This window comes from Phyllobates terribilis, unplaced genomic scaffold (assembly GCF_046119375.1).
Source record: "Phyllobates terribilis strain yellow unplaced genomic scaffold, ASM4611937v1 Scaffold_29__1_contigs__length_15306474, whole genome shotgun sequence".
In the NCBI taxonomy this organism is placed as follows: domain Eukaryota; kingdom Metazoa; phylum Chordata; class Amphibia; order Anura; family Dendrobatidae; genus Phyllobates; species Phyllobates terribilis.
Genome location: NW_027362789.1, coordinates 5,303,659 through 5,364,606, shown reverse-complemented (window position 1 = coordinate 5,364,606; position 60,948 = coordinate 5,303,659). Strand labels below are relative to the sequence as shown.

At 56.0% G+C, this 60,948-nt stretch overlaps 1 protein-coding gene across 2 annotated transcripts; it reads right to left on the bottom strand.

The window, feature by feature from the left end:
* Nucleotides 1-533: 533 nt before the first annotated feature.
* On the bottom strand, nt 534-23,679 carry LOC141178588 (uncharacterized). Of its 2 annotated transcripts, none has more exons than XM_073660469.1 (7): nt 23,616-23,679; nt 8,519-8,668; nt 8,210-8,389; nt 8,003-8,126; nt 7,822-7,919; nt 7,533-7,623; nt 534-4,739 (listed from the first exon to the last, which is right to left on the bottom strand). In XM_073660469.1, the coding sequence occupies exons 2-7, from the start codon at nt 8,594-8,596 to the stop codon at nt 3,739-3,741; spliced, it is 1,572 nt and encodes a 523-aa protein (XP_073516570.1). In that variant the 5' UTR covers nt 8,597-8,668; nt 23,616-23,679; the 3' UTR covers nt 534-3,738. The 2 variants fall into 2 exon arrangements, with proteins under 2 accessions (XP_073516570.1, XP_073516569.1); XM_073660468.1 differs by lacking the exon at nt 23,616-23,679 and adding an exon at nt 20,794-20,878 and having other exon boundaries at nt 8,519-8,671.
* Nucleotides 23,680-60,948: the final 37,269 nt, after the last annotated feature.

Sequence of the window (60,948 nt, the reverse complement as noted above, 5' to 3'; positions counted from 1 at the left end):
AGAACAGCAGCTGCTTCATCAAGAGCCAATGAACTTTCTGAGCAGAGGGAAGCGAGGCTTGCAGAAAAGAGAACAAGAGCTGCTTCCTCAAGAACCAATGAACTTTCTGAGGAGAGGGAAGCGAGGCTTGCAGACATGAAAACAAGAGCTGCTTCCTCAAAGGCCAATGAACTTTCTGAGGAGAGGGAAGCGAGGCTTGCAGATAAGAGAAGAACAGCTGCTTCCTCAAGGGCCAATGAGTCATCTCAGCAGAGAGAAGGCCGACTTGCCACTAAGAGAATTGCTATTTCTTCCACCAGGGCACAGGAAATGGTTGGAGATTTGAAACATGTTGGCTTTTGTTACCAGTCAGACCATAAACTATCAGGATAATTCTAAAGTTCAGATAGGAAAAATGGATATGGTCTCTTAATAATTACATTTCTATTTGTTTTGTATTTTTTGTGTGGAGAATAAATTTTTGTTAACACATTCTATTTTCCTAACACCATTTATTAACCCGGACGAAGCCGCGTAGTACAGCTAGTACAGTATAAATAGCATTCTAGCAACCTTTATAAGCTACGCATTGGTGTTTACATGGTGTATAGAGTTTTCTATTAACGTGTACAGAGCACAGAGCATTTTAGTGACCTTTATACAATGTACAGAGCATTCTAAGGGTCTTATATACTTCACAGAGCATTTTAATGACCTTTATAGTGTATATACAGTAGATCAATGTACTGACCTTAGTACAGTATACAAAGGATTATGGTGATGCTTATACAAAACATAAGGAATTATATTGACCTTTATACCGTACATAGAGAAGTTTAGTGACCTTTACACAGTACACAACATTCTAGTAAAGATATAAACACTTGTTACATCAAAACACACTGACACTTATGGGTTGAAAAAGTAATTACACCTATTATATAAAAATGTTCTATCACATGAAAAACTTGGTTAATAATGAATTATCTATTATTGATTATTCCAAACATAATTTATATTAATATTTTGATAATAATTTGATGAATATTACTGATTGCTATGTTACACTGTGATATTATAGGTTAAGAAGCTGCCAGATTTGGTATTAGATTAGGGAATGAAGACTTCAATCAAGTTACTGCAATTATGAATTTTATCTTAATAAAGACTTTTGATATTTCTAAATTCCAGAGATTCTCAAAAGTTACAAGAAGAAACAGCCGCGTTCCGGAAGTCCCAGAAGGCAACAATGATGTGAAGGCGGAGTGATAATAGACTGTGTCAATTACAATACATTCTCACCACTGACCACCAGGACTGCACAGGACGAGGATCCTATGATGCTAAATGAACTATGCTATTTTCATCACGTTCCAGTGGTTTCTTATCACCTGCAAAGCTTCAATGAAAGCTGGTGAATAATAAAGGAGTGTCAGGATGCTATCACCCTGACAAATGTGCATTAAAGATTAAGTACTGGGGCTCAGAAGGGAGGGGGTATTTGGATTTGGGAGCGCAGAATTTGCTGAATTTCTTTTGGGAGGGCGAGAGCCATAACGCTTTTCCAGAGCCTTTGTACTACCAGTAACGTGGAAGCCTTCTATATTTCAATTGACAGATGACGGACCTTAGTACCTACCGACCTGGACATATGGATACGTCCAAGGTCGTAAAGGGTTAAGAGCCATCTGAGATAGACTTAAGACACTAACAAAATAAGGGGAATATCAGTTACACTAACTAAAACCACAGATAGACTAAACAAAAAAAAAGAAAAAAACAACTTAAAAGATAAGCAAGACAAATAAGAGGTCAATTATGTGAGAGTACTTTGTCAATGCCGAGGTAGGCACACAACTCCGACAGACACCCAAATACATGCCTAAGTAACCTCAGCTATCTTTTCCTGTTTTTCTGGAAGGGACAGTTTGCCAGACGTTCTCCCTGCGACATGGGTTCAAATTTTCCTCTGGAGGATGATCTGAGATGTTGAAGTCCCATCTTCTCAGTAGGTCTCTACCCTCTTCGTATATTGCGATGGAGTGCCAGGCATTGCTGTGGTTAATGAGGAGATTTAAGGGGAAGTCCCAACTGTAAATGATCGTGTTCTCCCTGAGACTAGAGGTAATGGGGGACAGATTCCTGCAAAAGCAAATGGTAGTAAAGGACACATAATAGAAAATCTTCACTTGGTTGAAAGTTTTGGGGAGTTTCCATTTCTTTCTTGAGCAGAAGATCAGGTACTCTTTAATATGAAAGAAGTGGATTCTGGTTAGGACATCACGTGGAAGGTGTTTAGGGTGCAGGACCCTAAGGCTTTGTCAATAATGATATCATGGCTGGAGCCGTCTGGTCATCGTTCCTGGGTAATGGGACAGTGCTGGAGCTATATTAATAGGACAGGTGCTGAAGTAGTCGCTAAATAATGGCACAGGCTGCCAGACCACTGTAGTCAAGGGGCAATCTTCTTCGGATGCCAAGTCATGCCCACTTCACTGTCAGATTTTAATTCAGAAGGTCAAAATCATTAAGAAATGGCTCATTTCATAACTAAACCTGACAACTTTTGAAAATATGTAAAACAGTGTTACATGATCTGAAAGGTCCTTGAGCTAATCAGATATAAGGTCCTTCAGCTGCTCACTCTGGAAGTGCAACCTCTGTGAAGGTCCCGGTACCTTCCTTTCCTGCTCTGCATCAATCAGTTACATAAATTTGGGGCTAGAGGAGAGAGAGCAGTTCTCTCAGTGATCAGGAAGGACAGTGTCTCAGCATTCTCCTGTTACAGGAAGCTGCCTCCAGTCTATAACACCTACTCATTTATTAGCAAGATTTTTTTCTTGCTAAAAGTGTATATTATAGGCCAAAAACTATGGTAAGTTCTAAGGTAATTTCCCTTTCTCATTTAATTATACGATTGTTATGCTTTTGTACAATTTGTCAGTAACATATATAGTTTCTTCCCATTTGAGTTAATTCTTGATACGAGTTTTCCAGTAATTCATTTTTCACACTATGTATGATAATGACTTATCTCTGTGTGGGATTTTTGATGTTTAAAAGGGTTTAACAACCCCCTCTCATTCCTCTTGTTTGGTCCTATTAAGATAAAAACACTTATACAAACCTCCCATCACTTGCATTCTCGGGGTTCATGTGAGGTTGTTACGTCATGTAAGCCCTGCTCCCAATCAGTGCTGGCGTCACTGTCCCCACTTTCAAACAAATCTAACCTCACAAAGAAGTCAGATAGCATCCATTGCCCTGGCTTCGTATTGATGTTCAATATGTCCGAAGGTAGTGACAGTGAAGCCGACACTGATTAGGCGCAGGGCTCGTGTGATATAACAACCTCAAGTGAGCCCCAGGAACGTGAGTCCCGACACTGCTGTAACAGCGCCAGCACAGGATCTGAGTATTAGTGTTTTTATTTAATCAAGGCAAACATGAGGCATAACAATGGGAGTAGTGGAAAACCCCTTTAAGAAGATACAGTTTTCGATTAAAACATTCCAACATTCTAAACATGAAAAAAGAATTGAGAATTGATTTTCAAGTAAAAAAATTCTCATATTAAGAAAATAAAAAATGTTTTTACCCTGCGTGACTTCTCTGGTGACGAAGAAAAGATTTATTCAGAAAACATTTTCCACATTCTGAACAGGAAAAAGGCTTCTCCCCTCTGTGGGTTCTCTGGTGCTTAACAAAATCTGATTTGTGGTTAAAACATTTCTCACACTTTGAACAGGAAAAATGCTTCTACCTGGTGTGAGTTCTCTGGTGCCTAACAAAATTTGATTTCTGTGTAAAACATTTCCCACATTTTGAACATGAAAAACACTTCTCCCCTGTGTGAGTTCTCTGATGTTTGAGAAGACTTGATTTCTCTGTAAAACATTTCCCACATTCTGAGCATGAAAAAGGCTTCTCCCCAGTGTGAGTTCTCTGATGTGGAATAAGACTTGATTTCTCTCTAAAACATTTCCCACATTCGGAGCATGAAAAAGGCTTCTCCCCAGTGTGAGTTCTCTGATGTCTGATAAGACTTGATTTCTCTGCAAAACATTTCCCACATTCAGAACATAAAAAAGGCTTCTCCCCTGTGTGAGTTCTCTGGTGTTTGATAAGACTTGATTTATCTACAAAACATTTCCCACATTCTGAACATGAAAAAGGCTTCTCCCCTGTGTGAATTTTCTGGTGGCCAAGAAGATGCGCTTTCAGGTTAAAACATTTCCCACATTCTGAACATGAAAAAGGCTTCTCCCCTGTATGACTTCTCTGGTGACTAACAAGATATGAATTCCAAAAAAAACATTTCCCACATTCTGAACATGAAAATGGCTTCTCCTCTGTGTGAGTTCTCTGGTGACTAACAAGGTCTGATTTTTCTTTAAAACATTTCCCACATTTGAAACAAGAAAATCTATTCTCCGCTGTGTGAATTTTTTGATGGTTTAGAAAAGACTTTTGGAGGGGAAAACTATTTCCATATTCTGAACGTGAAAATGGCTTCTTTGCTTTAGGAGAAATTCGTTTTTTAATGCTTATTTTGTGACTTTGATTTTCCTTAGTGGTCGGTAATGAATCAGAAGACAGGACCTGTTTCATAGGATCAGATGACAGATCTTTGCTGTGAAGGGATGATGGTATATCTGGAATAATGGCAGTCACTTCAATTGTATCCTGTGGGATCTCAAGATCGTCTGATTTAAAAATTGAAGATGTCAGCTGTCCCTCTGATCTCCTAGTACAGTCATCTGCCAAGAATAAAAACAATTATATATTTTTGAACATATTCTACTTAAGTTATCTATAAAAATGCCAAGTTATGTAAAAATATTGAATTATTCACCAAGACAACCTCATAGGATGAACAAGTAGAGTGTGGTGTTCAACTATTTGTTCATTCTGCCCCCCAAATCTGGAATAAAAAGCCAACAAACAATGTTATATTGGCAAAAGTGATACTGAAAAACTTCTGCTCAGGCCCATCATCTGTCAGTGGAAAAACAGAGGTTCCCACATTGTTAGTGACTCAAAGGTTCCTGAAAAGCAACATGGCTTCCATAAACCAATTCGGCAATATCCGCTCTCCCAAAGTCAAATCTCCCCCTCGCTTCTGAGCCTTGCAGTGTGCCAAAATCACATTTAGCATCCATGTATTTGGCATTACTATAGTGAGAAGAACCCACTGAATTTACGGTGTGTGTCTCCTGGAGCACAATCTGGGTACTATGTATTGGGTAATAAAATGGTATATTTGCAATTTTCACTTTCCAAAATCCACTGTGTGCTAATTTCCAGAAAGTGGCTGTGGTTTCAAAATAGTTACTACTTCTAAAGATTAATTCATTGTGAGTTATAATTTCCAAGTTGGAGTATTTCTGGTTTTCTGCCATTTTGTCATATTAGGGCTTCTGCAAACGGTATGTCCCATCTCCTCTGGGATCTGATCCTGCGACGTCTGCTTTTGTAACCAGGAGCCGCCTTATTCATTCTGCAGGCGGCACTAGTGATGGAGACATTGGAACCAGAAGCTCTGGGTGGTGCAGGCTAGGGTGCATGGGACCTGTAGTACCATCCAGTCTGGCAGTATGGGTGTGTGTTCTGTCCAGCTGGCGTAATCTGCTCCCTGCTTCAGCCGATTGGAAAGCACCGCACCCTACTAAAGCTGGAAGCATATTGCTGGAAGCTGCCAGATACAGCCTTGTTCTCCTCTGGTTCAGTCCTCTGTGATCAGCTCCCGGCTTGTGTATTTGTTTCTGTTGTGACTCCGGCCCATTTATGGACTACTCCTGCGTCTTCTGATTTTGTATTTAAGCTGCCCTCCTGCTTCTGACCTGGCTACCTGACTATTCTTCTTCCCATCTCACTCCACAGAACAGCAGGTAACACCGTGGCCCAAGCCTAGGGGTCTCTGTGTAAGTCCAGATCCATGTAGAGGGGTTAAAGCGTGATGGGCAAGGTAATCCCAGGGATCTGGAAAACGGGGTAGATAGTGCCAAGCCTGTTCGTGGTGGCCATCTTTTGAGCTGCCTGGTGACCATGAACAGTGCCCCCAATACATTGTGTCTGCAAACTATTTCAGCAAAATTTGCATTAACCCCTTAACAACCATGGGGTTTTCCATTTTTGTGTATCTCAGAGCTATAGCGTTTTTATTTTTCAGTCAATATGGCCGTGTGAGGGCTTATTTTTTGCGAGACAAGTTGTACTGTTGAACATCATCACTGGTTTTACCATATTGTGTACTGGAAAACGGGAAAAAAATCCAAGTGCGGTCAAATTGCAAAAAAAAGCAATTCCACAGTTGTTTGGAGTTTCTTTTACCATGTTCACTGAATGCTAAAACTGACCTGCCGTTATTATTCTCGAGGTAATTACAAGTTTGTAGACACCAAACATATATAGGTTCTTTTTTATTTAAATGGTGAAAAAAAATCCAAAATTTGCTTAAAAAGAAAAAAAAAAAAAAAATGGCGCCATTTTCCGAGACCCATAGCGTCTCCATTTTTCGTGATCTGGGGCAGATAGAAGGCTTATTTTTTGCACACCGAGCTGACGTTTTTATTGATACCATTTTGGGGTAGATCCGATGTTTTGATCGCCCGTTATTGCATTTTATTACAATGGTGCGGCGACCAAAAAAATGTAATTCTGGAGTTTAGAATTTTTTCCTCGTTACGCCGTTTACTGATCGGATTAATTATTTTTTTAGATAGATCGGACGATTCTGAATGCGACGATACCAAATATGTATATGTGGGTTTTTGTTTTGTTTTTTAAATTTTGAATGGGGCAAAACGGGGATGATTTAAATTTTTATACTTTTTAAATATTTTTAAAAACATTTTTTTTTTACTTTTTGCATGCTTCAATAGTCTTCATGAGAGACTAGAAGCAGCACTTGCCCGATCGGCTCTGCTGCATACAGGCGAAAAGCAGATCCTCTGTATGCAGCAGAAATGCTCACTTGCTATGAGTGTCGACCACTGGGCGGCGCTCATAGCAATCAGGACATGACAACCATAGGGGTCTGCCATGCGCGGCTGTTGCGGGCACATGTCAGTTGTATTCATCAGCTGAGATGTGCTCGGTTCAGTGTGGGCTCAGCGCCGGAGCCTGCGCTGAACCGTGGGTGTTAGATTCAAGAGATGTAAAATAATTTGTAAGGTCCATTTGTTTCCCATTATCCTTAGTGAAGAATTCCAACACTTATCACCACATAAAGTGACACATGTCAGATTTGAAAAATGGGGCCTGATTAGGAACACAAAACTGGCTGTAGGAAGGGGTTAAATCAGAGTATGTTGGGCACTAACTACTGTAGTCAAAACTGTGACTATAGACAAGAACACATCTACTGAAATGATCAAACTCAACAGTCTTCATCAGTAAAAAATGAGTAACCAGTGGAGAATGTTATGCTCTAGCGGAAAAATGGTGATCACACAATTGTGATATGGCCGGACTACACCACCGATAAAGCAGCCACAGACGGGGACTGAGAAGAATCTGTGACTTCTCTGCATTTAATGGTTACTACTCACCTGGGTAGTCATATGTAGGAATCTCCTCTTTACACCGCTCATCACCCCTCACATATGTCTCTGTAGTATTAATATGGGTCAGATCTTCACCCTGAAACAAATATTGTAAAAGTCAAAGACTGATGGAGAAGTCCCATCTATGATCAGCTTTAATCCTGCCATCTCCACCGTTCTCATTACACAAGTATAAAACATATAATACTGGTGGATAAAACAAGACTGAGCACAAGACATTCACAGCTGTCTACACATCATAGGGGAGATCTCATGACACCTTCTCTCCATCTACCTGATGATCCTGAGGAACATTGGGATCTTCTTGTTTACAGTCCTGTGGAGGAAGAGGACAGGGACATCTCTCTGGTGTTGTCCTCTTACTGGATAGATCTGGAGGAAACACATACAGGGACTGAATTTATTCTTTACATACAGATAATTATAGGCCGTGTGTATTTAGTCCTGTCTATTACCTGGCGATGTGAGGAGCTGGGGAACCTCCATCATGACGTCCTTGTACAGATCTTTATGTCCTTCTAAATACTCCCACTCCTCCATGGACAAATAGACGGAGACATCCTGACACCTTATAGGAACCTGACACATACAATGATACCATCATCCCCCCTATCCCATCATAGCATTAATGTATAATGTCCCAGCATTCCCAGCAGTGTCACCTCTCCAGTCAGCAGCTCAATCATCTTGTAGGTGAGATCTACGATCTTCTGGTCATTGATGTCCTCATGTATGAAGGGGTGAGATGGAGGCCCCGTGATTGGGCTCAGGGGTCTTCTCCATCCCTCAGACACAGGGTCCTGACAGCGCTCACTAGAGGTCTTCTTCACTACTGTGTAATCCTGGTTAAGGAGAGACACATTAATAAATCTCACTCCAGACATTTCCAGAGTCCTCACCTCTCCAGTTCTGTCCATCTGTTATTCCCATAGATAAGAATGATGTAATGTGACGTCATCAGAATCTCTCACCTCTCCAGTAATCCGGAAGAGGATCTCTAGGGTGAGGTGTAATATTTTCTCTGCCATGTTGTCTCTGTTCATATCCATTCTTGATGGCTAAATCAGGAAAATTCTCTTAAATCTAAGATCTTCACTGAGAGGATCCAATATTGTAGTGACCTGAATGAGAAGAAGATGAGCCAATGTAACATCATAAAAATCCTGTGTAATAATACAATTACTGGAGATAATAAAGTTAAACAAGAGGAGATTTATTATTTTCAAGTATTTTGTTTTCTTCTTTACATCTACTAATAAAACTTATATATTTTAGGCCACAGACAACAAGCAGTTTCTTCCTTGGAGTCTGCAGCTGAATACATTTCTCATAGACTCATCTTCCATAACGTTAGTTTGCGTCTCATTTACCGAGACCGGAATCGACATTAGAAATACTGCAGGAGATATTCATTACACGTAACATGAGAAATAACTACTTCATGATGAGGACGACATCTTCATCTTCTACTACGGCTCTAGAAACATATTTGGCCAGAGTCCGTCACTGACTACATCTCCGCCTGTCGTCTATATGAATGTTTCCCGTCTTCCCCGGACTGTAATCTTCTATCATGTTAGATCTCATGTTTGATTCACACACAGAAGTTTGAGGCTTTTATAAAAGCTTTTTTGTTTCCAAAAACACCTCTGACAGAAATTATTTGACACCAAAGTCTCCATGTACAGTGTTTTATGAGATTTATTTCTGGCCTTAGGCTTTCCTATATTACAAGAAAAACACCAGAAAAAAGCAGATATTAAAATGTTTCCAAAGAAAATTGGCAACAACAATTTTTGTAAAAAAAAAAAAAATCATGCAAAAAGCATAAGACACATTTTGTTATTTTTAACATGTTTAAAATAGTGATGAGCAAGCACTCTCACCACTATTCGGTACTTGCAAGAGCATCTCAGTTCTCAAGATGCTGAATGCTTGGCGAGTAATTTTGAAATGCTTGGGCAGGAGCTCGAGTACCCGCCCTGCATGTTTGGCACTGTTTAGACAGCAAATTAACATGCGTTAACTGTAATGCCTCAGCTATGTTGGCAATAGCGTCAATGGGTCTATATAAGACCAAGGACCCTTTGATCGTCACAGTGTAACTGTCAAGCAGGCAGAGTAGAGAGAGCTGCAGCTGAATGAGGGAAAGAATTGGCGGTTGTTTTAGTGAGGTATTCCACAGCATTACAAATCTATACTAACAGTCCTTCTAAGGACTAATTTTGATGCATATTAATCCTGGTGATAGCAGGAGTTAGCCAGGCAGTAATTGTGTAGAGCATATACAACAGAATAGGGTCATTGCATTTTACTTCTGCTGCTGTTTCTCATATTCATAGCCCTAGATATCAGGGCTAATAATCTTTTTGCTCTTACTCCTGATTATTTTATTGAAAGTCAATATAATACACAATTTGTACTGCTCCATTTCCTTGTTAGCAGAATACAGCCAGATTTGGTTGATTTTAATAGAATTGCAGTAATGTGGAAGCAGAGAAACTTGTCCATCATCAGAAGTGAATCCTATATTATTGCAGTAATAATCCAGACATTTTTGGGAACGTACACAAATATTATACTGCATTTAAAGTCTACCATGTGTGTTCAGACCTATTGCTGACCAATACCATATCTATTAGGCCACTGCCTAAAACCATGGTAATCAGACGTGATCCTATATTACTGTGGTAATAACCCAGACATTTCTGGCAATGAGAAAAATATTATACTCCATTTAAAGTCTGCCAGTTGTTTGTTCATACCTATTCACAATTGGTTGATGACCAATACCATATCTATTAGGCCACTGCCTAAAACCATGGTAATCAGACGTGATCCTATATTACTGTGGTAATAACCCAGACATTTCTGGCAATGAGAAAAATATTATACTCCATTTAAAGTCTGCCAGTTGTGTGTTCAAACCTATTCACACTTGGGTGCTGATTAATACCATATGTATTAAACTACTGCATAAAACCATGGCCATCAGACGTGATCCTATATTACTGTGGTAATAACCCTGACATTTTTAGGAATATGACAAATATTATACTCCATTTAAAGTCTGCCAGTTGTGTGCTCAAACCTATTCACACTTGGCTGCTGACCAATACCATATCTATAAGGCCACTGTCTAAAACCGTGGTCATCAGACATGATCCTATATTACTGCGGTAATAACCCTGACATTTTTGGGAATGTGACAAATATTATACTCCATTTAAAGTCTGAAAGTTGTGTGTTCAAACCTATTCACATTTGGTCGATGACCAATACCATATCTATTAGCCCACTGCCAAAAACCATGGTCATCAGACATTATCCTATATTACTGTGGTAATAACCCTGACATTTCTGGGAACGTGACAAATATTATACTCCATTTAAAGTCTGCCAGTTGTGTGTTCAAAACTATTCACACTTTGTCGCTGATCAATACCATAGGCCATTGACTAAAACTGTGATCCTCAGATGTGATACTATGTTACTGCGGTAATAACCCTGATATTTTTGGTAACATGACAAATATTATACTCCATTTAAAGTCTGCCAATTGTGTGTTCAAACCTATTCACATTTGGTTGCTGACCAATACCATATCTATAAGGCCACTGCCTAAAACCGTAGTTATCAGACGTGATCATATATTACTGTGGTAATAACCCTAACATTTTTAGGAATATGACAAATATTATACTCCATTTAAAGTCTGCCAGTTGTGTGTTCAAACTTATTCACACTTGGTCGCTGACCAATACCATATCTATAAAGCCACTACCTAAAACCATGGTCATCAGACGTGATCCTATATTACTGCTGAAATAACTCTGACATTTCTGGGAACTTGACATATATTATACTCCATTTAAAGTCTGCCAGTTGTGTGTTCAAACATATTAACACTTGGTCGCTGACCAATATCATATCTATTAGGCCACTGCCGAAAACCATTGGGAATGTGACCAATATCATACTCCATTTAAAGTCTGCCAGTTTTGTGTTCATATCTATTCACACTACTATTAATGACAAATGGCCTAAGAACCTTGTCAACGTAAATATCTGTAAAAAGTGGCCATTATAGAAAAATTTGGACAGAGGAAATCATATTCTTAGTAAATTAGTAAAAAAGAATATGATTTCTTCTGTCCAAATTTTCCTATAATGGTCATTTTTTACAGTCTCCCCAAAATACACAAGTTGTCCCCTTAAGGGCCGGCCAATTGTAGCAGAAGTCGACAGCCTGACTCAGAATTTAGGTATTTACCTTGACAAGGTTCTTAGGCCATTTGTCATAAGTCTGAATTTGTACAGTACAGACCAAAAGTTTGGACACACCTTCTCATTTAAAGATTTTTCTGTATTTTCTTGACTATGGAAATTGTACATTCACACTGAAGGCATCAAAACTACGAATTCACACATGTGGAATTATATACTTAACAAAAAAGTATGAAACAACTGAAAATATGTCTTATATTCAAGGTTCTTCAAAGTAGCCACCTTTTGCTTTGATGACTGCTTTGCACACTCTTGGCCTTCTCTTGATGAGCTTCAAGAGGTAGTCACCAGAAATGGTCTTCCACCAATGTTGAAGGAGTTCCCAGAGATGCTTAGTACTTGTTGGCCCTTTTGCCTTCACTCTGCGGTCCAGCTCACCCCAAACCATCTCGATTGGGTTCAGGTCTGGTGACTGTGGAGGCCAGGTCATCTGGCGTAGCACCCCATTACTCTCCTTCTTGGTCAAATAGCCTCTACACAGCCTAGAGGTGTGTTTGGGGTCATTGTCCTGTTGAAAAATAAATGATGGTACAACTAAACGCAAACCGGATGGAATAGCATGCCGCTGCAAGATGCTGTGGTAACCATGCTGGTTCAGTATGCCTTCAATTTTGAATAAATCCCCAAGAGTGTCACCAGAAAAGCACCCCCACACCATCACACCTCCTCCTCCATGCTTCACGGTGGGAACCAGGAATGTAGAGTCCATCCATTCACCTTTTCTGAGTCGCACAAAGACACGGTGGTTGGAACCAAAGATCTCAAATTTGGACTCATCAGACCAAAGCACAGATTTCCACTGGTCTAATGTCCATTCCTTGTGTTCTTTAGCCCAAACAAGTCTCTTCTGCTTGTTGCCTGTCCTTAGCAGTGGTTTCCTAGCAGCTATTTTACCATGAAGGCCTGTTGCACAAAGTCTCCTCTTAACAGTTGTTGTAGAGATGTGTCTGCTGCTAGAACTCTGTGTGGCATTGACCTGGTCTCTAATCTGAGCTGCTGTTAACCTGCGATTTCTGAGGCTGGTGACTCGGATAAACTTATCCTCAGAAGCAGATGTGACTCTTGGTCTTCCTTTCCTGGGGCGGTCCTCATGTGAGCCAGTTTCTTTGTAGCGCTTGATGGTTTTTGCAACTGCACTTGGGGACACTTTCAAAGTTTGCCCAATTTTTCGGACTGACTGACCTTCATTTCTTAAAGTAGTGATGGCTACTCATTTTTTTTTTTACTTAGCTGCTTTTTTCTTGCCATAATACAAATTCTAACAGTCTATTCAGTAGGACTATCAGCTGTGCATCCACCTGACTTCTGCACAACACAACTGATGGTCCCAACCCCATTTATAAGGCAAGAAATCCCACTTATTAAACCTGACAGGGTACACCTGTGAAGTGAAAACCATTTCTGGTGACTACCTCTTGAAGCTCATCAAGACAAGAGAATGCCAAGAGTGTGCAAAGCAGTCATCAAAGCAAAAGGTGGCTACTTTGAAGAACCTAGAATATAAGACATATTTTCAGTTGTTTTACACTTTTTTGTTAAGTATATAATTCCACATGTGTTAATTCATAGTTTTGATGCCTTCAGTGTGAATGTACAATTTTCATAGTCTTGAAAATACAAAAAAATCTTTAAATGAGAAGGTGTGTCCAAACTTTTGGTCTGTACTGTATATCAGAGACACTAGTGACTTATTGATGAAACTTGAATGCATATATGTAGACTAGGACGTCATGCTAGCTAACATTGATGTTGAATCCTTATACGCATCAATACAACATGAACATTGTCTGGAAGCAGTGAACTTTTTCTTACATAACAGAGAACATCTATTCGCTAAAAACTATGACTTTGTTTAAAGGTCACTTGACTTTTGTCTTAACAGAAACGTGTTCCTCTTCGACCAAGAGCACTTCCACCAGCTCGGAGAGGAGGGAGTGGGGGGGGGGCAATGGGGAGTCCCTGTGCCCCATCACACTCCAATCTTTACCTGGGCTGTTGGGAGGAAACGGTCATTTTTGGGGATTACCCAATGGAGGGCAGTGAAAGGATAACCCTGTGGATAAGATATATAGATGATATCCTAATTTTCCGGAAAGGAGACTCTGCAAAGTTTGACACTTTTGTTAAGGCACTTCATCAGAATAGCCTATGGTTTACCTATGAGATGGGTAGGGATTCTCTACCTTTTTTTTGGATATTCTTATTTGTAAAAATGAGGGTGGTATCATCACCACTCAGACATACCGTAAAAAAACAGCCACTAACTCATTGTTAAAGTGGGAGAGCAGTCACCCCTTGCCTTTAAAAAATGGTATCCTCAAAGGGCACTTTATGAGGGTCCGGAGGAACGGTTCAGAAAATACGGTATTTAATCAACAGGCCAGAGAGCTGCATGAGAGGTTTATCGAAAAAGGATACCAGAGGAAAGTCCTGCCTAGGGCATTTGAAGCGACCTTGGCGAAGGATCACACAGCCCTCCTAAACCCCCCCCCCCACGACTTGAAGAACAAAATATCTGTACGCTAATTACCACCTACTCTAATAAGGTCCACAAGGTCAAAGAAATTATCCAGAAACATTGGAAAATCTTGCACATGGATGAGGACATTGGTAGTTATGTCAGGTCTACTCCCAAATTACATACCGCAGTGGTAGATCTCTCAGGGATAGGCTTGTACATAGCCACTACGTCTCAAAGTCAGAAACAGATTGGCTGCAATCTATGGTCATGGGCTGTTTCAGATGTAGTGGCTGTGTGGCGTGCAAGCCCATTGTGCAATGTAAGACATTTGACAGTAAAGTCACTGGTAAAATGTATGAAATAAACTTCTTAATTAACTGCAGATCCTAGGGGATTATCTACAAAGCTACTTGCCAGTGTAATGTTGAATATATTGGTAAAACCGAAAGAAAACATAGAAAGCGAATAGGAGAACACTTACGAGATCATAAATAAAAGAGAATCAACGTTAGCAAAACATGTCAACAGCATACATCAAGGACGAGGTGATTGTGTCATATATATATATAAAAAACCCTGATTTGGTTTATTTTTTTATATCATTTTATTGCGGCTTATGACTAGACCCCAAGATGTGTGGTGGTTTAGACCCTCCCTGGCCTGTCCAGCTGATGGTGAATGTAATGTGGTCAGCAGCTATGCTTAAACTCTTAAGGGGTGGGACAGCACATTAAAGGATTGACACAAATGGTCAGCGCAGTCCCTATGTTGAGTGTTTTCCCTGCTATATTTGAGATGGCAAACACCATTAACTATGGATGGGATTTAACATTTGACAGGTCATCTTTTATGATAACTGTGTACATATGTTTTTCCCTTTTCCTTTAACTGCAGACAGCGATAGTGTTTCACAATAATCCCTGACTAGATGCCTGTAAGACACTATCCTTACTGCTATAGGTCACCCGTACACGAATCTCAGATAAGAGAGGTAATATTGTATAAGAAAAAATAGATTTTAACCGCCTCCAAAAAGGTTTTTTGGATGTGGCAGCAACATACTGTGAAGGGATGCAAGCAACCCTGCCTGCTTTCATGAATTTGAGTAAAAATCACCGTTAAAAAATATGAATCGGTCAATGAGTGCATGGAAAATATCAATCAAGTAATTGATTGATTGAGATGGATTCGATGACAATGAACAAAACTCATCTCCAGATGATGATACCTTGCATCTGCCCCTATTGTAAATGCAGTTAAGACTGGTATCAATAGGGAATAGATTTTTTTTTCAGCATGGAGTATAATACAATAATCCCTGACTAGATGTCTGTATTATACTCTGTGCTGAAAAAAAAATCTATTCCCTATTGCTAACGCTGTTAGCTGCTTTTAAAATAGGGACAGGTGCTAGATGGTATTATCAGATGGAAATGCGTGTTCATTCTGGTCACATACATCCCTACAACAATCCTTGATAGATTTTTTCCACGCATTCATTGACCTATTCATAATTTTTAACGGTGATCTGTAATTAGAAATTGAAAAGCACACAGGGTATCTTGCATTCCTTCACAGTTTAATGTTGCAATGTACCAAAAAAACCTCTTTGGAGCCGGTTAAATTCTATTTTCTATTGTACTATATTACCTCTCTTATCTGAGATTCGTGTATGGGTGACCTCTAGCAGTTGGGATAGCGTCTTACAGGCATCTAGTCAAGGAATATTGTATTACACTCTGTGCTGCAAAAAAAATCTATTCCTTATTGATGATGCTGTCAGCTGCTTTTAAAAAGGAACAGGTGCTAGATGGCATTATCAGCTGGAAATGAGTGTTCATCCTGGATATGTCTGATCATGTTTCACACACCACATGGCCAGGTAAGGTAGTAAAATGTTAAAATTACATTTACTAGTGAATGTATTTTTCACCATTGAAAGAAATACGAAAGTGCAAAAAAGCATCAAAAATAATTTGTGTGAACATAGCCCAAGGTGTGGAGGATTTTTGTTTTTGGACATTTATTTTGCCTTATATATAAGTTATTACCCTGGAAAGAATGTTTCTTAATATTTTTTTTCAGGAAAATCCATTTTTGCTTTGTTTTTGTATGTTTTATTGTCAGTCCATAAAAGTGGTATAATACTCTGACAACATTGTTCACAGCAGTGACCTGAGAGTCAAAGATGCTTTCAGGGGTCTTTCTCATGATGTTCCCATGTCATTTGAGCACTGTTTATATTGATTTAACCAATTTTTAGGCCCCCTCCAGATTTTGGGGTGATAAGGGGGCGGAAAAATGCTAGAATTACCCACTGACTTCCATTGGGCTCATTACTTGGGTCAAGCACCAGAGCATTATGCTTTGCTCGACCCAAGCAACAAGCACTCAAACATTTTAGTGCTCGCTCATCACTAGTTAAAAAACATTTGTTTAAAAAACATTAACTCTTTTGGATGCCAGAACATAGATGTACACTGCAGGGATGGCACAGATGCCGCTGCAACAAAAACACTGGCAATTTAACCACTTGCTGCTGTGAAAAGGAAACATGGCATCTCAGAAGGTGTGACAGCGTACGGCTCAATGCCCCTCCTCCCCCAAGTGCTCAATAGTATAGGGCTGCCTAGTTACTACAATACTTAAATGCCTAATAATGGTGTCTGGGCCTGCAATGTCTCAAAGTCTATTAGGCCGGGCCAGAGGCAGCGTCCAATAAGTTACCTATTAACGCCCCCATACACATTACACTAAAGTTGCATGAAAGCACTGATTTCGGGGGGTTTGATCGACTAAATAATGTATTTATGGGACTCCTGACAGATGATGTCAGGGCAGAGAAGGATCTGGCATCCTGAATTTCAGAGGCTAATCTGTTTGTTCTTCCTGTAGATAATCCTCTACTAGAGGATCCTGGAGGCGACTCTCATACAGACCACAGGAAAGCTGGAATATTTGTGTGTATGGGAGAGTCAGGAGAGATAACCGTCTGCCAAATGACCGTTCAGTCAACACTTATCTCATGTATGGGGCCGTTAGTATTACACTGACAGGCAGTGATAATACACGGCACTACAGTAGTACAGTGCATCACCGGAGCCATCAGAGGCTTGTACAGTAGTGTTCAAAATAATAGCAGTCCTATATGACTAACCAGATTAATCACAGTTTTTGGTATATATTATATTACCACATGTCACACTTTACCAGTTGGTGCAGTAGATTCTAAGAAAACCAACAGACTCCGCATTCATGATCTGCAGGTTTTTGAGTCTGTGTATTTGAATAATTAATTGAAAGTGGGTGTGTTCAAAATCATAGCAGTGTGGAGTTCACTTAGTGAGGTCAATCATTCTGTGAAGAGACAGGTGTGAATCAGGTGGCCCTTATTTGAGGGTGAAGGCAGCATATATTGCTGATTCCCCTCCTCTTAATGCAAATAAGCTCTAAATGCTGGACATCATAAATTGCTAGTATTCATGATGATAGCATGAAAAATCATCATATAATGTCTTGCTTACAATTGTTTTATGCACACTTTAAGAACATTTTCTGTGGCTGTATCCATTGTATAATATTTTTGCAATTGGACTCACATATTTACATATTAGAATTGGATGTTCATCAAATAGGGGATGGGTGTGCTGATGGGTGGGTTTCCCTGCTGCCTTCCGGCTCACATGCCGCACTTATCCGGAGTGTTGATGCGCTTGGTGCGCATGCGCAGACGGACTCCCTCTGATCCCCGCTGCCGTGCGTTCCACATGACGTCACAGGAAGCATTCTTCCTGGAACACACGGCGTTCTAAGATCTGCCAGAAGTGACGTGTGTGTTGCCGGATATCCCGCCTGCATGCGCCGATTAGACGCGCTGTAACGCTCACACCTGTTGCTATTATCCAGGGGGGGTTATAATCAAGCAGACACCGTTAATACACAGGTCCCTTGAGGAAGCAATCCATGTGAAATGCTCATTGGGGCAGTTTGACAGGACAGTCGGGCTCGGTATCTCATGGGTAAGGACGGCCCTATTATGGGGTCTATTATTTCCTTAGCAGTGTTAGCTCACCATTATAACTTAGCAATTAATAGATATTAGCTATTTCACTGCGTAATAGGGGGTGTAATGATAATTACAACCTTAGAACAGTTACTAAACATCACACCTTTTTATAGCCCTATTACCCATGCATCAATATCATATTTTCATTGATATATATGTGCCCTGACCTGCACATCTTTCTTGTGTATTCGCCATACAATTTTCATTTTTTCTACTATTTTTGTATAAGATTTTAATAATGAATTCATAAAATTTGTATTTTTTTATTACCATCCATCTTTAATTTTATTATGGGATTTTTTGCTCCATTCGTTCTTTTTTGGTTATGGTTTATAAAGAAGTGCAGACAATGATCGGCTGTTCAGATAAAATGATCTCCAATGCTTTAAAATGAAAAGCAAAACAAGAAAGACGTGGAAGAAAATGGAAGACTACAATTCGAATGGATCGAAGAATAGCCATAATGACAAAGGCTCAGGCAATGATCAGCTCCAGGATGATCAAAGTCTCAAGTTACTTGTGAGAACTGTGACAATTAGAACACGCCTGTGTGAAGCTAATTTCTTAGCAAGAAGTCCCCGTAAAGTCCCACTGCTAAAAAAAAGACATGTACTGAAGCGCATACAATTTGTCAAAAAACCTGTCCTTAGCAGTGGTTTCCTAGCAGCTATTTTACCATGAAGGCCTGCTGCACAAAGTCTCCTCTTAACAGTTGTTGTAGAGATGTGTCTGCTGCTAGAACTCTGTGTGGCATTTACCAGGTCTCTAATCTGAGCTGCTGTTAACCTGCGATTTCTGAGGCTGGTGACTCGGATAAACTTATCCTCAGAAGCAGAAGTGACTCTTGGTCTTCCTTTCCTTGGGCGGTCCTCATGTGAGCCAGTTTCTTTGTAGCACTTGATGATTTTTGCAACTGCACTTGGGGACACTTTCAAAGTTTTCCCAATTTTTCAGACTGACTGACCTTCATTTCTTAAAGTAATGATGGCCACTAGTTTTTCTTTACTTAGCTGCTTTTTTCTTGCCATAATACAAATTCTAACAGTCTATTCAGTAGGACTATCAGCTGTGTATCCACCAGACTTCTGCACAACACAACTGATGGTCCCAACCCCATTTATAAGGCAAGAAATCCCACTTATTAAACCTGACAAGGCACACCTGTGAAGTGAAAACCATTTCCGGTGACTACCTCTTGAAGCTCATCAAGAGAATGCCAAGAGTGTGCAAAGCAGTCATCAAAGCAAAAGGTGGCTACTTTGAAGAACCTAGAATATAAAACATATTTTCAGTTGTTTCACACTTTTTTGTTAAGTATATAATTCCACATGTGTTAATTCATAGTTTTGATGCCTTCAGCGTGAATGTACAATTTTCATAGTCATGAAAATACAGAAAAATCTTTAAATGAAAAGGTCTGTCCAAACTTTTGGTCTGTACTGTATATACACTGCTCAAAAAAATAAAGTGAACACTTAAACAACAGAATATAACTCCAAGTAAATCAAACTTCTGTGAAATCAAACTGTCCACTTAGGAAGCAACACTGATTGACAATCAATTTTACAGGCTGTTGTGCAAATGGAATAGACAATAGATGGAAATTATTGGCAATTATCAAGACACACTCAATAAAGGAGTGGTTCTGCAGCTGGGGACCACAGACCACATCTCAGTACCAATGCTTTCTGGCTGATGTTTTGGTCACTTTTGAATGCTGGTTGTGCTTTCACACTCGTGGTAGCATGAGACGAACTCTACAACCCACAGAAGTTGCTCAGGTAGTGCAGCTCATCCAGGATGGCACATCACTGCGAGCTGTGGCAACAAGGTTTGCTGTGTCTGCCAGCGTAGTGTCCAGAGGCTGGAGGGGCTACCAGGAGACAGGCCAGTACACCAGAAGACGTGGAGGGGGCCGTAGGAGGGCAACAACCCAGCAGCAGGACCGCCTTTGTGCAAGGAGGATCAGGAGGAGCACTGCCAGAGCCCTGCAAAATGACCTCCAGCAGGCCACAAATGTGCATGTGTCTGCACAAACGGTAAGAAAACCGACTCCATGAGGGTGGTATGAGGGCCCCACGTCCACAGATGGGGGTTGTGCTCACAGCCCAACACCATGCAGGACGTTTGGCATTTGCCACAGAACACCAGGATTGGCAAAGTTGCCACTGGCGCCGTGTGTTATGCACAGATGAAAGCAGGTTCACACTGAGCACATGTGTGACAGACATGTCAGAGTCTGGAGACGCCGTGGAGAGCGATCTGCTGCCTGCAACATCCTTCAGCATGATCGGTTTGGCAGTGGGTCAGTAATGGTGTGGGTGGCATTTCTTTGGAGGGCCACACAGCCTTCCATGTGCTCGTCAGAGGTAGCCTGACTGCCATTAGGTACCGAGATGAGATCCTCAGACCACTTGTGAAACCATATGCTGGTGTGGTTAGCCCTGGGTTCCTCCTAATGCAGGACAATGCCAGACCTCATGTGGCTGGAGTATGTCAGCAGTTCCTGAAAGATGAAGGCATTGAAGCTATGGACTGGCCCGCCCGTTCTCCAGACCAGAATCCGATTGAAGACATCTGGGACATCAGGTCTCACTCCATCCACCGTCACGTTGCACCACAGACTGTCCAGGAGTTGGCGGATGCTTTAGTCCAGGTCTGGGAGGAGATCCCACAGGAGACCATCCGCAACCTAATCAGGAGCATGCCCAGGCATAGTAGGGAGGTCATACAGGCACATGGAGGCCACACACAATGGTGAGCCATTTTGACTTGTTTTAAGGACATTACATCAAAGTTGGATCAGCCTGTGATGTGTTTTTCCACTTTAATTTTGGGGATGACTCCAAATCCAGGCCTCCATTGGTTAATAAATTTGATTTCCATTGATGATTTTTGAGTTATTTTGTTGTCAACACATTCAACTTTGTACAGAACAAAGTATTTAATGAGAATATTTCATTCATTCAGATCTAGGATGTGTTATTTGAGTGTCCCCTTTTTTTTTTGAGCAGTGTATATATATTTATTTGGTGGAGTCATATACCCCAACTCTGCAGACTGCATGTTGCCGTTGTACTTTGCAGGCCAGGACCAGATGGTATGGAGATGAATGAGGGAGACCAAAGTCCAAAAATAAACTTTTCTTTACTTAACAAGAACTATCACCGAGCTTTCTCAATTCACGTGCATTATGGCGGCCACGTGGGCTGTCACTATGGATGATACGCCCCTGCCTATTCAATTATTGTGTGTTAAATATCTCACGGGTCCCGGGTTCATTATTATCTGCACCAAGAATGGGGCAAAGTATTTATGTCACAGGTTTACCGTGACAGAGAAGAGCCAGGAGACCGCAATCTGATGTCTTTTACTCCTGCACTGATTAGAGGCCCTTCACCTGCATATTAAATGGTGCTGGTTTCTTTTAGCAGTGCAGGTGTTAATCTATTTTAGTTGAGAGCTCCTGGAAGCTTGCTGCTGATGCTCTCTGCTGATCAGAGTTGGCCACTCGCCTCTCCTATTTATACTGGCCTATGGCAATCAGGAAGTGCCAGAGTTAGCTTTTTTTCCTGTCCTTCACTCCCTGGTGTTTTCCTCTGTTGTTTGTGAGTTCATATTTGTATGATTGGTATTTTCTTTTATCCCTGTTTGTATTACTTTGTTAGTCTGGTTAGTGTATTGCCATATTCTACTACTCCCCTTTTCCCTGGGTGAGGGAAGGGAATAGACTGAGGGTGGATTCAGGAGCTCACAAGGTATGTGGCCCCAGAGTCTTCACCATTAGAAATAATCTGGGAAGCAGGGATAGCTAGGGAGCCCCTAGAGTTAGGGACAGGGAAGGAGCCTCTGGCCCCAGGATATAGAGTTGTGACATTAAAGGGAATCTGTCACCCCCTGCACTTTTCTGACGTCTAATATGGGCACACAGGTGACAGAAATGTGAATCTATACTTACCTGTATGCCCCGTATTAGAGGTCTTGCGGCTGTGAATTTGCTTTTCATTACTCCTGGCTTGCGATAGGTTCCCGTCCGGGGCACGTGAAGGAACCTCGGCCAATTGTTTAATTTAAATATTTCTCCCCTCCCCTGCATGTCACAGTGTCCTGTGACATGCAGTTCTTGTGGCTGGATCCTCCGCCTGTGCACTTCACTTGTTTTTACAAGGTGCAGTTCCCTTCTGTTTGTGTATCCTTGTAGAGCAGGGAACTTATGTGCAGGCGCCGGCGAGTCACCCTGACTTCCCGACACCTGCTCTCTAGATCTCAGCTCTAGACTTGTACAGAGACGACAGCGAAATTGGCCTTGCAAAAACAGGTGAAGTGCAAACAGGAATAGGTTAGCATACGAGAGAGCCCAGGGGCTCCCCATCGCAGTACCCCTGAGCTGGTGGAAGTACTTCCTGTCAAAAAGAAAGAAGTTATGAGTAAGAGTGAATTTTAGAAGATCCTCCATGAAGTCATTATGTCTGCTACACTCTATTGATCTCGATTTCAAAAAACGTCTTACTCCTCTGATACCGTCCTCATGCGGTATATTACTGTACAAAGCCTCGATATCTAGTGAGGCCTGCTCCCCTACATGCATGTATACATGCTCGAGGGTCTACATGTAGGGGAGCAGGGAGAGGGAAAACCAATTCCAGAAGGATTATTCCAACTGCAGAACCTCAAGCGATACTGGGGGAACATTATACTGTGTGGGGGCATCAAACATCCTGCATAAGGGGCATAATGGGGGCATTACACTGTGTGGGGGCATCATACATCCTGCATAAGGGGGGCATTACACTGTGTGGGGGCATCATACATCCTGCATAAGGGGCATAATGGGGGCATTACACTGTGTGGGGGGCATCATACATCCTGCATAAGGGGCATAATGGGGGCATTACACTGTGGGGGAATCATACATCCTGCATAAGGGGCATAATGGGGGCATTACACTGTGTGGGGGGCATCATACATCCTGCATAAGGGGCATAATGGGGGCATTACACTGTGGGGGGCATCATACATCCTGCATAAGGGGCATAATGGGGGCATTACACTGTGGGGCAGTAAAGGGGTCCTGTACTATGAGAACAATACGTTTCCTCCCTTCCTGTCTCCATAGTTGGGTCGTATGTATCTATTACAGGAAACAGAACAAAAACCTTATGATTCTTATAAAGGGGCAACACAAGACCCCAAAAGAGTCTCCGTGCTGAAGGGGTTAATGCCCCCCGCGCCCAGTAATGGGGTCTCCACATACCTCCACCTGCAGAGCCGCCACCACATATATGGCTGCTCTGTGCGCACAGGAGCTGTGATGAGGTCACAGGAGGGGAGGAGTCAGGGGTCACATGATCAGGGGCCTCAGTGGATGCAGGACTCTGCTGTGCTAGTTGTCATGGTGCTGGATGAGCTGAAGTTTATGTGTGGGGTCAGGAGGGGTTTACAGTGTGGATGTAGCAGAGCCGCGTGTGTACGAGGTGTACGGAGCGGAGCCGCGTGTGTACGAGGCGTACGGAGCGGAGCCGCGTGTGTACGAGGCGTACGGAGCGGAGCCGCGTGTGTACGAGGCGTACGGGGCGGAGCCGCGTGTGTACGAGGCGTACGGAGCGGAGTCGTTCGTGTACGAGGCGCACGGAGCGGAGCCGCGCGTGTACGAGGTGTACGGAGCGGACCCGCGCGTGTACGAGGTGTACGGAGCGGAGCCGCGCGTGTACGAGGCGCACGGAGCGGAGCCGCGCGTGTACGAGGTGCACGGAGCAGAGCCTCGCGTGTGTACGAGGTGTACGGAGCAGAGCCGCGTGTGTACGAGGTGTACGGTGCAGAGCCGCGTGTGTACGAGGTGTACGGAGCGGAGCCGCGGGTGTACGAGGTGTACGGAGCTGAGCCGCGTGTGTACGAGGTGTACGGTGCGGAGCCGCGTGTGTACGAGGTGTACGGAGCGGAGCCGCGTGTGTACGAGGTGTGCGGAGCCATGTGTGTACGACGTGTACGGAGCGGAGCCGCATGTGTCCGAGGTGTACGGAGCGGAGCCGCGTGTGTTCGAGGCGTACGGAGCGGAGCCGCGTGTGTACGAGGCGTACGGAGCGGAGCCGCGTGTGTACGAGGCGTACGGAGCGGAGCCGCGTGTGTACGAGGCGTACGGGGCGGAGCCGCGTGTGTACGAGGCGTACGGAGCGGAGTCGCTCGTGTACGAGGCGCACGGAGCGGAGCCGCGTGTGTACGAGGTGTACGGAGCGGAGCCGCGTGTGTACGAGGTGTACAGAGCTGAGCCGCGTGTGTACGAGGTGTACGGAGCTGAGCCGCGTGTGTCCGAGGTGTACGGAGCGGAGCCGCGTGTGTACGAGGTGTACGGAGCGGAGCCGCGTGTGTACGAGGTGTGCGGAGCCATGTGTGTACGACGTGTACGGAGCGGAGCCGCATGTGTCCGAGGTGTACGGAGCGGAGCCGCGTGTGTTCGAGGCGTACGGAGCGGAGCCGCGTGTGTACGAGGCGTACGGAGCGGAGCCGCGTGTGTACGAGGCGTACGGAGCGGAGCCGCGTGTGTACGAGGCGTACGGGGCGGAGCCGCGTGTGCACGAGGTGTACGGAGCGGAGCCGCGTGTTTACGAGGTGTACGGAGCTGAGCCGCGTGTGTACGAGGTGTACGGAGCGGAGCCGCGTGTGTACGAGGTGTACGGAGCTGAGCCGCGTGTGTACGAGGTGTACGGAGCTGAGCCGCGTGTGTACGAGGTGTACGGAGCTGAGACGCGTGTGTACGAGGTGTACGGAGCTGAGCCGCGTGTGTACGAGGTGTACGGAGCGGAGCCGCGTGTGTACGAGGTGTACGGAGCTGAGCCGCGTGTGTACGAGGTGTACGGAGCGGAGCCGCGTGTGTACGAGGTGTACGGAGCGGAGCCGCGTGTGTACGAGGTGTACGGAGCGGAGCCGCGTGTGTACGAGGTGTACGGAGCGGAGCCGCGTGTGTACGAGGTGTACGGAGCGGAGCCGCGTGTGTACGAGGTGTACGGAGCAGAGCCTCGCGTGTACGAGGTGTACGGAGCGGAGCCGCGTGTGTACGAGGTGTACGGAGTGGAGCCATGTGTGTACGAGGCGTACGGAGCGGAGCCGCGTGTGTACGAGGCGCACGGAGCGGAGCCGCGTGTGTACGAGGCATACGGAGCGGAGCCGCGTGTGTACGATGTGTACGGAGCGGAGCCGCGTGTTTACGAGGTGTACGGAGCAGAGCCGCGTGTGTACGAGGTGTACGGAGCACAGCCGCGTGTGTACGGAGCGGAGCCATGTGTGTACGAGGTGTACGGAGCAGAGCCGCGTGTGTACGAGATGTACAGAGCAGAGCCGCGTGTGTACGAGGTGTACGGAGCGGAGCCGCGTGTGTACGAGGTGTACGGAGCGGAGCCGCGTGTGTACGAGGTGTACGGAGCGGAGCCGCGTGTGTACGAGGTGCACGGAGCGGAGCCGCGTGTGTACGAGGTGTACGGAGCGGAGCCGCGCGTGTACGAGGCGCATGGAGCAGAGCCGCGCGTGTACGAGGCGTACGGAGCGGAGTCGCGCGTGTACGAGGTGCACGGAGCAGAGCCTCGCGTGTGTACGAGGTGTACGGAGCAGAGCCGCGTGTGTACGAGGTGTACGGTGCGGAGCCGCGTGTGTACGAGGTGTACGGAGCGGAGCCACGGGTGTACGAGGTGTACGGAGCTGAGCCGCGTGTGTACGAGGTGTACGGTGCGGAGCCGCGTGTGTACGAGGTGTACGGAGCGGAGCCGCGTGTGTACGAGGTGTGCGGAGCCATGTGTGTACGACGTGTACGGAGCGGAGCCGCATGTGTTCGAGGCATACGGAGCGGAGCCGCGTGTGTACGAGGCGTACGGAGCGGAGCCGCGTGTGTACGAGGCGTACGGAGCGGAGCCGCGTGTGTACGAGGCGTACGGGGCGGAGCCGCGTGTGTACGAGGAGTACGGAGCGGAGTCGCTCGTGTACGAGGCGCACGGAGCGGAGCCGCGCGTGTACGAGGTGTACGGAGCGGAGCCGCGCGTGTACGAGGTGCACGGAGCGGAGCCTCGCGTGTGTACGAGGTGTACGGAGCAGAGCCGCGTGTGTACGAGGTGTACGGTGCGGAGCCGCGTGTGTACGAGGTGTACGGAGCGGAGCCGCGGGTGTACGAGGTGTACGGAGCTGAGCCGCGTGTGTACGAGGTGTACGGTGCGGAGCCGCGTGTGTACGAGGTGTACGGAGCGGAGCCGCGTGTGTACGAGGTGTGCGGAGCCATGTGTGTACGACGTGTACGGAGCGGAGCCGCATGTGTCCGAGGTGTACGGAGCGGAGCCGCGTGTGTTCGAGGCGTACGGAGCGGAGCCGCGTGTGTACGAGGTGTACGGAGCGGAGCCGTGTGTGTACGAGGTGTACGGAGCGGAGCCGCGTGTGTACGAGGTGTACGGAGCGGAGCCGCGTGTGTACGAGGTGTACGGAGCGGAGCCGCGTGTGCACGAGGTGTACGGAGCGGAGCCGCGTGTGTACGAGGTGTACGGAGCAGAGCCTCGCGTGTACGAGGTGTACGGAGCGGAGCCGCGTGTGTACGAGGTGTACGGAGTGGAGCCATGTGTGTACGAGGCGTACGGAGCGGAGCCGCGTGTGTACGAGGCGCATGGAGCGGAGCCGCGTGTGTACGAGGCATACGGAGCGGAGCCGCGTGTGTACGAGGTGTACGGAGCGGAGCCGCGCGTGTACGAGGTGCACGGAGCAGAGCCTCGCGTGTGTACGAGGTGTACGGAGCAGAGCCGCGTGTGTACGAGGTGTACGGTGCGGAGCCGCGTGTGTACGAGGTGTACGGAGCGGAGCCGCGGGTGTACGAGGTGTACGGAGCTGAGCCGCGTGTGTACGAGGTGTACGGTGCGGAGCCGCGTGTGTACGAGGTGTACGGAGCGGAGCCGCGTGTGTACGAGGTGTGCGGAGCCATGTGTGTACGACGTGTACGGAGCGGAGCCGCATGTGTCCGAGGTGTACGGAGCGGAGCCGCGTGTGTTCGAGGCGTACGGAGCGGAGCCGCGTGTGTACGAGGCGTACGGAGCGGAGCCGCGTGTGTACGAGGCGTACGGAGCGGAGCCGCGTGTGTACGAGGCGTACGGGGCGGAGCCGCATGTGTACGAGGCGTACGGAGCGGAGTCGCTCGTGTACGAGGCGCACGGAGCGGAGCCGCGCATGTACGAGGTGTACGGAGCGGAGCCGCGCGTGTACGAGGTGTACGGAGCGGAGCCGCGCGTGTACGAGGTGTACGGAGCGGAGCCGCGCGTGTACGAGGTGTACGGAGCAGAGCCGCGTGTGTACGAGTGTGTACGAGGTGTACGGAGCGGAACCGCGTGTGTACGAGGTGTACGGAGCGGAGCCGCGTGTGTACGAGGTGTACGGAGCGGAGCCGCGTGTGTACGAGGTGTACGGAGCGGAGCCGCGTGTGCACGAGGTGTACGGAGCGGAGCCGCGTGTGTACGAGGTGTACGAAGCGGAGCCGCGTGTGTACGAGGTGTACGGAGCGGAGCCCCGTGTGTACGAGGTGTACGGAGCGGAGCCGCGCGTGTACGAGGTGTACGGAGCAGAGCCGCGCGTGTACGAGGTGTACGGAGCAGAGCCACGCGTGTACGAGGTGTACGGAGCAGAGACGCGCGTGTACGAGGTGTACGGAGCAGAGCCGCGCGTGTACGAGGTGTACGGAGCAGAGCCTCGCGTGTACGAGGAGTACGGAGCAGAGCCGCGTGTGTACGAGGTGTACGGAGCAGAGCCGCGTGTGTGCGAGGTGTACGGAGCAGAGCCGCGTGTGTACGGAGCGGAGCCATGTACGAGGTGTACGGAGCGGAGCCATGTGTGTACGAGGCGTACGGAGCGGAGCCACGTGTGTACGAGGCGTACGGAGCGGAGCCGCGTGTGTACGAGGCATACGGAGCGGAGCCGCGTGTGTACGATATGTACGAAGCGGAGCCGCGTGTGTACGAGGTGTACGGAGCAGAGCCGCGTGTGTACGAGTTGTACGGAGCAGAGCCGCGTGTGTACGGAGCGGAGCCATGTGTGTACGAGGAGTACGGAGAGGAGCCGCGCGTGTACGAGGTGTACGGAGCAGAGCCGCGCGTGTACGAGATGTACGGAGCAGAGCCGCGCGTGAACGAGGTGTACGGAGCAGAGCCGCGCGTGTACGAGGTGTACGGAGCAGAGCCTCGCGTGTACCAGGTGTACGGAGCAGAGCCGCGTGTGTACGAGGTGTACGGAGCAGAGCGGCGTGTGTACGAGGTGTACGGAGCAGAGCCGCGTGTGTACGAGGCGTACGGAGCTGCGCCGCGTGTGTACGAGGCGTACGGAGCGGAGCCGCGTGTGTACGAGGCATACGGAGCGGAGCCGCGTGTGTACGATGTGTACGGAGCGGAGCCGCGTGTGTTCGAGGTGTACGGAGCAGAGCCGCGTGTGTATGAGTTGTACGGAGCAGAGCCGCGTGTGTACGTAGCGGAGCCATGTGTGTACGAGGTGTACGGAGCGGAGCCGCGTGTGTACGAGGTGTACGGAGCGGAGCCGCGTGTGTACGAGGTGTACGGAGCGGAGCCGCGTGTGTACGAGGTGTGCGGAGCAGAGCCGCGTGTGTACGAGGTGTACGGAGCGGAGCCGCGTGTGTACGAGGCGCATGGAGCAGAGCCGCGCGTGTACGAGGCGCATGGAGCAGAGCCGCGCGTGTACGAGGCGCACGGAGCGGAGCCGCGCGTGTACGAGGTGTACGGAGCGGAGTCGCGCGTGTACGAGGTGCACGGAGCAGAGCCTCGCGTGTGTACGAGGTGTACGGAGCAGAGCCGCGTGTGTACGAGGTGTACGGTGCGGAGCCGCGTGTGTACGAGGTGTACGGAGCGGAGCCACGGGTGTACGAGGTGTACGGAGCTGAGCCGCGTGTGTACGAGGTGTACGGTGCGGAGCCGCGTGTGTACGAGGTGTACGGAGCGTAGCCGCGTGTGTACGAGGTGTGCGGAGCCATGTGTGTACGACGTGTACGGAGCGGAGCCGCATGTGTCCGAGGTGTACGGAGCGGAGCCGCGTGTGTTCGAGGCATACGGAGCGGAGCCGCGTGTGTGCGAGGCGTACGGAGCGGAGCCGCGTGTGTACGAGGCGTACGGAGCGGAGCCGCGTGTGTACGAGGCGTACGGGGCGGAGCCGCGTGTGTACGAGGCGTACGGAGCGGAGTCGCTCGTGTACGAGGCGCACGGAGCGGAGCCGCGCGTGTACGAGGTGTACGGAGCGGAGCCGCGCGTGTACGAGGTGTACGGAGCGGAGCCGCGCGTGTACGAGGCGCACGGAGCGGAGCCGCGCGTGTACGAGGTGCACGGAGCAGAGCCTCGCGTGTGTACGAGGTGTACGGAGCAGAGCCGCGTGTGTACGAGGTGTACGGTGCGGAGCCGCGTGTGTACGAGGTGTACGGAGCGGAGCCGCGGGTGTACGAGGTGTACGGAGCTGAGCCGCGTGTGTACGAGGTGTACGGTGCGGAGCCGCGTGTGTACAAGGTGTACGGAGCGGAGCCGCGTGTGTACGAGGTGTGCGGAGCCATGTGTGTACGACGTGTACGGAGCGGAGCCGCATGTGTCCGAGGTGTACGGAGCGGAGCCGCGTGTGTTCGAGGCGTACGGAGCGGAGCCGCGTGTGTACGAGGCGTACGGAGCGGAGCCGCGTGTGTACGAGGCGTACGGAGCGGAGCCGCGTGTGTACGAGGCGTACGGGGCGGAGCCGCATGTGTACGAGGCGTACGGAGCGGAGTCGCTCGTGTACGAGGCGCACGGAGCGGAGCCGCGCGTGTACGAGGTGTACGGAGCGGAGCCGCGCGTGTACGAGGTGTACGGAGCGGAGCCGCGCGTGTACGAGGTGTACGGAGCGGAGCCGCGTGTGTACGAGGTGTACGGAGCGGAGCCGCGTGTGTACGAGGTGTACGGAGCGGAGCCGCGTGTGCACGAGGTGTACGGAGCGGAGCCGCGTGTGTACGAGGTGTACGAAGCGGAGCCGCGTGTGTACGAGGTGTACGGAGCGGAGCCCCGTGTGTACGAGGTGTACGGAGCGGAGCCGCGCGTGTATGAGGTGTATGGAGCAGAGCCGCGCGTGTACGAGGTGTACGGAGCAGAGCCACGCGTGTACGAGGTGTACGGAGCAGAGACGCGCGTGTACGAGGTGTACGGAGCAGAGCCGCGCGTGTACGAGGTGTACGGAGCAGAGCCTCGCGTGTACGAGGAGTACGGAGCAGAGCCGCGTGTGTACGAGGTGTACGGAGCAGAGCCGCGTGTGTGCGAGGTGTACGGAGCAGAGCCGCGTGTGTACGGAGCGGAGCCATGTACGAGGTGTACGGAGCAGAGCCATGTGTGTACGAGGCGTACGGAGCGGAGCCACGTGTGTACGAGGCGTACGGAGCGGAGCCGCGTGTGTACGAGGCATACGGAGCGGAGCCGCGTGTGTACGATATGTACGAAGCGGAGCCGCGTGTGTACGAGGTGTACGGAGCAGAGCCGCGTGTGTACGAGTTGTACGGAGCAGAGCCGCGTGTGTACGGAGCGGAGCCATGTGTGTACGAGGAGTACGGAGAGGAGCCGCGCGTGTACGAGGTGTACGGAGCAGAGCCGCGCGTGTACGAGGTGTACGGAGCAGAGCCGCGCGTGTACGAGGTGTACGGAGCAGAGCCGCGCGTGAACGAGGTGTACGGAGCAGAGCCGCGCGTGTACGAGGTGTACGGAGCAGAGCCTCGCGTGTACCAGGTGTACGGAGCAGAGCCGCGTGTGTACGAGGTGTACGGAGCAGAGCGGCGTGTGTACGAGGTGTACGGAGCAGAGCCGCGTGTGTACGGAGCGGAGCCATGTGTGTACGAGGCGTACGGAGCTGCGCCGCGTGTGTACGAGGCGTACGGAGCGGAGCCGCGTGTGTACGAGGCATACGGAGCGGAGCCGCGTGTGTACGATGTGTACGGAACGGAGCCCCGTGTGTTCGAGGTGTACGGAGCAGAGCCGCGTGTGTATGAATTGTACGGAGCAGAGCCGCGTGTGTACGTAGCGGAGCCATGTGTGTACGAGGTGTACGGAGCGGAGCCGCGTGTGTACGAGGTGTACGGAGCGGAGCCGCGTGTGTACGAGGTGTACGGAGCGGAGCCGCGTGTGTACGAGGTGTACGGAGCGGAGCCGCGTGTGTACGAGGTGTACGGAGCGGAGCCGCGTGTGTACGAGGTGTACGGAGCGGAGCCGCGTGTGTACGAGGTGTACGGAGCGGAGCCGCGCGTGAACGAGATGTACGGAGCAGAGCCGCGCATGTACGAGGTGTACGGAGCAGAGCCTCGCGTGTACGAGGTGTACGGAGCAGAGCCGCATGTGTACGAGGTGTACGGAGCAGAGCGTTGTGTTTACGAGGTGTACGGAGCAGAGCCGCGTGTGTACGGAGCGGAGCCATGTGTGTACGAGGCGTACGGAGCTGCGCCGCGTGTGTACGAGGCGTACGGAGCGGAGCCGCGTGTGTACGAGGCATACGGAGCGGAGCCGCATGTGTACGATGTGTACGGAGCGGAGCCGCGTGTGTACGAGGTGTACGGAGCAGAGCCGCGTGTGGACGGAGCGGAGCCATGTGTGTACGAGGTGTACGGAGCAGAGCCGCGTGTGTACGAGGCATACGGAGCGGAGCCGCGTGTGTACGATGTGTACGGAGCGGAGCCGCGTGTGTACGAGGTGTACGGAGCAGAGCCGCGTGTGTACGAGTTGTACGGAGCGGAGCCCTGTGTGTACGAGGTGTACGGAGCGGAGCCGCGCGTGTACGAGGTGTACGGAGCGGAGCCTCGCGTGTACTATGTGTACGGAGCGGAGTCTCGCGTGTACGAGGTGTACGGAGCAGAGCCGCGTGTGTACGAGGTGTACGGAGCAGAGCCGCGTGTGTATGGAGCGGAGCCGCGTGTGTACGAGGCGTACGGAGCGGAGCCATGTGTGTACGAGGTGTACGGAGCGGAGCCGCGTGTGTACGAGGTGTACGGAGCAGAGCCGCGTGTGTACGAGGTGTACGGAGCAGAGCCGCGTGTGTACGAGGTGTACGGAGCAGAGCCGCGTGTGTACCAGGTGTACGGAGCGGAGCCGCGTGTGTACGAGGTGTACGAGGCGGAGCCGCGTGTGTACTAGGTGTACGGAGCGGAGCCGCGTGTCTACGAGGTGTACGGAGCGGAGCCACGCGTGTACGAGGTGTACGGAGCAGAGCCACGTGTGTACGAGGCGTACGGAGCGGAGCCGCGTGTGTACGAGGCGTACGGAGCGGAGCCGCGTGTGTACGAGGTGTATGGAGCAGAGCCGCGTGTGTACGGAGCGGAGCCATGTGTGTACGATGTGTACGGAGCGGAGCCGCGTGTGTACGAGGCGTACGGAGCGGAGCCGCGTGTGTACGAGGTGTACGGAGCGGAGCCGCGTGTGTACGAGGTGTACGGAGCGGAGCCGCGTGTGTACGAGGTGTACGGAGCGGAGCCGCGTGTGTACGAGGTGTACGGAGCGGCACCCCGTGTGTACGAGGTGTACGGAGTGGAGCCGCGCGTGTACGAGGTGTACGGAGCGGAGCCGCGTGTGTACGAGGTGTACGGAGCAGAGCCGCGTGTGTACGAGGTGTACGGAGCGGAGCCGCGCGTGTACGAGGTGTACGGAGCAGAGCCACGCGTGTACGAGGTGTACGGAGCAGAGACGCGCGTGTACGAGGTGTACGGAGCAGAGCCGCACGTGTACGAGGTGTACGGAGCAGAGCCTCGCGTGTACGAGGTGTACGGAGCAGAGCCGCGTGTGTACGAGGTGTACGGAGCAGAGCCGCGTGTGTACGGAGCGGAGCCATGTGTGTACGAGGTGTACGGAGCAGAGCAGCGTGTGTACGAGGTGTACGGAGCGGAGCCGCGTGTGTACGAGGTGTACGGAGCGGAGCCGCGTGTGTACGAGGTGTACGGAGCGGAGCCCCGTGTGTACGAGGTGTACGGAGCGGAGCCGCGCGTGTACGAGGTGTACGGAGCGGAGGCGCGCGTGTACGAGGTGTACGGAGCAGAGCCGCGCGTGTACGAGGTGTACGGAGCAGAGCCGCGCGTGTACGAGGTGTACGGAGCAGAGCCGCGCGTGTACGAGGTGTACGGAGCAGAGCCGTGCGTGTACGAGGTGTACGGAGCAGAGCCTCGCGTGTACGAGGTGTACGGAGCAGAGCCGCGTGTGTACGGAGCGGAGCCGCGTGTGTACGGAGCGGAGCCATGTGTGTACGAGGTGTACGGAGCGGAGCCGCGCGTGTACGAGGTGTACGGAGCAGAGCCGCGCGTGTACGAGGTGTACGGAGCAGAGCCGCGCGTGTACGAGGTGTACGGAGTAGAGCCGCGTGTGAACGAGGTGTACGGAGCAGAGCCGCGCGTGTACGAGGTGTACGGAGCAGAGCCTCGCGTGTACGAGGTGTACGGAGCAGAGCCGCATGTGTACGAGGTGTACGGAGCAGAGCGGCGTGTGTACGAGGTGTACGGAGCAGAGCCGTGTGTGTATGGAGCGGAGCCATGTGTGTACGAGGCGTACGGAGCGGAGCCGTGTGTGTACGAGGCATACGGAGCGGAGCCGCGTGTGTACGATGTGTACGGAGCGGAGCCGCGTGTGTACGAGGTGTACGGAGCAGAGCCGCGTGTGTACGAGATGTACGGAGCAGAGCCGCGTGTGTACGGAGCGGAGCCATGTGTGTACGAGGTGTACGGAGCGGAGCCGCGTGTGTACGAGGTGTACGGAGCGGAACCGCGTGTGTACGAGGTGTACGGAGCGGAGCCGCGTGTGTACGAGGTGTACGGAGCGGAGCCGCGTGTGGACGAGGTGTACGGAGCGGAGCCGCGTGTGTACGAGGTGTACGGAGCAGAGCCGCGCGTGAACGAGGTGTACGGAGCAGAGCCGCGCGTGTACGAGGTGTACGGAGCGGAGCGGCGTGTGTACGAGGTGTACGGAGCAGAGCCGCGTGTGTACGGAGCGGAGCCATGTGTGTACGAGGCGTACCGAGCGGAGCCGCGTGTTTACGAGGTGTACGGAGCGGAGCCTCGTGTGTACGATGTGTACGGAGCGGAGCCGCGTGTGTACGAGGTGTACGGAGCGGAGCCGCGTGTGTACGAGGTGTACGGAGCGGAGCCCCGTGTGTACGAGGTGTACGGAGCGGAGCCGCGCGTGTACGAGGTGTACGGAGCGGAGCCGCTCGTGTACGAGGTGTACGGAGCGGAGCCTCGCGTGTACGAGGTGTACGGAGCGGAGTCTCGCGTGTACGAGGTGTACGGAGCAGAGCCGCGTGTGTACGAGGTGTACGGAGCAGAGCCGCGTGTGTATGGAGCGGAGCCGCGTGTGTACGAGGCGTACGGAGCGGAGCCATGTGTGTACGAGGTGTACGGAGCGGAGCCGCGTGTGTACGAGGTGTACGGAGCAGAGCCGCGTGTGTACGAGGTGTACGGAGCAGAGCCGCGTGTGTACGAGGTGTACGGAGCAGAGCCGCGTGTGTACCAGGTGTACGGAGCGGAGCCGCGTGTGTACGAGGTGTACGAGGCGGAGCCGCGTGTGTACTAGGTGTACGGAGCGGAGCCGCGTGTCTACGAGGTGTACGGAGCGGAGCCACGCGTGTACGAGGTGTACGGAGCAGAGCCACGTGTGTACGAGGCGTACGGAGCAGAGCCGCGTGTGTACGAGGCGTACGGAGCGTAGCCGCGTGTGTACGAGGTGTATGGAGCAGAGCCGCGTGTGTACGGAGCGGAGCCATGTGTGTACGATGTGTACGGAGCGGAGCCGCGTGTGTACGAGGTGTACGGAGCGGAGCCGCGTGTGTACGAGGTGTACGGAGCGGAGCCGCGTGTGTACGAGGTGTACGGAGCGGAGCCGCGTGTGTACGAGGTGTACGGAGCGGAGCCGCGCGTGAACGAGATGTACGGAGCAGAGCCGCGCATGTACGAGGTGTACGGAGCAGAGCCTCGCGTGTACGAGGTGTACGGAGCAGAGCCGCATGTGTACGAGGTGTACGGAGCAGAGCGTTGTGTGTACGAGGTGTACGGAGCAGAGCCGCGTGTGTACGGAGCGGAGCCATGTGTGTACGAGGCGTACGGAGCGGAGCCGCGTGTGTACGAGGCGTACGGAGCGGAGCCGCGTGTGTACGAGGCATACGGAGCGGAGCCGCGTGTGTACGATGTGTACGGAGCGGAGCCGCGTGTGTACGAGGTGTACGGAGCAGAGCCGCGTGTGTACGAGTTGTACGGAGCAGAGCCGCGTGTGGACGGAGCGGAGCCATGTGTGTACGAGGTGTACGGAGCAGAGCCGCGTGTGTACGAGGCATACGGAGCGGAGCCGCGTGTGTACGATGTGTACGGAGCGGAGCCGCGTGTGTACGAGGTGTACGGAGCAGAGCCGCGTGTGTACGAGTTGTACGGAGCGGAGCCCTGTGTGTACGAGGTGTACGGAGCGGAGCCGCGCGTGTACGAGGTGTACGGAGCGGAGCCGCTCGTGTACGAGGTGTACGGAGCGGAGCCTCGCGTGTACTATGTGTACGGAGCGGAGTCTCGCGTGTACGAGGTGTACGGAGCAGAGCCGCGTGTGTACGAGGTGTACGGAGCAGAGCCGCGTGTGTATGGAGCGGAGCCGCGTGTGTACGAGGCGTACGGAGCGGAGCCATGTGTGTACGAGGTGTACGGAGCGGAGCCGCGTGTGTACGAGGTGTACGGAGCAGAGCCGCGTGTGTACGAGGTGTACGGAGCAGAGCCGCGTGTGTACGAGGTGTACGGAGCAGAGCCGCGTGTGTACCAGGTGTACGGAGCGGAGCCGCGTGTGTACGAGGTGTACGAGGCGGAGCCGAGTGTGCACTAGGTGTACGGAGCGGAGCCGCGTGTCTACGAGGTGTACGGAGCGGAGCCACGCGTGTACGAGGTGTACGGAGCAGAGCCACGTGTGTACGAGGCGTACGGAGCGGAGCCGCGTGTGTACGAGGCGTACGGAGCGGAGCCGCGTGTGTACGAGGTGTATGGAGCAGAGCCGCGTGTGTACGGAGCGGAGCCATGTGTGTACGATGTGTACGGAGCGGAGCCGCGTGTGTACGAGGCGTACGGAGCGGAGCCGCGTGTGTACGAGGTGTACGGAGCGGAGCCGCGTGTGTACGAGGTGTACGGAGCGGAGCCGCGTGTGTACGAGGTGTACGGAGCGGAGCCGCGTGTGTACGAGGTGTACGGAGCGGCACCCCGTGTGTACGAGGTGTACGGAGTGGAGCCGCGCGTGTACGAGGTGTACGGAGCGGAGCCGCGTGTGTACGAGGTGTACGGAGCAGAGCCGCGTGTGTACGAGGTGTACGGAGCGGAGCCGCGCGTGTACGAGGTGTACGGAGCAGAGCCACGCGTGTACGAGGTGTACGGAGCAGAGACGCGCGTGTACGAGGTGTACGGAGCAGAGCCGCACGTGTACGAGGTGTACGGAGCAGAGCCTCGCGTGTACGAGGTGTACGGAGCAGAGCCGCGTGTGTACGAGGTGTACGGAGCAGAGCCGCGTGTGTACGGAGCGGAGCCATGTGTGTACGAGGTGTACGGAGCAGAGCAGCGTGTGTACGAGGTGTACGGAGCGGAGCCGCGTGTGTACGAGGTGTACGGAGCGGAGCCGCGTGTGTACGAGGTGTACGGAGCGGAGCCCCGTGTGTACGAGGTGTACGGAGCGGAGCCGCGCGTGTACGAGGTGTACGGAGCGGAGCCGCGCGTGTACGAGGTGTACGGAGCAGAGCCGCGCGTGTACGAGGTGTACGGAGCAGAGCCGCGCGTGTACGAGGTGTACGGAGCAGAGCCGCGCGTGTACGAGGTGTACGGAGCAGAGCCGCGCGTGTACGAGGTGTACGGAGCAGAGCCTCGCGTGTACGAGGTGTACGGAGCAGAGCCGCGTGTGTACGGAGCGGAGCCGCGTGTGTACGGAGCGGAGCCATGTGTGTACGAGGTGTACGGAGCGGAGCCGCGCGTGTACGAGGTGTACGGAGCAGAGCCGCGCGTGTACGAGGTGTACGGAGCAGAGCCGCGCGTGTACGAGGTGTACGGAGTAGAGCCGCGTGTGAACGAGGTGTACGGAGCAGAGCCGCGCGTGTACGAGGTGTACGGAGCAGAGCCTCGCGTGTACGAGGTGTACGGAGCAGAGCCGCGTGTGTACGAGGTGTACGGAGCAGAGCGGCGTGTGTACGAGGTGTACGGAGCAGAGCCGTGTGTGTATGGAGCGGAGCCATGTGTGTACGAGGCGTACGGAGCGGAGCCGTGTGTGTACGAGGCATACGGAGCGGAGCCGCGTGTGTACGATGTGTACGGAGCGGAGCCGCGTGTGTACGAGGTGTACGGAGCAGAGCCGCGTGTGTACGAGATGTACGGAGCAGAGCCGCGTGTGTACGGAGCGGAGCCATGTGTGTACGAGGTGTACGGAGCGGAGCCGCGTGTGTACGAGGTGTACGGAGCGGAACCGCGTGTGTACGAGGTGTACGGAGCGGAGCCGCGTGTGTACGAGGTGTACGGAGCGGAGCCGCGTGTGTACGAGGTGTACGGAGCGGAGCCGCGTGTGTACGAGGTGTACGGAGCAGAGCCGCGCGTGAACGAGGTGTACGGAGCAGAGCCGCGCGTGTACGAGGTGTACGGAGCGGAGCGGCGTGTGTACGAGGTGTACGGAGCAGAGCCGCGTGTGTACGGAGCGGAGCCATGTGTGTACGAGGCGTACCGAGCGGAGCCGCGTGTTTACGAGGTGTACGGAGCGGAGCCTCGTGTGTACGAGGTGTACGGAGCGGAGCCGCGTGTGTACGAGGTGTACGGAGCGGAGCCGCGTGTGTACGAGGTGTACGGAGCGGAGCCCCGTGTGTACGAGGTGTACGGAGCGGAGCCGCGCGTGTACGAGGTGTACGGAGCGGAGCCGCTCGTGTACGAGGTGTACGGAGCGGAGCCTCGCGTGTACGAGGTGTACGGAGCGGAGTCTCGCGTGTACGAGGTGTACGGAGCAGAGCCGCGTGTGTACGAGGTGTACGGAGCAGAGCCGCGTGTGTATGGAGCGGAGCCGCGTGTGTACGAGGCGTACGGAGCGGAGCCATGTGTGTACGAGGTGTACGGAGCGGAGCCGCGTGTGTACGAGGTGTACGGAGCAGAGCCGCGTGTGTACGAGGTGTACGGAGCAGAGCCGCGTGTGTACGAGGTGTACGGAGCAGAGCCGCGTGTGTACCAGGTGTACGGAGCGGAGCCGCGTGTGTACGAGGTGTACGAGGCGGAGCCGCGTGTGTACTAGGTGTACGGAGCGGAGCCGCGTGTCTACGAGGTGTACGGAGCGGAGCCACGCGTGTACGAGGTGTACGGAGCAGAGCCACGTGTGTACGAGGCGTACGGAGCGGAGCCGCGTGTGTACGAGGCGTACGGAGCGTAGCCGCGTGTGTACGAGGTGTATGGAGCAGAGCCGCGTGTGTACGGAGCGGAGCCATGTGTGTACGATGTGTACGGAGCGGAGCCGCGTGTGTACGAGGCGTACGGAGCGGAGCCGCGTGTGTACGAGGTGTACGGAGCGGAGCCGCGTGTGTACGAGGTGTACGGAGCGGAGCCGCGTGTGTACGAGGTGTACGGAGCGGAGCCGCGTGTGTACGAGGTGTACGGAGCGGCACCCCGTGTGTACGAGGTGTACGGAGTGGAGCCGCGCGTGTACGAGGTGTACGGAGCGGAGCCGCGTGTGTACGAGGTGTACGGAGCAGAGCCGCGTGTGTACGAGGTGTACGGAGCGGAGCCCCGTGTGTACGAGGTGTACGGAGCGGAGCCGCGCGTGTACGAGGTGTACGGAGCAGAGCCACGTGTGTACGAGGTGTACGGAGCAGAGACGCGCGTGTACGAGGTGTACGGAGCAGAGCCGCACGTGTACGAGGTGTACGGAGCAGAGCCTCGCGTGTACGAGGTGTACGGAGCAGAGCCGCGTGTGTACGAGGTGTACGGAGCAGAGCCGCGTGTGTACGGAGCGGAGCCATGTGTGTACGAGGTGTACGGAGCAGAGCAGCGTGTGTACGAGGTGTACGGAGCGGAGCCGCGTGTGTACGAGGTGTACGGAGCGGAGCCGCGTGTGTACGAGGTGTACGGAGCAGAGCCCCGTGTGTACGAGGTGCACGGAGCGGAGCCGCGCGTGTACGAGGTGCACGGAGCGGAGCCGCGCGTGTACGAGGTGTACGGAGCGGAGCCGCGCGTGTACGAGGTGTACGGAGCGGAGCCGCGCGTGTACGAGGTGTACGGAGCAGAGCCGCGCGTGTACGAGGTGTACGGAGCAGAGCCGCGCGTGTACGAGGTGTACGGAGCAGAGCCGCGCGTGTACGAGGTGTACGGAGCAGAGCCTCGCGTGTACGAGGTGTACGGAGCAGAGCCGCGTGTGTACGGAGCGGAGCCATGTGTGTACGAGGTGTACGGAGCGGAGCCGCGCGTGTACGAGGTGTACGGAGCAGAGCCGCGCGTGTACGAGGTGTACGGAGCAGAGCCGCGCGTGTACGAGGTGTACGGAGCAGAGCCGCGCGTGAACGAGGTGTACGGAGCAGAGCCGCGCGTGTACGAGGTGTACGGAGCAGAGCCTCTCGTGTACGAGGTGTACGGAGCAGAGCCGCGTGTGTACGAGGTGTACGGAGCGGAGTCTCGCGTGTACGAGGTGTACGGAGCAGAGCCGCGTGTGTACGAGGTGTACGGAGCAGAGCCGCGTGTGTATGGAGCGGAGCCGCGTGTGTACGAGGCGTACGGAGCGGAGCCATGTGTGTACGAGGTGTACGGAGCGGAGCCGCGTGTGTACGAGGTGTACGGAGCAGAGCCGCGTGTGTACGAGGTGTACGGAGCAGAGCCGCGTGTGTACGAGGTGTACGGAGCAGAGCCGCGTGTGTACCAGGTGTACGGAGCGGAGCCGCGTGTGTACGAGGTGTACGAGGCGGAGCCGCGTGTGTACTAGGTGTACGGAGCGGAGCCGCGTGTCTACGAGGTGTACGGAGCGGAGCCACGCGTGTACGAGGTGTACGGAGCAGAGCCACGTGTGTACGAGGCGTACGGAGCGGAGCCGCGTGTGTACGAGGCGTACGGAGCGTAGCCGCGTGTGTACGAGGTGTATGGAGCAGAGCCGCGTGTGTACGGAGCGGAGCCATGTGTGTACGATGTGTACGGAGCGGAGCCGCGTGTGTACGAGGCGTACGGAGCGGAGCCGCGTGTGTACGAGGTGTACGGAGCGGAGCCGCGTGTGTACGAGGTGTACGGAGCGGAGCCGCGTGTGTACGAGGTGTACGGAGCGGAGCCATGTGTGTACGATGTGTACGGAGCGGAGCCGCGTGTGTACGAGGCGTACGGAGCGGAGCCGCGTGTGTACGAGGTGTACGGAGCGGAGCCGCGTGTGTACGAGGTGTACGGAGCGGAGCCGCGTGTGTACGAGGTGTACGGAGCGGAGCCGCGTGTGTACGAGGTGTACGGAGCGGCACCCCGTGTGTACGAGGTGTACGGAGTGGAGCCGCGTGTGTACGAGGTGTACGGAGCGGAGCCCCGTGTGTACGAGGTGTACGGAGCGGAGCCGCGCGTGTACGAGGTGTACGGAGCAGAGCCACGTGTGTACGAGGTGTACGGAGCAGAGACGCGCGTGTACGAGGTGTACGGAGCAGAGCCGCACGTGTACGAGGTGTACGGAGCAGAGCCTCGCGTGTACGAGGTGTACGGAGCAGAGCCGCGTGTGTACGAGGTGTAAGGAGCAGAGCCGCGTGTGTACGGAGCGGAGCCATGTGTGTACGAGGTGTACGGAGCAGAGCAGCGTGTGTACGAGGTGTACGGAGCGGAGCCGCGTGTGTACGAGGTGTACGGAGCGGAGCCGCGTGTGTACGAGGTGTACGGAGCGGAGCCCCGTGTGTACGAGGTGTACGGAGCGGAGCCGCGCGTGTACGAGGTGTACGGAGCGGAGCCGCGCGTGTACGAGGTGTACGGAGCGGAGCCGCGCGTGTACGAGGTGTACGGAGCAGAGCCGCGCGTGTACGAGGTGTACGGAGCAGAGCCGCGCGTGTACGAGGTGTATGGAGCAGAGCCGCGCGTGTACGAGGTGTACGGAGCAGAGCCTCGCGTGTACGAGGTGTACGGAGCAGAGCCGCGTGTGTACGGAGCGGAGCCATGTGTGTACGAGGTGTACGGAGCGGAGCCGCGCGTGTACGAGGTGTACGGAGCAGAGCCGCGCGTGTACGAGGTGTACGGAGCAGAGCCGCGCGTGTACGAGGTGTACGGAGCAGAGCCGCGCGTGTACGAGGTGTACGGAGCAGAGCCGCGCGTGAACGAGGTGTACGGAGCAGAGCCGCGCGTGTACGAGGTGTACGGAGTAGAGCCTCTCGTGTACGAGGTGTACGGAGCAGAGCCGCGTGTGTACGAGGTGTACGGAGCAGAGCGGCGTGTGTACGAGGTGTACGGAGCAGAGCCGCGTGTGTATGGAGCGGAGCCATGTGTGTACGAGGCGTACGGAGCGGAGCCGTGTGTGTACGAGGCATACGGAGCGGAGCCGAGTGTGTACGATGTGTACGGAGCGGAGCCGCGTGTGTACGAGGTGTACGGAGCAGAGCCGAGTGTGTACGAGATGTACGGAGCAGAGCCGCGTGTGTACGGAGCGGAGCCATGTGTGTACGAGGTGTACGGAGCGGAGCCGCGTGTGTACGAGGTGTAGGGAGCGGAGCCGCGTGTGTACGAGGTGTACGGAGCGGAGCCGCGTGTGTACGAGGTGTACGGAGCGGAGCCGCGTGTGTACGAGGTGTACGGAGCGGAGCCGCGTGTGGACGAGGTGTACGGAGCAGAGCCGCGCGTGAACGAGGTGTACGGAGCAGAGCCGCGCGTGTACGAGGTGTACGGAGCAGAGCCGCGTGTGAACGAGGTGTACGGAGCAGAGCCGCGCGTGTACGAGGTGTACGGAGCAGAGCCTCGCGTGTACGAGGTGTACGGAGCAGAGCCGCGTGTGTACGAGGTGTACGGAGCAGAGCGGCGTGTGTACGAGGTGTACGGAGCAGAGCCGCGTGTGTATGGAGCGGAGCCATGTGTGTACGAGGCGTACGGAGCGGAGCCGTGTGTGTACGAGGCATACGGAGCGGAGCCGCGTGTGTACGATGTGTACGGAGCGGAGCCGCGTGTGTACGAGGTGTACGGAGCAGAGCCGCGTGTGTACGAGATGTACGGAGCAGAGCCGCGTGTGTACGGAGCGGAGCCATGTGTGTACGAGGTGTACGGAGCGGAGCCGCGTGTGTACGAGGTGTACGGAGCGGAGCCGCGTGTGTACGAGGTGTACGGAGCGGAGCCGCGTGTGTACGAGGTGTACGGAGCGGATCCGCGTGTGTACGAGGTGTACGGAGCAGAGCCGCGCGTGAACGAGGTGTACGGAGCAGAGCCGCGCGTGTACGAGGTGTACGGAGCGGAGCGGCGTGTGTACGAGGTGTACGGAGCAGAGCCGCGTGTGTACGGAGCGGAGCTATGTGTGTACGAGGCGTACCGAGCGGAGCCGCGTGTGTACGAGGTGTACGGAGCGGAGCCGCGTGTGTACGAGGTGTACGGAGCGGAGCCGCGTGTGTACGAGGTGTACGGAGCGGAGCCGCGTGTGTACGAGGTGTACGGAGCGGAGCCGCGCGTGTACGAGGTGTACGGAGCGGAGCCGCTCGTGTACGAGGTGTACGGAGCGGAACCTCGCGTGTACGAGGTGTACGGAGCGGAGTCTCGCGTGTACGAGGTGTACGGAGCAGAGCCGCGTGTGTACGAGGTGTACGGAGCAGAGCCGCGTGTGTATGGAGCGGAGCCGCGTGTGTACGAGGCGTACGGAGCGGAGCCATGTGTGTACGAGGTGTACGGAGCGGAGCCGCGTGTGTACGAGGTGTACGGAGCAGAGCCGCGTGTGTACGAGGTGTACGGAGCAGAGCCGCGTGTGTACGAGGTGTACGGAGCAGAGCCGCGTGTGTACCAGGTGTACGGAGCGGAGCCGCGTGTGTACGAGGTGTACGAGGCGGAGCCGCGTGTGTACTAGGTGTACGGAGCGGAGCCGCGTGTCTACGAGGTGTAAGGAGCGGAGCCACGCGTGTACGAGGTGTACGGAGCAGAGCCACGTGTGTACGAGGCGTACGGAGCGGAGCCGCGTGTGTACGAGGCGTACGGAGCGGAGCCGCGTGTGTACGAGGTGTATGGAGCAGAGCCGCGTGTGTACGGAGCGGAGCCATGTGTGTACGATGTGTACGGAGCTGAGCCGCGTGTGTACGAGGCGTACGGAGCGGAGCCGCGTGTGTACGAGGTGTACGGAGCGGAGCCGCGTGTGTACGAGGTGTACGGAGCGGAGCCGCGTGTGTACGAGGTGTACGGAGCGGCACCCCGTGTGTACGAGGTGTACGGAGTGGAGCCGCGCGTGTACGAGGTGTACGGAGCGGAGCCGCGTGTGTACGAGGTGTACGGAGCAGAGCTGCGTGTGTACGAGGTGTACGGAGCGGAGCCCCGTGTGTACGAGGTGTACGGAGCGGAGCCGCGCGTGTACGAGGTGTACGGAGCAGAGCCACGTGTGTACGAGGTGTACGGAGCAGAGACGCGCGTGTACGAGGTGTACGGAGCAGAGCCGCACGTGTACGAGGTGTACGGAGCAGAGCCTCGCGTGTACGAGGTGTACGGAGCAGAGCCGCGTGTGTACGAGGTGTTCGGAGCAGAGCCGCGTGTGTACGGAGCGGAGCCATGTGTGTACGAGGTGTACGGAGCAGAGCAGCGTGTGTACGAGGTGTACGGAGCGGAGCCGCGTGTGTACGAGGTGTACGGAGCGGAGCCGCGCGTGTACGAGGTGTACGGAGCGGAGCCGCGCGTGTACGAGGTGTACGGAGCGGAGCCGCGCGTGTACGAGGTGTACGGAGCGGAGCCGCGCGTGTACGAGGTGTACGGAGCGGAGCCGCGCGTGTACGGGGTGTACGGAGCAGAGCCGCGCGTGTACGGGGTGTACGGAGCAGAGCCGCGCGTGTACGAGGCGCACGGAGCGGAGCCGCGTGTGTACGAGGCATACGGAGCGGAGCCGCGTGTGTACGATGTGTACGGAGCGGAGCCGCGTGTGTACGAGGTGTACGGAGCAGATCCGCGTGTGTACGAGGTGTACGGAGCAGAGCCGCGTGTGTACGGAGCGGAGCCATGTGTGTACGAGGTGTACGGAGCACAGCCGCGTGTGTACGAGATGTACAGAGCAGAGCCGCGTGTGTACGAGGTGTACGGAGCGGAGCCGCGTGTGTACGAGGTGTACGGAGCGGAGCCGCGTGTGTACGAGGTGTACGGAGCGGAGCCGCGTGTGTACGAGGTGTACGGAGCGGAGCCGCGTGTGTACGAGGTGCACGGAGCAGACCCGCGTGTGTACGAGGTGTACGGAGCGGAGCCGCGCGTGTACGAGGCGCATGGAGCAGAGCCGCGCGTGTACGAGGCGCACGGAGCGGAGCCGCGCGTGTACGAGGTGTACGGAGCGGAGTCGCGCGTGTACGAGGTGTACGGAGCGGAGTCGCGCGTGTACGAGGTGCACGGAGCAGAGCCTCGCGTGTGTACGAGGTGTAAGGAGCAGAGCCGCGTGTGTACGAGGTGTACGGTGCGGAGCCGCGTGTGTACGAGGTGTACGGAGCGGAGCCACGGGTGTACGAGGTGTACGGAGCTGAGCCGCGTGTGTACGAGGTGTACGGAGCGTAGCCGCGTGTGTACGAGGTGTGCGGAGCCATGTGTGTACGACGTGTACGGAGCGGAGCCGCATGTGTCCGAGGTGTACGGAGCGGAGCCGCGTGTGTTCGAGGCATACGGAGCGGAGCCGCGTGTGTACGAGGCGTACGGAGCGGAGCCGCGTGTGTACGAGGCGTACGGAGCGGAGCCGCGTGCGTACGAGGCGTACGGGGCGGAGCCGCGTGTGTACGAGGCGTACGGAGCGGAGTCGCTCGTGTACGAGGCGCACGGAGCGGAGCCGCGCGTGTACGAGGTGTACGGAGCGGAGCCGCGCGTGTACGAGGTGTACGGAGCGGAGCCGCGCGTGTACGAGGCGCACGGAGCGGAGCCGCGCGTGTACGAGGTGCACGGAGCAGAGCCTCGCGTGTGTACGAGGTGTACGGAGCAGAGCCGCGTGTGTACGAGGTGTACGGTGCGGAGCCGCGTGTGTACGAGGTGTACGGAGCGGAGCCGCGGGTGTACGAGGTGTACGGAGCTGAGCCGCGTGTGTACGAGGCGTACGGAGCGGAGTCGCTCGTGTACGAGGAGCACGGAGCGGAGCCGCGCGTGTACGAGGTGTACGGAGCGGAGCCGCGCGTGTACGAGGTGTACGGAGCGGAGCCGCGCGTGTACGAGGTGTACGGAGCAGAGCCGCGTGTGTACGAGTGTGTACGAGGTGTACGGAGCGGAGCCGCGTGTGTACGAGGTGTACGGAGCGGAGCCGCGTGTGTACGAGGTGTACGGAGCGGAGCCGCGTGTGTACGAGGTGTACGGAGCGGAGCCGCGTGTGCACGAGGTGTACGGAGCGGAGCCGAGTGTGTACGAGGTGTACGAAGCGGAGCCGCGTGTGTACGAGGTGTACGGAGCGGAGCCCCGTGTGTACGAGGTGTACGGAGCGGAGCCGCGCGTGTACGAGGTGTACGGAGCAGAGCCGCGCGTGTACGAGGTGTACGGAGCAGAGCCACGCGTGTACGAGGTGTACGGAGCAGAGACGCGCGTGTACGAGGTGTACGGAGCAGAGCCACGTGTGTACGAGGCGTACGGAGCGGAGCCGCGTGTGTACGAGGCATACGGAGCGGAGCCGCGTGTGTACGATATGTACGAAGCGGAGCCGCGTGTGTACGAGGTGTACGGAGCAGAGCCGCGTGTGTACGAGTTGTACGGAGCAGAGCCGCGTGTGTACGGAGCGGAGCCATGTGTGTACGAGGAGTACGGAGAGGAGCCGCGCGTGTACGAGGTGTACGGAGCAGAGCCGCGCGTGTACGAGGTGTACGGAGCAGAGCCGCGCGTGTACGAGGTGTACGGAGCAGAGCCGCGCGTGTACGAGGTGTACGGAGCAGAACCGCGCGTGAACGAGGTGTACGGAGCAGAGCCGCGCGTGTACGAGGTGTACGGAGCAGAGCCTCGCGTGTACCAGGTGTACGGAGCAGAGCCGCGTGTGTACGAGGTGTACGGAGCAGAGCGGCGTGTGTACGAGGTGTACGGAGCAGAGCCGCGTGTGTACGGAGCGGAGCCATGTGTGTATGAGGCGTACGGAGCTGCGCCGCGTGTGTACGAGGCGTACGGAGCGGAGCCGCGTGTGTACGAGGCATACGTAGCGGAGCCGCGTGTGTTCGAGGTGTACGGAGCAGAGCCGCATGTGTATGAGTTGTACGGAGCAGAGCCGCGTGTGTACGTAGCGGAGCCATGTGTGTACGAGGTGTACGGAGCGGAGCCGCGTGTGTACGAGGTGTACGGAGCGGAGCCGCGTGTGTACGAGGTGTACGGAGCGGAGCCGCGTGTGTACGAGGTGTACGGAGCGGAGCCGCATGTGTCCGAGGTGTACGGAGCGGAGCCGCGTGTGTTCGAGGCATACGGAGCGGAGCCGCGTGTGTACGAGGCGTACGGAGCGGAGCCGCGTGTGTACGAGGCGTACGGAGCGGAGCCGCATGCGTACGAGGCGTACGGGGCGGAGCCGCGTGTGTACGAGGCGTACGGAGCGGAGTCGCTCGTGTACGAGGCGCACGGAGCGGAGCCGCGCGTGTACGAGGTGTACGGAGCGGAGCCGCGCGTGTACGAGGTGTACGGAGCGGAGCCGCGCGTGTACGAGGCGCACGGAGCCGAGCCGCGCGTGTACGAGGTGCACGGAGCAGAGCCTCGCGTGTGTACGAGGTGTACGGAGCAGAGCCGCGTGTGTACGAGGTGTACGGTGCGGAGCCGCGTGTGTACGAGGTGTACGGAGCGGAGCCGCGGGTGTACGAGGTGTACGGAGCTGAGCCGCGTGTGTACGAGGTGTACGGTGCGGAGCCGCGTGTGTACGAGGTGTACGGAGCGGAGCCGCGTGTGTACGAGGTGTGCGGAGCCATGTGTGTACGACGTGTACGGAGCGGAGCCGCATGTGTCCGAGGTGTACGGAGCGGAGCCGCGTGTGTTCGAGGCGTACGGAGCGGAGCCGCGTGTGTACGAGGCGTACGGAGCGGAGCCGCGTGTGTACGAGGCGTACGGTGCGGAGCCGCGTGTGTACGAGGCGTACGGGGCGGAGCCGCATGTGTACGAGGCGTACGGAGCGAAGTCGCTCGTGTACGAGGCGCACGGAGCGGAGCCGCGCGTGTACGAGGTGTACGGAGCGGAGCCGCGTGTGTACGAGGTGTACGGAGCGGAGCCGCGCGTGTACGAGGTGTACGGAGCGGAGCCGCGCGTGTACGAGGTGTACGGAGCAGAGCCGAGTGTGTACGAGGTGTACGGAGCGGAGCCGCGTGTGTACGAGGTGTACGGAGCGGAGCCGCGTGTGTACGAGGTGTACGGAGCGGAGCCGCGTGTGTACGAGGTGTACGGAGCGGAGCCGCGTGTGCACGAGGTGTACGGAGCGGAGCCGCGTGTGTACGAGGTGTACGAAGCGGAGCCGCGTGTGTACGAGGTGTACGGAGCGGAGCCCCGTGTGTACGAGGTGTACGGAGCGGAGCCGCGCGTGTACGAGGTGTACGGAGCAGAGCCGCACGTGTACGAGGTGTACGGAGCAGAGCCACGCGTGTACGAGGTGTACGGAACAGAGACGCGCGTGTACGAGGTGTACGGAGCAGAGCCACGTGTGTACGAGGCGTACGGAGCGGAGCCGCGTGTGTACGAGGCATACGGAGCGGAGCCGCGTGTGTACGATATGTACGAAGCGGAGCCGCGTGTGTACGAGGTGTACGGAGCAGAGCCGCGTGTGTACGAGTTGTACGGAGCAGAGCCGCGTGTGTACGGAGCGGAGCCATGTGTGTACGAGGAGTACGGAGAGGAGCCGCGCGTGTACGAGGTGTACGGAGCAGAGCCGCGCGTGTACGAGGTGTACGGAGCAGAGCCGCGCGTGTACGAGGTGTACGGAGCAGAGCCGCGCGTGTACGAGGTGTACGGAGCAGAGCCGCGCGTGAACGAGGTGTACGGAGCAGAGCCGCGCGTGTACGAGGTGTACGGAGCAGAGCCTCGCGTGTACCAGGTGTACGGAGCAGAGCCGCGTGTGTACGAGGTGTACGGAGCAGAGCGGCGTGTGTACGAGGTGTACGGAGCAGAGCCGCGTGTGTACGGAGCGGAGCCATGTGTGTACGAGGCGTACGGAGCTGCGCCGCGTGTGTACGAGGCGTACGGAGCGGAGCCGCGTGTGTACGAGGCATACGGAGCGGAGCCGCGTGTGTACGATGTGTACGGAGCGGAGCCGCGTGTGTTCGAGGTGTACGGAGCAGAGCCGCGTGTGTATGAGTTGTACGGAGCAGAGCCGCGTGTGTACGTAGCGGAGCCATGTGTGTACGAGGTGTACGGAGCGGAGCCGCGTGTGTACGAGGTGTACGGAGCGGAGCCGCGTGTGTACGAGGTGTACGGAGCGGAGCCGCGTGTGTACGAGGTGTACGGAGCGGAGCCGCGTGTGTACGAGGTGTACGGAGCGGAGCCGCGTGTGTACGAGGTGTACGGAGCGGAGCCGCGTGTGTACGAGGTGTACGGAGCGGAGCCGCGCGTGAACGAGATGTACGGAGCAGAGCCGCGCATGTACGAGGTGTACGGAGCAGAGCCTCGCGTGTACGAGGTGTACGGAGCAGAGCCGCATGTGTACGAGGTGTACGGAGCAGAGCGTTGTGTGTACGAGGTGTACGGAGCAGAGCCGCGTGTGTACGGAGCGGAGCCATGTGTGTACGAGGCGTACGGAGCGGAGCCGCGTGTGTACGAGGCGTACGGAGCGGAGCCGCGTGTGTACGAGGCATACGGAGCGGAGCCGCGTGTGTACGATGTGTACGGAGCGGAGCCGCGTGTGTACGAGGTGTACGGAGCAGAGCCGCGTGTGTACGAGTTGTACGAAGCAGAGCCGCGTGTGTACGGAGAGGAGCCATGTGTGTACGAGGTGTACGGAGCAGAGCCGCGTGTGTACGAGGCATACGGAGCGGAGCCGCGTGTGTACGATGTGTACGGAGCGGAGCCGCGTGTGTACGAGGTGTACGGAGCAGAGCCGCGTGTGTACGAGTTGTACGGAGCGGAGCCCCGTGTGTACGAGGTGTACGGAGCGGAGCCGCGCGTGTACGAGGTGTACGGAGCGGAGCCGCTCATGTACGAGGTGTACGGAGCGGAGCCTCGCGTGTACTAGGTGTACGGAGCGGAGTCTCGCTTGTACGAGGTGTACGGAGCAGAGCCGCGTGTGTACGAGGTGTACGGAGCAGAGCCGCGTGTGTATGGAGCGGAGCCGCGTGTGTACGAGGCGTACGGAGCGGAGCCATGTGTGTACGAGGTGTACGGAGCGGAGCCGCGTGTGTACGAGGTGTACGGAGCAGAGCCGCGTGTGTACGAGGTGTACGGAGCAGAGCCGCGTGTGTACGAGGTGTACGGAGCAGAGCCGCGTGTGTACCAGGTGTACGGAGCGGAGCCGCGTGTGTACGAGGTGTACGAGGCGGAGCCGCGTGTGTACTAGGTGTACGGAGCGGAGCCGCGTGTCTACGAGGTGTACGGAGCGGAGCCACGCGTGTACGAGGTGTACGGAGCAGAGCCACGTGTGTACGAGGCGTACGGAGCGGAGCCGCGTGTGTACGAGGCGTACGGAGCGGAGCCGCGTGTGTACGAGGTGTATGGAGCAGAGCCGCGTGTGTACGATGTGTACGGAGCGGAGCCGCGTGTGTACGAGGTGTACGGAGCAGAGCCGCGTGTGTACGAGTTGTACGGAGCGGAGCCCCGTGTGTACGAGGTGTACGGAGCGGAGCCGCGCGTGTACGAGGTGTACGGAGCGGAGCCGCTCATGTACGAGGTGTACGGAGCGGAGCCTCGCGTGTACTAGGTGTACGGAGCGGAGTCTCGCGTGTACGAGGTGTACGGAGCAGAGCCGCGTTTGTACGAGGTGTACGGAGCAGAGCCGCGTGTGTATGGAGCGGAGCCGCGTGTGTACGAGGCGTACGGAGCGGAGCCATGTGTGTACGAGGTGTACGGAGCGGAGCCGCGTGTGTACGAGGTGTACGGAGCAGAGCCGCGTGTGTACGAGGTGTACGGAGCAGAGCCGCGTGTGTACGAGGTGTACGGAGCAGAGCCGCGTGTGTACCAGGTGTACGGAGCGGAGCCGCGTGTGTACGAGGTGTACGAGGCGGAGCCGCGTGTGTACTAGGTGTACGGAGCGGAGCCGCGTGTCTACGAGGTGTACGGAGCGGAGCCACGCGTGTACGAGGTGTACGGAGCAGAGCCACGTGTGTACGAGGCGTACGGAGCGGAGCCGCGTGTGTACGAGGCGTACGGAGCGGAGCCGCGTGTGTACGAGGTGTATGGAGCAGAGCCGCGTGTGTACGGAGCGGAGCCATGTGTGTACGATGTGTACGGAGCGGAGCCGCGTGTGTACGAGGCGTACGGAGCGGAGCCGCGTGTGTACGAGGTGTACGGAGCAGAGCCGCGTGTGTATGGAGCGGAGCCGCGTGTGTACGAGGCGTACGGAGCGGAGCCATGTGTGTACGAGGTGTACGGAGCGGAGCCGCGTGTGTACGAGGTGTACGGAGCAGAGCCGCGTGTGTACGAGGTGTACGGAGCAGAGCCGCGTGTGTACGAGGTGTACGGAGCAGAGCCGCGTGTGTACCAGGTGTACGGAGCGGAGCCGCGTGTGTACGAGGTGTACGAGGCGGAGCCGCGTGTGTACTAGGTGTACGGAGCGGAGCCGCGTGTCTACGAGGTGTACGGAGCGGAGCCACGCGTGTACGAGGTGTACGGAGCAGAGCCACGTGTGTACGAGGCGTACGGAGCGGAGCCGCGTGTGTACGAGGCGTACGGAGCGGAGCCGCGTGTGTACGAAGTGTATGGAGCAGAGCCGCGTGTGTACGATGTGTACGGAGCGGAGCCGCGTGTGTACGAGGTGTACGGAGCGGAGCCGCGTGTGTACGAGTTGTACGGAGCGGAGCCCCGTGTGTACGAGGTGTACGGAGCGGAGCCGCGCGTGTACGAGGTGTACGGAGCGGAGCCGCTCATGTACGAGGTGTACGGAGCGGAGCCTCGCGTGTACTAGGTGTACGGAGCGGAGTCTCGCGTGTACGAGGTGTACGGAGCAGAGCCGCGTGTGTACGAGGTGTACGGAGCAGAGCCGCGTGTGTATGGAGCGGAGCCGCGTGTGTACGAGGCGTACGGAGCGGAGCCATGTGTGTACGAGGTGTACGGAGCGGAGCCGCGTGTGTACGAGGTGTACGGAGCAGAGCCGCGTGTGTACGAGGTGTACGGAGCAGAGCCGCGTGTGTACGAGGTGTACGGAGCAGAGCCGCGTGTGTACCAGGTGTACGGAGCGGAGCCGCGTGTGTACGAGGTGTACGGAGCGGAGCCGCGTGTGTACGAGGTGTACGGAGCGGAGCCGCGTGTGTACGAGGTGTACGGAGCGGCACCCCGTGTGTACGAGGTGTACGGAGTGGAGCCGCGCGTGTACGAGGTGTACGGAGCGGAGCCGCATGTGTACGAGGTGTACGGAGCAGAGCCGCGTGTGTACGAGGTGTACGGAGCGGAGCCGCGCGTGTACGAGGTGTACGGAGCAGAGCCACGCGTGTACGAGGTGTACGGAGCAGAGACGCGCGTGTACGAGGTGTACGGAGCAGAGCCGCACGTGTACGAGGTGTACGGAGCAGAGCCTCGCGTGTACGAGGTGTACGGAGCAGAGCCGCGTGTGTACGAGGTGTACGGAGCAGAGCCGCGTGTGTACGGAGCGGAGCCATGTGTGTACGAGGTGTACGGAGCAGAGCAGCGTGTGTACGAGGTGTACGGAGCGGAGCCGCGTGTGTACGAGGTGTACGGAGCGGAGCCGCGTGTGTACGAGGTGTACGGAGCGGAGCCCCAGGTGTACGAGGTGTACGGAGCGGAGCCGCGCGTGTACGAGGTGTACGGAGCGGAGCCGCGCGTGTACGAGGTGTACGGAGCAGAGCCGCGCGTGTACGAGGTGTACGGAGCAGAGCCGCGCGTGTACGAGGTGTACGGAGCAGAGCCGCGCGTGTACGAGGTGTACGGAGCAGAGCCTCGCGTGTACGAGGTGTACGGAGCAGAGCCGCGTGTGTACGGAGCGGAGCCATGTGTGTACGAGGTGTACGGAGCGGAGCCGCGCGTGTACGAGGTGTACGGAGCAGAGCCGCGCGTGTACGAGGTGTACGGAGCAGAGCCGCGCGTGTACGAGGTGTACGGAGCAGAGCCGCGTGTGAACGAGGTGTACGGAGCAGAGCCGCGCGTGTACGAGGTGTACGGAGCAGAGCCTCGCGTGTACGAGGTGTACGGAGCAGAGCCGCGTGTGTACGAGGTGTACGGAGCAGAGCGGCGTGTGTACGAGGTGTACGGAGCAGAGCCGCGTGTGTATGGAGCGGAGCCATGTGTGTACGAGGCGTACGGAGCGGAGCCGTGTGTGTACGAGGTATACGGAGCGGAGCCGCGTGTGTACGATGTGTACGGAGCGGAGCCGCGTGTGTACGAGGTGTACGGAGCAGAGCCGCGTGTGTACGAGATGTACGGAGCAGAGCCGCGTGTGTACGGAGCGGAGCCGCGTGTGTACGAGGTGTACGGAGCGGAGCCGCGTGTGTACGAGGTGTACGGAGCGGAGCCGCGTGTGTACGAGGTGTACGGAGCGGAGCCGCGTGTGTACGAGGTGTACGGAGCGGAGCCGCGTGTGTACGAGGTGTACGGAGCGGAGCCGCGTGTGGACGAGGTGTACGGAGCGGAGCCGCGTGTGTACGAGGTGTACGGAGCAGAGCCGCGCGTGAACGAGGTGTACGGAGCAGAGCCGCGCGTGTACGAGGTGTACGGAGCGGAGCGGCGTGTGTACGAGGTGTACGGAGCAGAGCCGCGTGTGTACGGAGCGGAGCCATGTGTGTACGAGGCGTACCGAGCGGAGCCGCGTGTGTACGAGGTGTACGGAGCGGAGCCGCGTGTGTACGAGGTGTATGGAGCGGAGCCGCGTGTGTACGAGGTGTACGGAGCGGAGCCGCGTGTGTACGAGGTGTACGGAGCGGAGCCCCGTGTGTACGAGGTGTACGGAGCGGAGCCGCGCGTGTACGAGGTGTACGGAGCGGAGCCGCTCGTGTACGAGGTGTACGGAGCGGAGCCTCGCGTGTACGAGGTGTACGGAGCGGAGTCTCGCGTGTACGAGGTGTACGGAGCAGAGCCGCGTGTGTACGAGGTGTACGGAGCAGAGCCGCGTGTGTATGGAGCGGAGCCGCGTGTGTACGAGGCGTACGGAGCGGAGCCATGTGTGTACGAGGTGTACGGAGCGGAGCCGCGTGTGTACGAGGTGTACGGAGCAGAGCCGCGTGTGTACGAGGTGTACGAAGCAGAGCCGCGTGTGTACGAGGTGTACGGAGCAGAGCCGCGTGTGTACCAGGTGTACGGAGCGGAGCCGCGTGTTTACGAGGTGTACGAGGCGGAGCCGCGTGTGTACTAGGTGTACGGAGCAGAGCCGCGTGTCTACGAGGTGTACGGAGCGGAGCCACGCGTGTACGAGGTGTACGGAGCAGACCCACGTGTGTACGAGGCGTACGGAGCGGAGCCGCGTATGTACGAGGCGTACGGAGCGGAGCCGCGTGTGTACGAGGTGTATGGAGCAGAGCCGCGTGTGTACGGAGCGGAGCCATGTGTGTACGATGTGTACGGAGCGGAGCCGCGTGTGTACGAGGCGTACGGTGCGGAGCCGCGTGTGTACGAGGTGTACGGAGCGGAGCCGCGTGTGTACGAGGTGTACGGAGCGGAGCCGCGTGTGTACGAGGTGTACGGAGCGGAGCCGCGTGTGTACGAGGTGTACGGAGCGGCACCCCGTGTGTACGAGGTGTACGGAGTGGAGCCGCGCGTGTACGAGGTGTACGGAGCGGAGCCGCGTGTTTACGAGGTGTACGGAGCAGAGCCGCGTGTGTACGAGGTGTACGGAGCGGAGCCCCGTGTGTACGAGGTGTACGGAGCGGAGCCGCGCGTGTACGAGGTGTACGGAGCAGAGCCACGTGTGTACGAGGTGTACGGAGCAGAGACGCGCGTGTACGAGGTGTACGGAGCAGAGCCGCACGTGTACGAGGTGTACGGAGCAGAGCCTCGCGTGTACGAGGTGTACGGAGCAGAGCCGCGCGTGTACGAGGTGTACGGAGCAGAGCCGCGCGTGTACGAGGTGTACGGAGCAGAGCCGCGCGTGTACGAGGTGTACGGAGCAGAGCCTCGCGTGTACGAGGTGTACGGAGCAGAGCCGCGTGTGTACAGAGCGGAGCCATGTGTGTACGAGGTGTACGGAGCGGAGCCGCGCATGTACGAGGTGTACGGAGCAGAGCCGCGCGTGTACGAGGTGTACGGAGCAGAGCCGCGCGTGTACGAGGTGTACGGAGCAGAGCCGCGCGTGTACGAGGTGTACGGAGCAGAGCCGCGCGTGTACGAGGTGTACGGAGCAGAGCCTCGCGTGTACGAGGTGTACGGAGCAGAGCCGCGTGTGTACGAGGTGTACGGAGCAGAGCGGCGTGTGTACGAGGTGTACGGAGCAGAGCCGCGTGTGTATGGAGCGGAGCCATGTGTGTACGAGGCGTACGGAGCGGAGCCGTGTGTGTACGAGGTATACGGAGCGGAGCCGCGTGTGTACGATGTGTACGGAGCGGAGCCGCGTGTGTACGAGGTGTACGGAGCAGAGCCGCGTGTGTACGAGATGTACGGAGCAGAGCCGCGTGTGTACGGAGCGGAGCCGCGTGTGTACGAGGTGTACGGAGCGGAGCCGCGTGTGTACGAGGTGTACGGAGCGGAGCCGCGTGTGTACGAGGTGTACGGAGCGGAGCCGCGTGTGTACGAGGTGTACGGAGCGGAGCCGCGTGTGTACGAGGTGTACGGAGCGGAGCCGCGTGTGGACGAGGTGTACGGAGCGGAGCCGCGTGTGTACGAGGTGTACGGAGCAGAGCCGCGCGTGAACGAGGTGTACGGAGCAGAGCCGCGCGTGTACGAGGTGTACGGAGCGGAGCGGCGTGTGTACGAGGTGTACGGAGCAGAGCCGCGTGTGTACGGAGCGGAGCCATGTGTGTACGAGGCGTACCGAGCGGAGCCGCGTGTGTACGAGGTGTACGGAGCGGAGCCGCGTGTGTACGAGGTGTATGGAGCGGAGCCGCGTGTGTACGAGGTGTACGGAGCGGAGCCGCGTGTGTACGAGGTGTACGGAGCGGAGCCCCGTGTGTACGAGGTGTACGGAGCGGAGCCGCGCGTGTACGAGGTGTACGGAGCGGAGCCGCTCGTGTACGAGGTGTACGGAGCGGAGCCTCGCGTGTACGAGGTGTACGGAGCGGAGTCTCGCGTGTACGAGGTGTACGGAGCAGAGCCGCGTGTGTACGAGGTGTACGGAGCAGAGCCGCGTGTGTATGGAGCGGAGCCGCGTGTGTACGAGGCGTACGGAGCGGAGCCATGTGTGTACGAGGTGTACGGAGCGGAGCCGCGTGTGTACGAGGTGTACGGAGCAGAGCCGCGTGTGTACGAGGTGTACGAAGCAGAGCCGCGTGTGTACGAGGTGTACGGAGCAGAGCCGCGTGTGTACCAGGTGTACGGAGCGGAGCCGCGTGTTTACGAGGTGTACGAGGCGGAGCCGCGTGTGTACTAGGTGTACGGAGCAGAGCCGCGTGTCTACGAGGTGTACGGAGCGGAGCCACGCGTGTACGAGGTGTACGGAGCAGACCCACGTGTGTACGAGGCGTACGGAGCGGAGCCGCGTATGTACGAGGCGTACGGAGCGGAGCCGCGTGTGTACGAGGTGTATGGAGCAGAGCCGCGTGTGTACGGAGCGGAGCCATGTGTGTACGATGTGTACGGAGCGGAGCCGCGTGTGTACGAGGCGTACGGTGCGGAGCCGCGTGTGTACGAGGTGTACGGAGCGGAGCCGCGTGTGTACGAGGTGTACGGAGCGGAGCCGCGTGTGTACGAGGTGTACGGAGCGGAGCCGCGTGTGTACGAGGTGTACGGAGCGGCACCCCGTGTGTACGAGGTGTACGGAGTGGAGCCGCGCGTGTACGAGGTGTACGGAGCGGAGCCGCGTGTTTACGAGGTGTACGGAGCAGAGCCGCGTGTGTACGAGGTGTACGGAGCGGAGCCCCGTGTGTACGAGGTGTACGGAGCGGAGCCGCGCGTGTACGAGGTGTACGGAGCAGAGCCACGTGTGTACGAGGTGTACGGAGCAGAGACGCGCGTGTACGAGGTGTACGGAGCAGAGCCGCACGTGTACGAGGTGTACGGAGCAGAGCCTCGCGTGTACGAGGTGTACGGAGCAGAGCCGCGCGTGTACGAGGTGTACGGAGCAGAGCCGCGCGTGTACGAGGTGTACGGAGCAGAGCCGCGCGTGTACGAGGTGTACGGAGCAGAGCCTCGCGTGTACGAGGTGTACGGAGCAGAGCCGCGTGTGTACAGAGCGGAGCCATGTGTGTACGAGGTGTACGGAGCGGAGCCGCGCATGTACGAGGTGTACGGAGCAGAGCCGCGCGTGTACGAGGTGTACGGAGCAGAGCCGCGCGTGTACGAGGTGTACGGAGCAGAGCCGCGCGTGTACGAGGTGTACGGAGCAGAGCCGCGCGTGAACGAGGTGTACGGAGCAGAGCCGCGCGTGTACGAGGTGTACGGAGCAGAGCCTCTCGTGTACGAGGTGTACGGAGCAGAGCCGCGTGTGTACGAGGTGTACGGAGCAGAGCGGCGTGTGTACGAGGTGTACGGAGCAGAGCCGCGTGTGTATGGAGCGGAGCCATGTGTGTACGAGGCGTACGGAGCGGAGCCGTGTGTGTACGAGGCATACGGAGCGGAGCCGCGTGTGTACGATGTGTACGGAGCGGAGCCGCGTGTGTACGAGGTGTATGGAGCAGAGCCGCGTGTGTACGAGATGTACGGAGCAGAGCCGCGTGTGTACGGAGCGGAGCCATGTGTGTACGAGGTGTACGGAGCGGAGCCGCGCGTGTACGAGGCGCACGGAGCCGAGCCGCGCGTGTACGAGGTGCACGGAGCAGAGCCTCGCGTGTGTACGAGGTGTACGGAGCAGAGCCGCGTGTGTACGAGGTGTACGGTGCGGAGCCGCGTGTGTACGAGGTGTACGGAGCGGAGCCGCGGGTGTACGAGGTGTACGGAGCTGAGCCGCGTGTGTACGAGGTGTACGGTGCGGAGCCGCGTGTGTACGAGGTGTACGGTGCGGAGCCGCGTGTGTACGAGGTGTACGGAGCGGAGCCGCGTGTGTACGAGGTGTGCGGAGCCATGTGTGTACGACGTGTACGGAGCGGAGCCGCGTGTGTCCGAGGTGTACGGAGCGGAGCCGCGTGTGTTCGAGGCGTACGGAGCGGAGCCGCGTGTGTACGAGGCGTACGGAGCGGAGCCGCGTGTGTACGAGGCGTACGGAGCGGAGCCGCGTGTGTACGAGGCGTACGGGGCGGAGCCGCATGTGTACGAGGCGTACGGAGCGGAGTCGCTCGTGTACGAGGCGCACGGAGCGGAGCCGCGCGTGTACGAGGTGTACGGAGCGGAGCCGCGCGTGTACGAGGTGTACGGAGCGGAGCCGCGCGTGTACGAGGTGTACGGAGCAGAGCCGCGTGTGTACGAGTGTGTACGAGGTGTACGGAGCGGAGCCGCGTGTGTACGAGGTGTACGGAGCGGAGCCGCGTGTGTACGAGGTGTACGGAGCGGAGCCGCGTGTGCACGAGGTGTACGGAGCGGAGCCGCGTGTGTACGAGGTGTACGAAGCGGAGCCGCGTGTGTACGAGGTGTACGGAGCGGAGCCCCGTGTGTACGAGGTGTACGGAGCGGAGCCGCGCGTGTACGAGGTGTACGGAGCGGAGCCGCGCGTGTACGAGGTGTACGGAGCAGAGCCGCGCGTGTACGAGGTGTACGGAGCAGAGCCACGCGTGTACGAGGTGTACGGAGCAGAGCCACGTGTGTACGAGGCGTACGGAGCGGAGCCGCGTGTGTACGAGGCATACGGAGCGGAGCCGCGTGTGTACGATATGTACGAAGCGGAGCCGCGTGTGTACGAGGTGTACGGAGCAGAGCCGCGTGTGTACGAATTGTACGGAGCAGAGCCGCGTGTGTACGGAGCGGAGCCATGTGTGTACGAGGAGTACGGAGAGGAGCCGCGCGTGTACGAGGTGTACGGAGCAGAGCCGCGCGTGTACGAGGTGTACGGAGCAGAGCCGCGCGTGTACGAGGTGTACGGAGCAGAGCCGCGCGTGTTCGAGGTGTACGGAGCAGAGCCGCGCGTGAACGAGGTGTACGGAGCAGAGCCGCGTGTGTATGAGTTGTACGGAGCAGAGCCGCGTGTGTACGTAGCGGAGCCATGTGTGTACGAGGTGTACGGAGCGGAGCCGCGTGTGTACGAGGTGTACGGAGCGGAGCCGCGTGTGTACGAGGTGTACGGAGCGGAGCCGCGTGTGTACGAGGTGTACGGAGCGGAGCCGCGTGTGTACGAGGTGTACGGAGCGGAGCCGCGTGTGTACGAGGTGTACGGAGCGGAGCCGCGTGTGTACGAGGTGTACGGAGCGGAGCCGCGCGTGAACGAGATGTACGGAGCAGAGCCGCGCATGTACGAGGTGTACGGAGCAGAGCCTCGCGTGTACGAGGTGTACGGAGCAGAGCCGCATGTGTACGAGGTGTACGGAGCAGAGCGTTGTGTGTACGAGGTGTACGGAGCAGAGCCGCGTGTGTACGGAGCGGAGCCATGTGTGTACGAGGCGTACGGAGCGGAGCCGCGTGTGTACGAGGCGTACGGAGCGGAGCCGCGTGTGTTCGAGGCATACGGAGCGGAGCCGCGTGTGTACGATGTGTACGGAGCGGAGCCGCGTGTGTACGAGGTGTACGGAGCAGAGCCGCGTGTGTACGAGTTGTACGGAGCAGAGCCGCGTGTGTACGGAGCGGAGCCGCGTGTGTACGAGGTGTACGGAGCGGAGCCGCGTGTGTACGAGGTGTACGGAGCGGAGCCGCGTGTGTACGATGTGTACGGAGCGGAGCCGCGTGTGCACGAGGTGTACGGAGCGGAGCCGCGTGTGTACGAGGTGTACGGAGCGGAGCCCCGTGTGTACGAGGTGTACGGAGCGGAGCCGCGTGTGTACGAGGTGTACGGAGCGGAGCCGCGTGTGTACGAGGTGTACGGAGCAGAGCCGCGCGTGTACGAGGTGTACGGAGCAGAGCCACGCGTGTACGAGGTGTACGGAGCAGAGCCACGTGTGTACGAGGCGTACGGAGCGGAGCCGCGTGTGTACGAGGCATACGGAGCGGAGCCGCGTGTGTACGATATGTACGAAGCGGAGCCGCGTGTGTACGAGGTGTACGGAGCAGAGCCGCGAGTGTACGAGTTGTACGGAGCAGAGCCGCGTGTGTACGGAGCGGAGCCATGTGTGTACGAGGAGTACGGAGAGGAGCCGCGCGTGTACGAGGTGTACGGAGCAGAGCCGCGCGTGTACGAGGTGTACGGAGCAGAGCCGCGCGTGTACGAGGTGTACGGAGCAGAGCCGCGCGTGTACGAGGTGTACGGAGCAGAGCCGCGCGTGAACGAGGTGTACGGAGCAGAGCCGCGCGTGTACGAGGTGTACGGAGCAGAGCCTCGCGTGTACCAGGTGTACGGAGCAGAGCCGCGTGTGTACGAGGTGTACGGAGCAGAGCGGCGTGTGTACGAGGTGTACGGAGCAGAGCCGCGTGTGTACGGAGCGGAGCCATGTGTGTACGAGGCGTACGGAGCTGCGCCGCGTGTGTACGAGGCGTACGGAGCGGAGCCGCGTGTGTACGAGGCATACGGAGCGGAGCCGCGTGTGTACGATGTGTACGGAGCGGAGCCGCGTGTGTTCGAGGTGTACGGAGCAGAGCCGCGTGTGTATGAGTTGTACGGAGCAGAGCCGCGTGTGTACGTAGCGGAGCCATGTGTGTACGAGGTGTACGGAGCGGAGCCGCGTGTGTACGAGGTGTACGGAGCGGAGCCGCGTGTGTACGAGGTGTACGGAGTGGAGCCGCGTGTGTACGAGGTGTACGGAGCGGAGCCGCGTGTGTACGAGGTGTACGGAGCGGAGCCGCGTGTGTACGAGGTGTACGGAGCGGAGCCGCGTGTGTACGAGGTGTACGGAGCGGAGCCGCGCGTGAACGAGATGTACGGAGCAGAGCCGCGCATGTACGAGGTGTACGGAGCAGAGCCTCGCGTGTACGAGGTGTACGGAGCAGAGCCGCATGTGTACGAGGTGTACGGAGCAGAGCGTTGTGTGTACGAGGTGTACGGAGCAGAGCCGCGTGTGTACGGAGCGGAGCCATGTGTGTACGAGGCGTACGGAGCGGAGCCGCGTGTGTACGAGGCGTACGGAGCGGAGCCGCGTGTGTTCGAGGCATACGGAGCGGAGCCGCGTGTGTACGATGTGTACGGAGCGGAGCCGCGTGTGTACGAGGTGTACGGAGCAGAGCCGCGTGTGTACGAGTTGTACGGAGCAGAGCCGCGTGTGTACGGAGCGGAGCCATGTGTGTA

Bases quoted from the DNA above. Each gene is read 5' to 3' on its own strand.
- LOC141178588 (XM_073660469.1), bottom strand. From the start codon at position 8,596: ATGGATATGAACAGAGACAACATGGCAGAGAAAATATTACACCTCACC. The intron at 8,390-8,518 runs GTGAGAGATTCT...CTCCTTAACCAG, and splicing joins TCTTCCGGATTACTGGAGAG to GATTACACAGTAGTGAAGAA. The intron at 8,127-8,209 runs GTGACACTGCTG...TGTATGTGTCAG, and splicing joins TTGAGCTGCTGACTGGAGAG to GTTCCTATAAGGTGTCAGGA.